The sequence below is a fragment of the Trichogramma pretiosum genome, unplaced genomic scaffold (genome assembly GCF_000599845.2).
Source record: "Trichogramma pretiosum strain Unisexual culture from Peru unplaced genomic scaffold, Tpre_2.0 scaffold5, whole genome shotgun sequence".
NCBI lineage: Eukaryota > Metazoa > Arthropoda > Insecta > Hymenoptera > Trichogrammatidae > Trichogramma > Trichogramma pretiosum.
Window position 1 is genome coordinate 2,040,306 of NW_019641672.1, and position 71,514 is coordinate 2,111,819.

At 36.6% G+C, this 71,514-nt stretch overlaps 6 protein-coding genes and 2 non-coding genes across 10 annotated transcripts in view; 7 read left to right on the forward strand and 1 right to left on the reverse strand.

Annotated features, from left to right (window-relative positions):
- The first annotated feature begins 14,870 nt into the window (after positions 1 to 14,870).
- Trnaq-uug lies at positions 14,871 to 14,942 on the forward strand. Its single transcript has one exon. It is a non-coding gene; the product is annotated as a tRNA-Gln (tRNA).
- A 3,648-nt stretch (positions 14,943 to 18,590) lies between these two features.
- On the forward strand, positions 18,591 to 18,684 carry Trnay-gua. The gene is made up of 2 exons: positions 18,591 to 18,627; positions 18,649 to 18,684. It is a non-coding gene; the product is annotated as a tRNA-Tyr (tRNA).
- Positions 18,685 to 22,460: 3,776 nt separating this feature from the next.
- LOC106658680 (putative cystathionine gamma-lyase 2) lies at positions 22,461 to 27,291 on the forward strand. Its single transcript, XM_014380739.2, has 8 exons — positions 22,461 to 22,566; positions 25,016 to 25,143; positions 25,203 to 25,490; positions 25,556 to 25,690; positions 25,770 to 25,905; positions 25,960 to 26,112; positions 26,174 to 26,339; positions 26,403 to 27,291. The coding sequence occupies exons 2-8, from the start codon at positions 25,027 to 25,029 to the stop codon at positions 26,548 to 26,550; spliced, it is 1,143 nt and encodes a 380-aa protein (XP_014236225.1). The 5' UTR covers positions 22,461 to 22,566; positions 25,016 to 25,026; the 3' UTR covers positions 26,551 to 27,291.
- A 4,930-nt stretch (positions 27,292 to 32,221) lies between these two features.
- Positions 32,222 to 34,728, forward strand: LOC106658681. 3 transcript variants are annotated; one of them, XR_002763546.1, is made up of 10 exons: positions 32,222 to 32,524; positions 32,849 to 32,938; positions 33,002 to 33,064; positions 33,130 to 33,195; positions 33,263 to 33,304; positions 33,379 to 33,450; positions 33,543 to 33,650; positions 33,806 to 33,963; positions 34,132 to 34,330; positions 34,619 to 34,646. XR_002763546.1 is itself a non-coding variant. In XM_023460478.1 (9 exons), exons 1-8 carry the CDS (start codon positions 32,441 to 32,443, stop codon positions 33,917 to 33,919), a joined length of 639 nt encoding a protein of 212 aa, XP_023316246.1. In that variant the 5' UTR covers positions 32,222 to 32,440; the 3' UTR covers positions 33,920 to 33,963; positions 34,120 to 34,728. The 3 variants fall into 3 exon arrangements, 2 of the variants coding, with proteins under 2 accessions (XP_023316246.1, XP_014236226.1); XM_023460478.1 differs by having other exon boundaries at positions 34,120 to 34,728; XM_014380740.2 differs by having other exon boundaries at positions 34,132 to 34,728.
- Positions 34,729 to 34,886: 158 nt separating this feature from the next.
- Positions 34,887 to 41,754, forward strand: LOC106658682. Its single transcript, XM_014380741.2, has 4 exons — positions 34,887 to 34,990; positions 36,572 to 36,821; positions 37,875 to 38,007; positions 41,172 to 41,754. Exons 2-4 carry the CDS (start codon positions 36,584 to 36,586, stop codon positions 41,380 to 41,382), a joined length of 582 nt encoding a protein of 193 aa, XP_014236227.1. The 5' UTR covers positions 34,887 to 34,990; positions 36,572 to 36,583; the 3' UTR covers positions 41,383 to 41,754.
- Positions 41,755 to 42,188: 434 nt separating this feature from the next.
- LOC106658854 lies at positions 42,189 to 45,505 on the forward strand. Its single transcript, XM_014380993.2, has 4 exons — positions 42,189 to 42,676; positions 43,119 to 43,315; positions 43,747 to 43,948; positions 44,705 to 45,505. The coding sequence occupies exons 2-4, from the start codon at positions 43,129 to 43,131 to the stop codon at positions 44,841 to 44,843; spliced, it is 528 nt and encodes a 175-aa protein (XP_014236479.1). The 5' UTR covers positions 42,189 to 42,676; positions 43,119 to 43,128; the 3' UTR covers positions 44,844 to 45,505.
- Positions 45,506 to 46,728: 1,223 nt separating this feature from the next.
- On the forward strand, positions 46,729 to 47,709 carry LOC111694013. The gene is made up of 3 exons (XM_023460521.1): positions 46,729 to 46,952; positions 47,092 to 47,483; positions 47,558 to 47,709. Exons 1-3 carry the CDS (start codon positions 46,729 to 46,731, stop codon positions 47,707 to 47,709), a joined length of 768 nt encoding a protein of 255 aa, XP_023316289.1.
- Positions 47,710 to 66,600: 18,891 nt separating this feature from the next.
- The window catches only part of LOC106659176, a 24,818-nt gene continuing 19,904 nt past the window's right edge, over positions 66,601 to 71,514 (reverse strand). Inside the window, exon 3 of the mRNA XM_014381581.2 lies at positions 66,601 to 70,857. Coding sequence (XP_014237067.1) covers positions 70,651 to 70,857 — 207 coding nt within the window. The 3' untranslated portion in view covers positions 66,601 to 70,650. The remainder of the gene's footprint in view (positions 70,858 to 71,514) is intronic.

The following is a 71,514-nucleotide window of genomic DNA, read 5'->3' on the forward strand; positions in this document are numbered from 1 at the left end:
GGTTTTTTCTTTCTACTTTCATTGTGACACTTTTTTCATACTTGAGCCGCCTTCCCGTGTATCACCTGCGTCCTTATCCATACTTTTCCTCGTATTCTCTTTTATTCACCCTGATCCTTTTTCAAAATTGACGTTAACGCAAGCTCTTACATATATGTGTAAATGCATGTGTCATCGTCATTGCCTGTATACTTTTTTCGCTAAAGCAAACGCTTTACACCCTTTTTTTGTCATTGCTTTTTTTTCCGTCGTGTATTTTAGGACGTCGAAAAAAGGAGAACAGAATATTACACTCTCTTGAGCTTGCTTTAGTGTGTCTACGGGTTACCCGGTCTTAAGTATTTAAGTTCGAGTTAAAGTCCTTGAAAATAGAAAATAATAATAGTATAATTATAAAAAAAAATAGTAATAAAAATAATAATAATCAACTTGTTTTCGTTTTCGTTGTAAATTCATTTTTTACTGCTCAATCATATAACTATTATTATTATTCTGGCTTTCAAATGACGTTGATAAAAGTGGATTCAAAAAAAGTAACTAATCATTCAGAGTTGTTAAATTGCACCTTTTGAACTGCTGCATATGTGACTGAATTTTTTCAAACGAATTTTGTCGGCTATTTCGATATAAAACGATGACGATCAAAAAACTCCATCACCTCGGTCAACCAATAGCAATTATACGAAGTTCAAAAGCTACAAAAATAGTAATATTAGCGGCGCTATTCATGGCCAATCTACGTGATGGATCGTCCAAATATACCGACATGCAATGAAAAGTAAGCTCCAAACTATTACGTTTGATTTCACTTACTCTCGTAGTTACATAATATATTTGATATGGAGAAAAAAAATCCTTTAAAATACAAATGTAAGTGCAGCTTTGCTCACGAACCTATGTGTATTTATGTTTCTTTTTTTTCCTCGTGGCAGAGAAAATTCACTTGCAACGCAAGCTCAATCCAATTAGTATTTATTTGATCTTTGGTATATAAAATGCTGGTGCTTCTAGTTTCAATTAACCACTAAACTTTTGACTTTTCATACTCAGATCCAGGCATTATATACGTGGAGCTTTTGGTTCTTGCTACAATCCGACAGACGCAGTAGAAATATAAAAAAGGAAAATCTCTTCTCTGGGTAGGCGTATACGACAAACAGTACACGTTGCTCGATAAAAAGCGCGCGCACGTATGCATGTTTTCTTCACGTTTTACTGCTATTAATCAGTATACGGGAACGCGCGCGAGAGGAAAAGAGTGAGATTTCCCACGCGAGTACATGGTAATACCTACGTACGTTTATGAATATGCGTTTTCTATGGCGATGACGAACGACTCATCTTTTTTTCTATCTACATGTCGAGCTGGGGTAGGACTCTTTTAAAGCATCTTCAAACTCTTTTTGCCAGCGAGCTCGCGTCACGCACGTCGCAAGCTGCACAATTCCTAACTGCGTAGCTCGGCGCGCTGCAGAGCACTATTCGCGAGCCGCCAGCCAAGTCCACGGCGCGCATAAGAAAGGTCTCGTTCTTCTTTTCATTTTCACAACAAGTATTCCGCTCTCTCTGCACTTTTCATATACAGGCGCGCACTAGAGGCTCGCGTGCGATGTCCCTAAGAACGTTGCATTTGTTGCCAGAGAGTGTGTGTATTGCATAGTTGTGCGACTACTCTGCTCTGCACCTACTCGTATCCGCGTGCACAACGCGCTACACTTAAGGTCCAAGTGAAAATGAAGTGTACTACTGTCTCGTTATCCACTGCGCAACGACAAACTCGAGCTCGAGAACTTTTGGTTTTTTTCACCGTACTCGATTAAAAAAATTGACGACCATTTCCTGTTTTTATCTAGTCGCTATTGCGATTATGATTGATAATGATCATTAGCAATATGTTTAATTGATCTAGAGTAAAAGTACTCGTATCCTCTAGCTATATATGCGAGGGATGACGTGAGCTACCTCGTCTTCGTAGCTACATACGCGTATCCGTGCACAATATCTGTAGCACGTATATTTATATGTGTGTATGGGTGATATATAATATGAGGGTGAATCAAACTAAGCGCCAGAGGCTGCAACAATAGGCTCTTGGCCGATGTTACTGCTGCCACACGCGCAGTCTCCATGGCAACACGCCATGAATCCTTAGTAACAGCTTGCAAAGGTCTTGAAGGAGATATTGCTGCTAAGGATTCGCATTCTCTCTCAGGCTCACTCCTCTTGTTCACCTAAAGCGCAGCATTTACACGATGCAATTCATGCGTGACCATCGTTAAATGACATCGCGTACATTTTTACTCAAATAGACTCGGAGAGCGAGAGCTTGCGAGCATATAAATCCACGTGAGCTCCGTTCGTGTCGAGGGGAAAACTCTACTGCTCTCTCGCTTCGAATTAACGAGAGTTGCTGCATTTGTCGAAGAAAAGCTCTAAGAAACTTCGATGCTGAGAATATCGTTTCGACTTACGGCTGAGAATTATTTTGAAAATAACTGCTCAATCTTAAGCCTTTCTCAGGAGTGCTTTTTCAGAACTTGTGTCGTTCTCCCGCGCGAATCACTCGTAATTACATATTCATCAACGAAGAATGTCTTACTGCTTTGAGTTACTCCTGCTGAATTGCGTTTGTATTATATAATATTGTGTAACGCTTACATGTATAATATATGACTGATACGAGGAAGCCCGACGTGTCAGTCATCAGGCTCATTCGGATCTACGTCTCTACTTCTCTCTCTCTCTCTGCTTATCGTAGTCGCGCGTTGACAGCTGCCAGAGAGCTTCTACTTCTGCAGTATATATAAGCTCTCTGTCTCCCTCCCGCCTGGAAAATTAGGAGCCTAATTAGGAGCATCGCGAAATTTCCCTCCCGATGTAGAAGGACTTTATACGTGGCTTGGCTATATAGATGAGCTATATATATGCATGCTAGCTCTCCTGATGAACGGGCATAGGAATTGGGTAATTTTTCGGAGAGAGAGAGAGAGAGAAAGAGAGGGAAGGAAAGGAAGGCGACAAAATTCAAGTCTTTTGAGCTGCGAGCGCCGAGAATGTTTGAGGAAGTAATGGCCTGAATCGAGATGGAAAGCTGAGAGTATATATAAGTATGAAGATAGTTCATTCGTCTTAGCCCCCGAGGAAAGTGCATGAAGAAGTGCTGATGCGCGACACTCCAGGAGAACGAAGCCACGCGAATTCATTGTCTTTTTAGGCCAAGGATTAGCCTTAGTTTATCGTTTAACTTTGTCACGACTTTTTTATGCCACGACGATATTCCACGAATTTTCCAGCTCTCGCGCAAAAAGCCTCGGCTAAACTTTGCCAACAAAAAAGTGATCGTCATCAAAGCGTTGCTGACTTGGGTCGAAAACTGTGCTCATTCGATTTGCAATATCCAGGAATATTCGCGTCGCAGCCAATGTTTAGCACATACTGTACCGCGCAATACCTCGTGGCATCGAGTTCGTTGCTGCAATAGACCAGTCCATCGAGCTGCTATGTTGCACGAATCGCCGAATCGCAATACAGTCGAGAGAAAAAATTAATTATTTTTCAATCGCAAATAGTCGTGGTCCTCTCGGTGTAACACGAGGCAAACAATATCGCGCTCCTCTGTCTCGTAGGTCGGCTGTCCCGGGATTCTCGCTGTTGGCATGTAACCGCATTGCGGCTGGCATGTGTAATGCACGAAATAGTTGCCGGCTATATACTGTCAGCCCAAGCGATTTCGAAGCCCTTCAGGATACTCTTTCTGTCCATCTCTCTCTCTCTGTCTCTCTCTTGGTCAGTCACACAGCATTGATTAATGGGGACGCGCTACCGTGCGCCTGTTGCAGAATACTCCGCGCATTACACCCCCGTTTACAGAACGCGTGAAATTCACTTTAATACGATCGCTGGACGCCTTTGCAAATACGATATACGCAGGCGCATACAAAGAACGATACGAGAACGATGAGAGCTTCGTACTCGCTGACGACTAATTAATCATTCACCGAAAACCATCTTTTCAATGCTCCGTTCTTTAGTTTTAATCTTTAATGTTTACGACAACTGGCGTTATTTTTTCACGACTTTTAATGCACATCCGAAAGAAGCAAGTGCTAAGCTCTTTATTTTTAACGTGGGGGGGTAAAATTATGTGTTCTCGCTCACATTATATAACAAGTTGAAGTCGATTGAAAGCAGCAGCAATAAGAACCTATGTAAGATCATTGTCTCTATTTTACCTCAGCGAGGCTCCTATTTTTACTAATCTCTGAAAAAATTTTTTCACAAGATCAAAACTTGACACCGGTATTTACATATACTTTTTTTCAATTTTTTATGAGTAAAACTGAATTGTTTATATTTATTATTGAGCGAAAAAGGGTCAATAACCTTAAGATATAAATCAAATAAAATAACAATTTCTTGAAATGAGTTCCCTAATACTTATTGTAGACGATATGCTAGAGATGTAACTTGATGATTCGTCGCTAAATGATTCCGATCGGCGCTCGTAAAAGTCAACTTATATACATGATCATGTCTTATTTGCGATGACCTTATATATTTATAAAAATGTTCGTCCAAAGCAATAGCTTTCATAATTTAATCCGATCATTATTCACTGGTCACTTGCGTCTTCTTTCCTAAAGTCATAAATAAACTCGTCGTCGTAAATAACGATCGATATAAAAACTTGACGCGAAATAGCCGCTCACGTCGAGGAAAATGAAAGAAACTGACGCGACCAAGCTACTCGAGGAGAGACCAGAGCAGTCAATAAAGCGGAGGCGAGAGACTATCGATGGCAAATAAATATCTTAGCAGTGCTATCCGGTAGCAACAGCAGCGGCACTCGAAAATCAAATCAGCACTGCCTAAAGACTGGAATAAGATGAATTCGTCTGTCCACGGCAATTCCGCGAAACTATTGAAGTCGGTTCTCCTTCACCCCTGGGAGTATGACTCCTTTCTAGCGTGCGGCTTGGCTCTCTGTTTTCAGAAGGCACTTTCACCCTCGACGACCCGTTCCATTAACGAACCAAAAACGAGTCGAATGCGAGTTTTATCGGGAAAATGTACTCTTGTGGGTTCGGTAAGGTCCAATTTTCATTCTTTTAACGATCGAACGAGTACAGACGAATATTTCGCTTGTTTAGTACAAAACTCGAAATTGAATTGTTTCGTCAATATTTGAACAAGTTGCCACAACAGGCAAGTAATCCTATTCATTATTGACTGAAGACTAAAAAAATTCGAAGGTAATTTTTGTGGCTCTTGCACCAAATTTACTTTAATCGATTAGTTCGAAAAATGGCAATAATGTATTCAGGCCTTCTACTTTGTAGGCGGTTGCCATCTTTTTTTCAGCTCAAGTAAAGTCACTCATCAAATGCGCGAATGTACTTTTCACGACTATTAGTATACATTATACCGATGGAAGACATCAGCTTCCACTTAATGATTACCGAAACTGATATTTGCATAACACAGAGAACAAGAGCAAGACGTTCTTCTTGGATAAAATTTACATATTATATCGAGTGTGCAGCTTGGAGCCCGAATTGCGAGGCCCATATCGATCGGTGCCGTGCAGAGCCGATCTGAAAATTAAGCTTTCACGCGCGATTGCACCGCACAAAGATATATACATACATATTCTTAAAGCTCCGAGTCATGATAAATGGAATACGCAATCGCTTGCATAAGGCACAACGATCGTGTATATATAATTCTCTAGAGAGGCAAGTTGTTTAACATTTAAATGAGAGGACTATCTGCCGCCGCTGCTGCTCTGAGAGAGAGAGAAAGAGAAAAGTGACGTTGTTATAAGTTTCATCGCAGTCGGTACGAATGAGCGATGGCAAAGTTCGATAAGACGATTATTCCATCATTTGTCAATGCGCTTAAATAGAAACTTGAATATAAAAATTTGACGCGCACGGCTATGGTTCATACTTTTATGATAAAAAAACACTGCCAGTTTATATTCGCTGACGAACGATTAATTTAAAATCGCGTTTTATTATGCTCGCGATGTCGAGTTCGTCGCGCTCGGCTCTTAGCTTCGATATGCAGGAAATTGCAGTTTGTCGAAAAACTTATCACACGGGCCGAACATTTCGTTCCGAATAAAGTGCCATCGGCTTGGAAAGAAAAAAGACCAGAGTGAGAGAGAGAAAAAGAGAGAAAAGAGAGAGAGGGAGGGAGGGAGAGAAATTCCCGCAGGACGAATGCTGCATGGCATTAGCGAATGGGAAAGTGCTGTTGAGCTGTACAAATGCAGGCACGAGGATGGCGAGTTTTATCACGGGTATATCGCGTCAGCAACGGTGGCGGCAGCAACAGCAGCAGCTGGGTCCTTTTCCTTCACGATTGAAAAATGCCCGACTACGTCGATTAAATTAATTCAAATGGAAATAGGCGAAGGAAGATTAGTTTTTTCTAATTACTTTAAAATACTCGCACGCGTATACCTTAACCTGGGTATGCAATTTTAAAAATTGCGTCATCCAACGGACAATGAGCTTTTATACAAATCGTTAATTCAAGTGTCCATTTCCTCGATATTTTGAAGGTAAAAATAAATGAATTATTCAAAACATCTAAGGCCATGTCGACTACGATAGTTGCACGAGTTTTTCATCCACTTACATTACGGCTTGTATATAGGCTGTGAGTGTACACGTTAGAGCAAAAGTTTTGCTCGGCTTGAATAAAATCAGATCAGAGCTATTTATCAAACTCGTAGATGCGGAGTGAGCCGGAGCCGCTTCGCCCCTTGAGCGAAACATGCTTTCATAACCAAATTTACGAATAACAAATTATTTACTTCTAAACTCTGGGTCGTGCATTAAAATTCTGCGGTACGTTGCTATGCTGGCGAACTGAACAGTCGAGCTACGCTCGCCAGTCCGAGTATATCCAAACGCGCCTCTCAGCAAATGTCCAAGTAAAAGCTTAATTAATTACGCTTCACGTGAAAAGCACACAAACACGTGTACACAGAAGCATAGGAAGCTTAGCTGTTGGGCCACGCACGCATATCGCGTGTGCGTACGTGCGTATGTTATCCTTAAAGCGAAAACCGGAGGCAAGTTAACGCTCGACTCGCTAGTAGTAGCAGCAGTATAGTAGTAGTAGTAGTAGCAGTAGTAGTGGCACTGGTCGTATAGCGCGGGGGCGGTTATATAGCGCGCAGCCATCACGGGCTATCTTGTCCAGAAGGGTTAGATTAGATACGTCGTTCACCTCGGGCCATATATCTGCTGGACGAGGTCGCGCCTATATCCTTGCCTACATGTATATATAAGTGTCTCGCTTACTCTCGTATTTATTGAGTGAGCTCCGGCTGCAGCGGCTCTCGTGCGTCCGTGTGCGCGACAAAGCGCGAGCGAGACGTTTCCGCTCGCGCACGCCAGCTCCCGAGTTACGATACTGCAGACAGACTTGATGCATGACCGGAAAGCCAAGGCCAAACCAAGAGAACCTGCGTATCCCTCGAGAGTGCAAGAGAGAATTTCGGGGAGGGAGGCTACTGACGGGCAAGGAGGACGACAGCTACAAACTGACCGGCAGCGTCTCTCCCTTCCAAGTATCGAGCCAGGGGTGAATTATTGCTACGTGCATAGACGCGCCCTCGCACATGCGTTACTTCAATTAACATTATTGTTTCGTCGATTATGCCATTACTTTGAAGTTGAGCCGGCGAGCGAAGAAAAAGTGGACAGATTTATCGCAGTGCTAAATACTATACCGTGACGTATATAGATAATAATTTTAAATGCAATAAACTGCTTAGCCACGTGAATTATCACTTAAGAATGCCGCGTCGACAGCAGCTGCTAGACGCCCAATTCGCTCGGGTATCTAATTTTGATGCCAACAGCTTGGCCGAGAAGCAAAATCTCTTTTTCGTTATTAAATACGTACATTCCAGAGGAATTCTTGCAGGACGATATAGAGGATCAAGAATTTTTCTTCCCACTGACGACGAGTTGTCGCTGTCGCGTCGGGATTGTTATTTGTGCGCGAGGCCGGGAGTCGAGGCACAATAGTCAGCTCCGGTAATCATGCCGGAAAATCACGAATTCTCATATCTCGAGTTTCTTCGTCGAAGCTCGCAGACGTATATACGCGCGCATGGGCAAGGTTTTATAATTAAAATGGAACCTCTCGTACGAGCTGCTCTTCGAATCATATTAATGCACGCTTATATCAAAGACACGCGCAGGAAGCTTGCGAGCTTTGGTGTCCGATGAGCAGTATTATTAAGCCGCCGCTGGCCGCAAAGCGCGTATTGCGCCATGATTATCCCTGGTAGTGAGTTTTCAATCCCGGAGCTTTTTAAAGGCTTCTTTTCTCACAAACGAGAAAGAGAGAGAGAGAGAGAGGGAGCTTCTTTGCAGTGGCGTGGAATCATCGCTCACAACCCTTTGGCTTTTTTCTTCTCACTCTTGGCGTTAATGAAAAATTCTCTTCTCAATTATCTGTCCAAACAATCGCACTCGCGCGTCTCTCGGGTCCCGAGGCTGTTTCAGGCTTTATGATGCTTAGGCTCGAAGCAACCCTTTCTTTTTCCGCGCTAAAGCATAGGGTGTGACCGGCGAGGTGACAATTTTTAATTGGCCAGATCAAACGATAGCGATTAGTAGTACGTAGAGGAGCCATAAGACTCAGCGGCTCGTGAAAGACTCGGTAACGTAATACCGCGCGAGATCATCTCTCTTTCTCTCGCTCGAGTCCGCACGCATACGACCTCTCGCAGTTTAACGATCGGAGTGAGAGATATACGCTAGAGATTCGTATTAAATGTATATTTCACCTTAATACGCGATATCGCTGTGCTATCTGCTCGGCGGGTGGTGGCGGGTATGTGTGAAAATAGCGGCTAGAGCAGCAGACTATGACGACTGCAATATAAGTTACCGAGCAAAGCCATACGCGCAAACGTCTAACGGCCAAAGGAGCCAGGCATATATGAGCAATTCTCCAAATGAAACGCATTTTTGGAGGTAGAATCGCGACAAATTTTTTTTTCAACCTACGCGGATACGGACCCCCGGGAAATGTTTTTGGGGGTCCTAGGAACATGTAACCACGTAGGAACCATTGAAATTTCAATAGTGCTTATTTTTATAGCTACTTTTGTGATTTAGAGGACGAAAATCATGTTTTCTCGTAAATACGGCTAATTACTCAATTTCTAAGTCGCTGAAAAAGTATCAAAACTCATCTAAAAAAAATAACTGGCTACTGTGTTCGTTGGGAAATTTTCTCAGCTTTCCAATGGTGGTATCAAATTTTCCGATAAGTTGCACATTCACCGAGAAAATTGACATCAAACGTGCCAAGCTAAACATCTCGAAAAACCCGGTACGGAAAAACTGATCTTTGAGGTTTATTTTCGATTTTTCCTCGTGAAAATGAAATTTATCGAAAAATCTGACTACACCACGAGAAAGCCAAAGAAATTTCCTATCGAAAGTATATCTTTATTTATTTTTTCGGTGGAATTACAATGTTATACATGGGAATTTCTTTCACGTTGTTCGCTGTTTTCTGTTTCCGAGCTGATTCAGCGCGGTCGCGAGGTTTTCAGCTCGCTACAATCAAAACTAGCTCGTAATTCGACTGAAAAAATAAATGCAGATATGCTTTCGATAAGAAATTTCCTCAGCTTTCTTATGGTGTAGTCAGATTTTCCGATAAATTTCATTTTCACGAGAAAAAATCGAAAATAAACCTCAAAGATCAGTTTTTCCGTACCGGGTTTTTCGAGATATTTAGCTTGGCACGTCTGATGGCGATTTTCTCGGTGAATGTGCGACTTATCGGAAAATCTGATACCACCATTGGAAAGCTGAGAAAATTTCCTATCGAACACAGTAGCCAGTTATTTTTTTTAGATGAGTTTTGATACTTTTTCAGCGACTTAGAAATTGAGTAATTAGCCGTATTTACGAGAAAACATGATTTTCGTCCTCTAAATCACAAAAGTAGCTATAAAAATAAGCACTATTGAAATTTCAATGGTTCCTACGTGGTTACATGTTTCTAGGACCCCCAAAAACATTTCCCGGAGGTCCGTATCCGCGTAGGTTGAAAAAAAAATTTGTCGCGATTCTACCTCCAAAAATGCGTTTTATTTGGAGAATTGCTCATATAGGCGAGATTTCGACGAGTCGATATGTCCCGCATACGACGGCGCAGCATCTGCTGTTTACAGCCTATATACGCGTCTATTTGTAGGATCGTGTACGCGAATCTTGGTAATGTATGCATATTAGCCGTGTGGCAGTGAGCGTGTATCGCAGCAGCTGTATATAGCGAATTGATAATTCAAGACTCGCTGCCAGGTATATGTAGCGCAAGCAGTGCAGCCTCGTAGCGTCTTACGTTCCAATGATTTACGCGCGATGACGTGCCTTGTGCTGCCCTATACCTATACGTCATGTAGTCTGTAGACGCGTATAACCCCATCTCATCAGCGCCGAGTCGGAATTCTCAAGACGGATGTTGGCTGCATGATTGGATTTTCGATTTCCAGTCGGGATGCGCCAACTGCTGCCGACGATGCATCAAACCGTATGCTTTTACTCGAATCGAGCTCGATAATAAGAGCTGCACTCATGGCCCTTGACGGCCCGAGATCGGCTAAATGGCAGCTTTACGAAAAAAAAAGCAAGAGAGCGTCGCTTGCATCTCGGCAGCGCTTCGAACGCATCCCCGAGTGTTTGATCGGGAAATTTATTGGCTTTGCGCGAGTAGCCCCCTCGCGCGCGCGCACGAATAACCTATGCTACGTCTGTCAGGGATAAAAAAAATCCGTACGCAGGTGGAATTACTTTTTATTGAGCTATATGAGCGGCGGCTGCAATAACAGCCGTGCCTAGCTTTACGAATATAAGCTGAAAGTCCGGCCTGTACGCGTTTCAACGTTAATCGCTACTGGCCGCTGCACCCAAGTAAGCCATCCTGCAGAGGCCTCTGACACCGCTATGCATGTTCAAGATTTTCCAAGAGATTGATTAGTTGCATAGGCGAGAGAGTCAGTGATAAATGGCATTCGAGACTGTTACGGCTCGCTCGTGTACTCGTGTGAACCAATCCAGCACCCACCTCCGACGGCGCCCTGCACTGCTCCTTTTCGAGGGGCGCAATAAATTTGCTTTACTTTTATGTATGCGTGCTTATATACACTCGATAATTGTGTTTTACATTTTTTCGAGAACGCTCGGCGAGATATTCGCGTTGGGTTCGCGCGCTAGTTGAAACTGCCGGCTTGGCAGGCACGCGCAAGTTTTTGAATAAAATTAATTACGCCCGGTACTTAAATCAGACGGGCGCGCACCGGGACGCGCGACGTAGACTGTTTCTTTTTTCTTCGTGCTTTTTGCCGACGCCGAGGCTAAAAGACAACTGCGAGAGCGATCGTTTGCAGTCGTATTGTCGCACAAAAGAAAAGGTAAATCCAAGCGCGAGAGCTTGATAATTGATTGAAAACACGGATAACAATTTATCTTTGTGTAATTATTGCAGCGATCGAGGGGAAATTGCACTGTCCAATATCCTCGCTCTCGGTCTTTATCATTCAAGTCGAGCTTATCTAAAAATAAAATTTAAATCTAGCTTTGTTGAAGTTATTCCACGATTCTATATATACGGTGTCTGTAGTTTATTTTCCCATCGGTCATAAAAAATAATTCATTTTATTTCATCGTACACAAAAATATTATGGCGCGCACGCTTTCTGACCATAAAATGCGCTAGACTACGCAAAAAGCATTTATACGTGTCCGAAAATATAGTAACTGTCAAACGTGAAATGGTCGAAATATTGCTATAAAAAGTAATGAAAATGTATACGTTTCGCACTTATATCTATATGTTCATTTGTTTTGTTCGATATGCGATCGGTGCAGAGTAAATATTGAGTCCGGAAATAGCATTATATTTTTATGGTGCGAATTCGGTCGGGTCATGGCGCGCCGCTACCACCAGTGGCGTTCGTATCATTATTAGCATGCGTTTATATTTGTCACAATTACATCAAATCGATCTACAAACATAATGCTCTGCACAACAAGTCGCAGCAATCCTATTGCGCCTCAAGTAATACACAGTGGAATTCGTGAGAAAATTCACACCGAATCGAATAAGCATCAGGGAGAGAGAAAGAGAGAAGCGTCCTACATTGAATCGAACAATAATAGTGCGTGCTTGTCTCCGACCCCCTCTCTCCCATCGAGCGCGTTTCCTTTTATTGTATCCGTGTTATCGTTTCTAATATCGGTCGATCTTCCGGCCTCCGTACTCATGCGCTTGTGTGCGAAAGTGTGTGCGGTTTGACCTATGCGACATTGTACATAGTCGGCAGTGGCTGCACGAAGGGCTGAGCCTGCGCCTGTGCCGCACGCCGATTGACTGATTGACAGAGAAAACAACATCAAATGCGAGATACGACTTTTAAAAAGGGAATCGTCTAACGATGCGTCGGAGATGAGTAAGTGATGGATTAATAAAGTGTTTCTGATGCGCGACGTTGCGCCCAGCACGTGCCGCCATTAAATGCTCCGATAATTTTATTGATGGAATATTCTTTTGGGAATTTGCGCTTCACGATTTTACATTTCGAGTATCAACAATAATTCCGTGACGTTTTTATTCCTCGAATTTTGATGATTGTGTCACATGGAATATATTTTTAAACCTCTGGAACTTTGCATTCACAACTATTTTCTTATAGTTCAATCTTGAATTATATATGCCACATAAATATTTGTAATGTTCAATTATTTATATTTAATACGGTAAACCAATTCTAATCTATCTTATCTGTACATATCAATCGAACTTTTTGATTATTAAAAGTTCAATCTCTAAAGCAATCAAAAGAAAAACATTACTTTTTAGCAGATATTTTTCATAGGTAAAATTATTTACAGCTCGTTGAACCAGCATTAGAGGTCAAGAGTTAAAAATACAAACCACGAATTGATATTTTCCTGCATCCGAATGATCCATCCATTTTATAACAAGGGCAATTGACACAATTATATTTTGCATATCAAAGCTGTTGGAGAAAAATCAACAAGCCGTTGATGAGTGAACACGCCATTAAATAATCTAAACACGCGTACACCAAGAGAAACGAGGAGAAGTGGGCATATAAAAACAATCGTCTATTTAAAAGCTAATAGCTCTTCAAAGACGAAAAACAAAGCAAGCGTGCATAATGCGTGTATTATACGAATGCAAAAGTGGTCTCTGTATGTACATAGAGAGAGAGAGAGAGAGAGAGATGGCCGCGCACAGAGCGCAGCGCTAATTAAAAACGAAAGGGAGTAATGCTCTCGATTAAGCAGCGGCAATCGTGGCAGCGGCTCAGCAGTCGCGCCAATCAGAATAATATGCATGAGAAAAATCGTGTGCGAGTTAGAAAAGGGAGCGAAAAGAGCGCCGCAGCCGAGGCGGAACGCTCTGATACATACATATAGAGCGCAATAATATGTATCGTACGTGCGTTGTCGCTTCCTGACATTAATTATCTCCAGCCAACGTGTACGCACGTTCGAACAATATGTCGATGATTTTCTAGTAGGTAATATAAACGTTTGCGCGCTAGGCTCGACCTATCTCCTATCTATTGTCTTGCACTGCACAACTACACATCGAGAGAGTCGTGTAATCGCGCGCATTAGTCACAGGCCCTTTTGTTGCCAGGCGTGACGTTCGACTTTTTTTTTGTACCGAAGCCTTTGCCGCTCCGAGTACAGTCGCTGTCGCACACTCCTATTACGAGAAGTTTTCACGGGAGAGAGGCACATGTCATCGTGCCCTCTTCGGCTGGTGTTGTACACTAAATCCGTCGCTGAATATACGTTTCTCAAGTTCTCTGCACCCTCGATACGTCTTTCTCCCTCTTTTTCTTTCTCACTTAGCGTATAGATCGACCAACGTATCTGAGTGAATTTTAAAGTCTCAAACGTACGCTGGGCACGTGGCGCGATAGGGGTTACTTGGCATTTCATGCCTTCCGGATTATCTCTTCAGTTTGATTCCTGCGTTTCGCGACTTGCAGTACAAATTTACGCCTCGATTTATAATTACATGGCTATACCGTCCAAACGTTGCCTCTCCAGTAATTTAATTGACTGAAGATAACGCGTAAATTTTTTCCCACCATTTACTGATTACTCTATGCTACCGATTCATTGTTCTAAAAAATTTCAAAACTATTTTCTTTTTTACTCAAAATAATACAAGATATACAACGATAAGTAAAAAAGTGGATGAAGCTCATACATATATAAATGTTCGTGAGGCACGCGACTCTCGCGTGGAATTCATGCTCGACTGAGCTCGTCGACACGTGGCGCTAACGCATGCATCAACTTGTGATGCGCGCACGCAGCTCGCGAGATGACAGCAGTCTGACACTTCATCTTTATCTCGGACCCTTTATTCACTTATGGCTTTTTATTCGTCACTTCGCTTATTTTATAAGCGTTCACTTTTTGTCAAGATAAATTCGACGCGAATGGGCGATTACTTTGGAGCGATTTGAATGTACCAATGAAAAGATTTGAGTTTTAAAGTGATTGATCACGACAAGCAGTTGCAAGGTAGTTTTTTATACGTTTCAAATGACCATGAATATCATTTGCAATTTAAATTATTTTACAAACATTTTATCGGCAATCAATGAGATATTATTTCATTTACTATTTGATAGTAATAATTGTTTATGTTGAAGAATGAATTTTACATACAACGAATTTCGATATTTATATCATAAAAAATTAAAAAGTACAAGTTAAATCAATGGAAAAAAAGGAATCAATTCTGAAATACGCAAATAAGAGCCTTCCTCTCGCGGTCCCATGGTGTAATGGTTAGCACTCTGGACTTTGAATCCAGCGATCCGAGTTCAAATCTCGGTGGGACCTGTTTCTATTTTTTTCTTAAAGATTTGATTACTTTTGCGTGTACTATAAAAGCATAGTTTAAATAGTTCTCATCAATTGTATATTAATTCTATTTTTGCATTAATTGAATCGCTGCTATTTTACATGGATAAATGTTTATATAATAATTTTCACGGTTCCAACATTTGTGAGGAAAATATAAATTTGATTTAAAAATGAGTTTGAGAGGAATACAGGCGAGAACATTTTTTAATTCAACTTCCCTTAAATTTAAAGAAAATGATTTTTTCTAAGCAATAAAATGTTTGAAAAATGAAATAAGCAAATTTTATTACATTTTATAATGTTATTCGTCACGATAGATTATTTATTAAATAAACTCTCAAGTTATGTATGAAGTAATCAACTTCAGCTCAACTACGGCCATCGTTACGGAAAGTTCATCAAGATGTGACAACGCCACCATGAAACTTGAATTTACCCCAAGAGCTATAACTTGCATGCTCGTAAAATACTTTCTCAATTTACATTTGAGGAGTAGAGATTATCTATGGTTTGGTTATATTTAACGGATTATCTTGCATGCAAAATTTCAAAACAGTTGTGTACTTTTCGTTAGAATACTTAAAAATAGAAAAAGTTTAGAAGGTTCTTTTTTTCATTTGAATATATTTAATAATGAAAGGGAAAGTTCCATCTTCATGCTAGGCTTTCAGTTCTATAAAATTAATTTTAGAAATTTTGGCTTTGGTATCATCTTTACTCCGGTAATATTTGACATATTTTTCGATGCAGTGTGTTTGTTAATAGTTTAATACAAAGAACCTATCGAAAATAGTATACTATAATACTAGACTATAATTTTTGCTATTTTTCACTTTTAAAATTTCACTAATACTTTCTTAAAATAATTGTAAATAAATTTGTAACATTTCAAATCAACAATTATGATAATAACTTTTACCCAATTACTTACTTCTACCTTCTCCACAAGCGTATTCTCCACAATTTTTTCATCATCATTCACCCTTGCAAACATCAACAGCAACGAATTCTTAGCATGTGCATAAACTTAATAAAAAAAATATCTTTCATGAATGAAACACAGAGGATACAATTTCTATAATTGAACGGAAAAAAGCTTTTTCGGTCTCATTCCATTACGAATAGGAAAAATACATAAACAAAATTTTGAAGCTTACATACTGAGGTTATTACATTGGTGGCTTTATTCGATAGTAAATAAATAATGCATATTTTTTTAACGCTTACAATCGCTCTAAGTTTATTATAAAGAAAAATCGTTTCAGCCTGCGCAATTAAATAAAAATTTCATTTCATAGCGAGTTATAACCCGAATCTTCATATTTTATGGCTGCATGCGCTTGTTTCTTAAATCCTATACTATAAAGCTACGTACGAGTATGTATGTACAGGGCGACTTTCTTTTTCCTTCCTGACGACATTTTTTTGTTGCTCACTATTAAAATTGCTAGAATAAAATCCTGTTGGTTCTTATCGTTTATAACTCGCGGACGCTTTATTTTCCTTGCCAACTGTGATGGAAGGGCGAGGTTAATATTACGCCCGGAATGTACATATTTTCTTTGGGGGATGTTTGAAGAGTTTGATGATTTTTTTAATTGTTCAAGAGCTTATAATCTTTATAGCTTTTTCATCGTAACTTTTATTTGAATGTGAATGCTGGTGAGGAATATGCAACGAGACAATTAGTTTTACTTAGCAAAAGGTCATGAACAGATTTTTTAAGACTTTCACCCATGATTCAGCTATGAAAACTATTCTACTCGTTTTGATTGTTGAAATTTTTTTTTGTTAGTTACATTGATTTATAATTTTTGAATCTCTTTTTATTTAGAGACTTGTTTGTTAATACAACTTAAGATTCAAGATGATACCTTACTCGTAAAACTTTCCAATATACAAATTCGTGTAAGTGCTTTAGTGTAATGGGTAAGGCAATAAAATTATAAGATCACAATAAAAGAGCATTTGAATACCAAATGTCGATGTACGTTGATTAGAAGGTTTGAGCTACTAATACTGATTTAAGGGATCGCTGAAATGCTCGTTCTTACCCTCCATGTTACATCAAGTCACTTTAATTACTGTACTAAACTTCAAATCTCTTGCCATGTTAACTCTTGATAAAGTTCCGAGTTCTTGTGCATTTAAATCGAGGTTTTCGACTTAGTAACTCTTTCAGCCCGTTGTTTCTTTAATTTTTGAACTTAAAAAAGTATGGTGTTTGTAAAATAAAGCAATAACATAAATAATGTCAAGCCGATAAAAAAATCCTCAATCGAATAATTTTTTCAATTATAGCTTTCAGGTTTAAAGCCAGCACAGTCGTCGGTAATTTGCCGATCAAATGTAATTAAGCTTATACAGATCTGCACGCCAAGTCTTTGTCTTTCCTACGAGCGTTAAAATGCTACTTTTAACGACATCGGATAAAAATACCTCTAGCAATATCCCGGCTCATGCGTATCTTAATTTAACGATACAATCTCGCAAACTGTAGCTCGCAGTATTCACCGTCTATCTTTCTGCAGCTATAATAATAGGAAGATGTCTGTGAACATTACAGGGGAATCCAAAGAGTAACCTTATAGGTTAAAATGTAAACTGTATCGAGTCGTGAAAAGCTTCCACAAAAATCTATGAGCTTTTAATGGTGATTGGCGAGTATACCGCTTTGAATATATGTACATATATAATACACTTGAGGTAAACATAAAATTTTGAACATATCATAGTCAGCCTTGACACGCAATTCTTTGCATGACTGAAGTCTTTAGCCCCCAAGAGTCGTAAAGGAAGTGGCCCATTTCACGGGCGCAAGTGGTGAGCTTATGTATAGCCGAGCGCATTATATGTCGTACGGCAGGACTCGCATTGGATGATGTTTTATGTATTAGAATTATGTGATGCTTAAAAATTAAAAAATTCAGATTTTTATAACTGATCGTTTAATGTGCTTTGGCGTATAAACTTGCAATAGGGTTTGATGCATTTACGATCGCTTTACGACGTGATCGTATTTTTTCAGCCATCACGGATATATCTTTTATTTTTTTGTAAATTAGATTTATAAATATAGTACTCATGCTTTAATAATTTTTGTCACAAACAAATGAAAACGATTCATTCTACTAAAAATTAAATTAACTTATTAGATAAATTTTCATCAGTTGATTAATTTATATGTGTCGCAAAACTTGTCTCATAATTTATCTGCTTCTTTTTTAATTGTCTTCAATTGAATTTTTGACGTTTGAGACACAATAAGCAGTAAAAATACAATGAGCTCGACTAATGCGATCTCAAATACTAAAGCTAACAATGTTTCATTTTACGGACAGAAAGGATGAAAGTTTGCCTTAAAATTATTTTTCTTGTTAAAAAAGAACCGTTAATTCTATAATAACTAATAATAATCATTTATCTCTAATATCACCTTTTCGATACTTTAAATAATTATTATCAAAATTTAGCAAAATCAAGAGAAATTAAAAAAATTGATGTATAGTAAACAACCTTAATACATAATGCCATAGAATTTTAAGTAAGAAGTTCTACTTACCGACAGATGGCGCTTTTATGAATGAAGATTCAAATAGTCTCTTTACGAATGACTCTGCATCGCCTTCGATAGCTCAGTTGGTAGAGCGGTGGACTGTAGTTGGTTATTTACTGAATGGTTATCCATAGGTCGCTGGTTCAAATCCGGCTCGAAGGAAACCCTTTTTTTTTAATTACTTTACATAGTCATAGAAAAAATTATTTTTTTTTTAAATTTGAGTACGAGACCCTTAGACATGTTTCTTTTAGATATGTTTTTTTCAAATTAATTCAATAAGTGCTGATTTGTAAACTAATTAAAATACTAAGAATGAGAAAATTATTATTTGTGGTATAAACTCATTCATTTGTCAAATTAAATAATTATTCAAAAATATTTATTGATCATGAAAATTTCTACAAGAATTAACAGGTAAAAGTAAAGTTATCAATTCTACTCCTCATCAACTGATAGGATTTGACTTTGTACATTTATTCATGTTAAGTCAAGCGTTTATATCATAATAATTGTCCCGGTTATTGCCATTTTGCACAACTAACCCTCACTCGAAAATAATTTGTAAGCAGGAGAAATATAAATGCAGGCAGTGATATATAATTTCAGTGAGGAATTCGCGAATACTTTCTTCTTCGGAGCAAAATCTGAAAAATATCGCCAAGGGATAATATCTCAATGCGGTGTTGTTGTAGTTTGGGGCCGGGGTGGATGAAACGGAAGGTGAAAGACGGGATAGAAGAAGACTCGAAATTAATTTGAGTGGTTTGAGCGAGATCGCTGCAGCAGTCACGCTACGTAGTCACTCGAGCTTCTGATTAATTGCTGCGAGCTCTTCAACATTGAAAGATCTTCTTTCTGTCGGGCAAATGGCGCTATGTGTCGCAGTGTCGTGACCTGCCTGGCTGTCTGTCCGGTTGCGTGATACGTGAGCGCGCCAAGAGACATCTGGAATTTTTTCGTGCATTCGCAAGTGACAAAAGCAGGAATGCACGGGGATTGGCGTCGATTCCGCGTTGGAGCGTGAAATCTCTTATTAAATTGTCGCAGTCCGCATAATACGCACTCGTACACATCTTGCGCCGCATAAATGCTCTGCCTCGCTTCGATCGTGCATCTGGCAACGTATTCGTACGCGACGATGCGTATTTTGTTGCGATGTTCACCCACTCATACTTGTAGCTTTTCTAATCCTTATTTCATATTGATGGTCGAGATTATTACGTATTATCCACGTGTGCAGTGATCTGCATGCTCAGAAAGTGTATGCGTGTGCGAGATTCAAGATAACTATATTTCTAACAAACATCTGGCATATCTTTTTGCACCAGCATGCTAGATCGATTCAATTTTCAGCTTTGTCTAGGAAAATTGTTTAAATGTATAGCTAGTTTACCTCTCAATATTGCAAGGGCTATTATAACCGAAATTTCTTATACACGTAAAATTTATCGTACGTGATAATATACATCGTATCTCTAAAAATTCCCTCGCAGAAGCTCGCTGAAGCAATAAAAGCGCCTGTGTGCGTTTCATTACGGCGTGGACGTATATTCGCGAGAGAAAGCACAACAAGATATTAGTCACTTTTCACGAATGCAATTGCTCGGAACTGCTACTTGCAGTGCGATTTAGCGCCTTCATTCGGGCTCAATGCCAAAGAGTCGAAAGCACTCAGTTAGTGCCGCGGTCGCGCGAACTGCGTTTACGTCTTTATGGTTTTATAACAGTCGAGCATTTGCTACTGCAAGGGTAGTCGCAACTAACATTTACAAACATATACATATATCGAGCGAAAAGTAACGCAACTTTTAGACTTTGCCCCGCGAGCTGTTTGTTATACTTCTTTCATTTGAAGAAATTTTCCTAGCTTTTTTCGCCTTTGTTGTCTTGTACGGAAAAGAGACATTTTGGCGGTGTAGAAAAAGCAAAAGTATTTCGAGAGGAAAAACTGTTTTGCATTACACTTATTTTAAGCTTCAAATGTGAATATCATTCGATTTCTAAATCTTGTCACAAGAAAGCTTTGTGCGAATCACATACATTTTGCAATCTTATTCAAAGAAGATCGAATCGTATTTTTATTCGATAACAATTTCGATGATAACGATTATTCTTAATTAAAGTCTGCAGTGAGCTATCATTTAATTTTGGCAGAGGTACACACATTCATCAGAGCTGACAGTACGATGGAATGACAAATGACAGTTGATTGATCCTTCGAACTACTGTAATACCTTAATCGAGCTTCTTGGGTACTTGGTACTTGGCTTTTACAGAGCGAAGAAATCAGGCAAGAACAGGCTAAGGAGTATTTGTACACATACATTAAGAAGCCATAGATCCCTAAGGCATTTTCTTTGCCGAGAGTCTAATCGATTTGACGTGAATCCAGTCGTAAGTCGCTAGACGACGAGATAGTTGATGCTGGTTTTGTGCTTTGGTAAAGGCACCAACGGAGCGAGAAATTACTCATCGTTTTGATTGCGGTTAATTAATTAGATAATTAAGTTCTCACAAGAGCATCGAGCCTTTTTGACAACACTCTTTTATGTCGTGAGGAAATCTCGACTTTCTTGAGTTCCCTCTTCTGCGCACTATTCGGCATCTTTTAATCAATTTTGATAATATAAAATTATTATTTAAATTCGATTTTTAAATAAACATTTCTGTGTTCATTACTGCACTTGTTGAACACGTAACTAAAATAAGGCATAGAATAATTCACCGTCAAAATAGCAGTTTAAAGTATGTTGACACACGTACAAAAGTGTAATCCCTAAACATAACTTAGCTAACAAAAAAGTGTGAGCGTATAGTGTAACCGACAGGGGCTGGGCGCACGTACAATCGTCAAAATTCTTGACGTGCATTTCTTAATGCGTACATCTACACCGCTCCCTTTTGCCCGATGCTACATACATGCTCGCATGCTTACTACTAATCAAGTTGAAAAAAAAATACGAATGTATATAAGCAGCATAACTTGTGTTTTTGCTCCACGTGATATGTGCGTCTGACGTTTTTGACGCATCAAGTGGCCTCTTTTGTTCGGTGCTAGCTGCTCCAGTGTTCGCGCCAAACATTCGTATTATATTCTTCGCCACCAAAGGGGGTTCCAAAAGTTGATGTCGAAATGTTCAATCTTACTCTCTCGCTCACCCACTGTTTTACATATATACATATCTTTGCTCTTTCACTCTGTTTCTTTGTCATATGAGTGTAGAATATAGTGAGTTAAATCAATCAGAGAGAAGATGCTTGTTTGTGCTATTAGGCTTGTACTCATTAAAAGATGGATGCGATATTTATTTAGATACGCTGATTGTATACATTTTCCAGTTTATATTAACGTTAAAATTTTTTTTAATTAATATGCTGTTTGTGTCAGAAACTTTTTTATGGATGTAAAAGGTTGATAAATTAATTCGATTTAAGGTGGAAGTTGTGATTCCTGTATCAATCTATTTATTAATGCATGTTTTTTTAACATTAGCCCTATTTTTTTTATCAAAAATTGATGCAATAGAAAAATTAAAAATAAAAACTTGTATCAATTAATTTGTATCAACGGACTGTAGACATCAAAGAGTGTCAAAAAACGCGCAGAAAACGTCAAAAAATATGTGTAAAATCGCCAAAAACAGCCAGTTTCAACGTTTTTTGAACGGTTCAATTCGTGAAAGTATCAGATCATTTTAAATTTTTCTACAAAACCTCTAGAGCGTTTAATGAAAAATTCAACTTGAATAATAATTAATGTAGCTTTAAAATCAAAATAAAAAATATGAGATATTTGGAAAACTATATGTAACTAGAATGAAAAATCACTCTGAAATCATATGCGCTTAAATCTGGGCGCTTATGAAGTGGGGATACTAATATAAATTGCTTTCAATTGCATTTGTGTCACATTCAATTGCTATGATAAGAATTTTTAGTAAGCTACAAAGCGTAGTAAGGTATTGAATATCAGATTGTGGTATCGCAGCTTAAATTTAAGAAATATTTGTGAAGTTGAAGTTTTGAAACGAACATTTTGAGGTAATAATTTTTTTCAACACAACTTCCATGCACGAATAATATTTTTTGTTAAAATAAATAATTCAATGTTGTTTTGCAGTATATGCGATATGCGTATGATATATTATTATCTATATTTGCAGTACTGACAGTCACAATTCGTCATAATTAGAAACTATATTAATTAACACACACACTAAATTAAATATTGACATGAGAATTATGAATATTTGCTGTTGTTGATTGTAATTTCCAATTTTATTTGAATAATAATATTTAAAATTCGCAAGTCAATTTGATTGTATCACTAATGATAAGAAAATACAATATCAGCAGATAAGAATAATAAGAAAGATAACAGGAGAATGATAAGAAAGTATAGTAACAGAATAAAATTATTTGTTGCACAAAATTTCATTTCCTAAAAATAAATTCCACGTCAACAGTTAATAAATTAACATAATTTAGAAAACGTGCATAAATAGTGCGAAGCAAGTGCATAATAGGGTGGTTCGCTTTTGCAAAAATGTTCAAAATCGCGTATACGTCATGGCGATTCTGAAAGTTCAAATCTTTACGAAAAGAAAGCCGGGTTCAGAACCTAAAAAAAGTGTCGGGAACCGGTGTCGATCGATTTTTGAAGTTTAAAAACGTGATCCAAAATAGGAGCAAAATCGGTCAACCATTCAATTTATTTCAAACTGTGTTTCGAGGGTAAAAATAATATCGACAATACATTTTCTTACGTATTTTTGTCTGTAGAATCGAATGCCGTAGTCAGTTTTGCTCTACGACTTCGTCTTCATCGATAAAAATGTACTTTTTTGATTTTTTTTTCGCTTAAAAATCCAAAAATCGACTTTGCAACGTTTAAAAATGAACAGAAAAAATCTTCGAAAATTTTTGACACTACCAAAATTCGGGATTTCTTGTGACGAATTCAACCGTATAAATTAGTATATGCTTTAAAATTATTTTCATTCATAAAAATGCAAATTTTCGATTTTTTTTGGCTGAATTTGACGAAAAAACTCGAAAACGAGATGTTTTCGAAAAAAAATCTTTTTTTTCTAAAACGATGTTTTAGGACCAAAATCGCAACGTCATTCAATTTTACAGCAAAAAATAAAAAAAAAATGTTGCAGCGGGATTTTTTAAGAGCACTTTCTCTCAAAAAGGGCGCGTTTTCGAGATTTTTCGTCAAATTCAGCCAAAAAAAATCGAAAATTTGCATTTTTATGAATGAAAATAATTTTAAAGCATATACTAATGTATACGGTCGGATTCGTCACAAAAAATCCTAAATTTTGGTAGTGTCAAAAATTTTCGAAGATTTTTTCTGTTCATTTTCAAACGTTGCAAAGTCGATTTTTGGATTTTTAAGCGAAAAAAAATCAAAAAAGTACATTTTTATCGATGAAAACGAAGTCGTAGAGCAAAACTGACTACGGCATTCGATTCTACAGACAAAAATACGTAAGAAAATGTATTGTCGATATTATTTTTACTCCTGAAACACAGTTTGAAATAAATTGAATGGTTGACCGAATTTGCTCCTATTTTGGATCACGTTTTTAAACTTCAAAAATCGATCGACACCGGTTCCCGACACTTTTTTTAGGTTCTGAACCCGGCTTTCTTTTCGTAAAGACTTGAAATTTCAGAATCGCCATAACGTATACGCGATTTTGAACATTTTTGCAAAAGCGAACCACCCTAGTGCATAATAATGTACACCCGCGGACATAGATACTTGGACCTCGAAATATTGAGTTCGATTTGTCGCTTTCTTCACGTTGTTCAAACAACAGCGCGTGACTACAGTTTCACTACGTGCATTGCATAGTGAAGGAAGCGACTAATCGAACTCAATATTTCGAGGTCCAAGTATCTATGTCCGCGGGTGTACACTTGTGGGCGTTTAATTCGGTTCGCTGCAGAAAACGTAAACACAGCGAAGTCCGGGCGTGCCTATATAGCATACGTATACTATTGTTATTATTGCCGCCTATGCTATACATACAGGCGGCCCCTACTACGTGTGTTTACGTTTTCTGCGGCGAACCGAATTAAACGCCCACAAGTGTACTTTTTGCCCACAAAAAAAGTAATCAGTAAAGCGTCTAGTTACCAAGAATATACCCTTAAAATTTGAAACCTTTTATGTAAAAATTATTCCAAGGCATGACCGTACTCAGTGGGGCAGGGGGGTTCTGACTCCCAAGCCGAAATTTTTGATTTAACCTTCTGCTTATAGTAACCCAAAAGAACCCAAGTAACCCTTTCTCCGAAAAAATTTTCTATCTACGGCCCTGTTCCAATGTATCGTTGGAAAGCGTTACTAATGAAAAATTCCAAAAGGAGCCATACCACGATTTTGCTGAGCTCAGTTTATAAAATAAAAATTTTCTGATAAAAATAAATTGCAGTTATAAACAATTCTAACTATTTTATTTCTCTAAATTTTTAGAGCATATCACCATGGCAGGTTTTGCCACAAAATCGATTCACAGTGGTCGCCAAATAACAGATAATTATGTTGTACAACCGTTAATTATGACTAGCACATTTCTTCAAAATGGACCAAATGATTTTGAGGTAATCATGACTTAAAATTTTAAATCTGATGAAATATTTAATTATTTATATAATTTTAGAAATATTGTTATGGAAGAGATGACAACCCGAACAGATATTATCTGGAGAATTGTTTAGCTGCCTTAGAAAATGCCAAGTATGCCCAAGTTTTCTCCTCTGGCACTGGAGCTACTACAGCTCTCATGTCTCTATTGAAATCCGGAGATCATATTGTAAGCGGCGATAGTCTTTATGGTGGGACTCACGAATATTTTAAAAAATATTTACCCGGTATTAATGTTGAAGTAACGGAAGTTGATGCTCGTGACGATTCTGCAATAGAACGCGCTGTGTTACCTAATACTAAGGTATAATTTAATCAATTACAAATAATTTGAATTTGATCAAAATATTTTTTCATGAATATTCAAAGATGATATGGCTCGAAAGCCCGACCAATCCTTTAATGAGATTGACAGACATCAAGGCCGTATGTGACAAAGTCAAACGTTCTAATCCAAATGCAATGATCGTTGTCGATAATACGTTTTTAACGTGTTATTACCAGGTATTGATTTTATATATAAATTTATTTTTTAAGCAGAAAAAATATTATTCTTTTATTGCAAGATTTCATTTGTTTATAGAAACCTTTGGAGTTAGGAGCTGATGCTACTAGTTACTCTGTAACAAAATATATAAACGGCCATTCAGATGTTATAATGGGAGCTGTTGTTACCAATAATAAAGACATTGCGGATAAATTAAAACTTGCTCAAAAAGGTTTAATTATTATTTAAATTTTTGATAAAAAATGTACTTATAAATTATTTACAGCTATGGGAATCATTCCTTCTCCGTTCGACTGCTCGCTTGTTTGTCGTAGTTTGAAAACTTTTGAATTGCGAATGCAACAACATATGAAAAATGGTTTATCGATAGCAGCATTTTTAGAAAAACATCCTTTAGTTGACAAAGTTTTACATCCATGTAAGCACTTAAACGAACATAATTTATCTGAACAAACACAAATAATAGGTCTTAATTGTAGATATGCCTTCACACCCACAGTATGAATTGTCATTGAGGCAAACAACTGGCCACAGTGGAATGATCTCTATTTATATAAAAGGAGATTCTCATAAATTTTTAAAAGCTTTGAAAATATTTAGTTTAGCTGAATCCTTAGGTGGGGTCGAATCTTTGGCAAAATTGCCGTAAGTATTAATCTTTTCAAACGAATAAATTTTTAAATTATTAACTTATAATGTTCTACATAGTTATCTAATGAGCCCTCCGGAAATACCAGCTGAAGAACTTGCACGTCTAAAAATAAATGAAAAACTAATTCGTTTATCTATAGGAATTGAAACTGATTCAGATTTAATCAAAGACTTAGAACAAGCTCTGATAGCTTCAATGAAATGAAAAATAATTATTATGCGTAACGGCAAAAGACTTAATTCATCCTGATAAAAAGCTGTTTGGAAAAAAGAAGTTGAAAATGTGTCAAGAGTGTCAAGAAAATGTTGACAACTATCACCAAAGTGTACAGATTGTAAGGTCACTGTACCTATTTTCTCTCGTGTTCGTATATTCGCTTAATATTTAATACTAACGCTTTATCCTCACTTGCTAACGCTTATTTGGTATTTTCGACTTTTGATTGTTTGAGAAATTTCTAATTTTGACTTAAAAAAAGTACTGTAATAGTTCTATACAATTTTTTTCAGGAATCGAAATAAGAAATTTTGGAAATTTAAGCACTTTCCTTAGCTTCAACGCGTAATTTATAAGATTAACGGTTCACTTTTGCACAAATTTTTTTTTAATTGGTTGTGTTGAGCCGAACATGTTAAACATAACTCTATGATTTAAGTACTGGTATCAAGTTTTGAACCTATGTGAACAATTTATGTAAAGTTGAACGAAAATAGGTACAGTGAAAAATAATACAACTCATATTTATTTTGAATCTTATATTCTTAATTCATGTTATTTTTACGTAAAAGTATACAGTTGATTAAAAATTTAATGATAAACTTGAAGATCTGTTTGCTTCTCTCATTCTCGTCAAAAAGGTCTATTTTGCTTTCCTCAATAAAAATCATTCATTTATTTGGACTTCCATAAAAATGGTTGATTCTATTCTTAACTACCTTCTTTATATCTACTCTCCAATTCATTATAACTGAATTTTACTCATTTTCATTGACACAATGAGTCTAAATCTCTCGAAGATCGCCATGATTCGGTTCTTATGTGGGTCTTATCACGTCTGCACTCTACGACGGTAACAATACGAGTGATCTATTTCTTTTGTTACTTCGTCTCGTGGCTCGCGCACCGCGAGAAGGACTGCGTGCGCAACCTTAGGGCCGCGAATTATCGAGTGTGTATCGATAAGCCTCACTCTTTCTTATCATCTGCTATGCTCATATGCTTCTGTGCATCTCGTGTGTGTCGTCTGTTCCTTGTATCGGCGTACGAAGTATGCCTTTACAGTTTACTGCAGAAAATTGCAATCACATAAAAATGTTTAATTTCATTTTTTTGAATTTTTGCTGTATACTTGTCGGAAAACGTGTACGAAAATTTTTATTTCCACTTTTGTTTTGGTAACTCTTTAGGCTACCTAATCAAATATTCTGTACTGAATTTAATTTATTTTTTACCATAAGTTCATAGAATATTGTTGCAGAAATACGATATTAAATTTACAAATCAGAGATTTGCGTCCATCGTATATTCCTACCGTATTATTTTATTAGATTTAAATAAATTATGTTTATTATTTTTATCACTTGCACAAATAACACTCGATACATACCCCTCCTGACACATCATCAATAGAAAATTAAAATGTTTTTACAATTGATTTGTCGTTTATCCAATGTAAACGAACCGAAAAAATTATATAGACAGTTACCCTTAGCCGTTATTTCTGCAGGGACTAAACCTACACCACAGCAAGTGTTATTTATATAATCTTCGCTTAGGTAGCTGCATCTAAGTATACCAACTCATAGGTGGTCTTGTGTTTGGGAAACTTGGTTATATTATTTAGTTAGTCAACCCTGGCCGCGAGGCAACGACAAGTGGTGCGTTCACCCTCGCTCAGGCAGCTCTTGTTTCTTACACAAATATACACTCTCTTTGCTAGATTTTGTCAATGTGTATAGCATTATGCATCGGGATGAAAAGGGCTGCTATACGGTGGATGTGCTGAACGTGCAAATCCCGTCATTATCAAATTTGTCTTTGAAGAGCCGCAGAAGAGGAGAACGTGACTGAGCCCTCATCTGATAGTAACAAATATTCGACTTTTTTAACGCGTATGCATTGAGTACCATAGCGATAGCAGGTTTTGCTTATCTTTTCATTTTATCTATTTAGTGTGGAAAAGTCTTTAATAAGTTATTAAAAATTTTCATTTCATTTTTTAAATTAACGGCTGAAAATGTTCATGTTCGTTAGTAAAATTTTAGTCGATCCTATCTAATACTACCCCAAAAGTTGCTTTGCTTAAGAAATTTAATTAAACAATAGTTTTTAAATTTTTTGGTTAACTTTTAATTGTTAAAATGTATATTTTTCTTACATTTTCACTGTATTCATATTTAATTTTTTTTGAATAATAATATGAATTGTAATTTTTATTCACAGCTGTTCAAGGATGCCTTAATTTATGTATTGATGATTAATTAGCGGCTTGCTACTAGTCACTACATCACGAAGATTCAAGGATTTACCGATATACATTAGGGTGTTCGTTATTTCCCAAACTCGTTCTTATGCATTTTTCCAAAGTTTTTTTGACAGTTTTCACTTAAAAATAAGTCTCCAATACTTTATACAGCCTAAATCAATCGCTGTCTATTCCCCCGAAGGCCTTGAACATCCCATTTAAATAAAGCGCCTGGAATGATCAACATGGCTATATATCAGAAAATTTATTGTTCTATGTATTTAGAAAGTATTTGTGAAGTCTGATCTCGCTACGCTAGGGTGAAAACAACTCCTGGATGAGTCAACTGCTTCGCGCACTTGTTACAAAATATACTAATCTGTATCGAAATATTACTCTTATAACACATAACCACATGGAGTTCATGTTCTCTTGATACCATTTCAAGAGATTTCTTGAATACTGTTGGAGAACTTCTAGATGGGTTTAGAATAGAAACAAGTCGTTAACATTATTGTGCTTTGTTGTAGCAGTTTCGTCTAACATACAATAAACTTTTTTCATTAGTAAGTATTAGATTAGCGTGAAAATTATGAGACAAGGGTCATAATTGTCACAAACTTAATAAAAATAAAAATGATTATCAAAAAATAATTCTTAACGTGAATTATTTTACAAGACTCAATATATCTGGTTAATACATAATTTCTTTTTAAAAATACACAATGCAACAAAATTATCACAGCAAAAAAATTTTATCAAAATTTTTTCAATTTTCAAATGCTTTTACCTTCGTCTATTTTTATTGCATCGTGACAAATTTTGTTCTGGAAAATTTTGTCTTCTTTAAATCTATATATGCCCAAAAATCGAGTCAATCTTAGCTAAACGAGGCATTTTACGTACTTTAAATGGTACCTTCAAAACGTCCTACGGGGCGCAAAGATAATCATAAAGTGCCTTAATTTTTTTAAATTGCTCGTTAAAAAGAGTAAAGATAGAAGCATTTGAAAATTGAAAAAATTTTAATAACATTTTTTGTTGCGCAATGTATGTTACTTAGAGATATATAAATTTTAAATATAACATATACAAAATTCGGAAGTTTTATAGATAAATTTCTTTGTCGATCGCGAACAAGTATAATAATCAAGAATCTTTATAGTTGGCTCAAATCAACGCTCGAATCATTAATTTGTATCATGCGTCATTGAGCTCGCGAGCAATGTAATTATACCGCTAAAATTTCGCAAACTAATAAGAGAGATATCTGATGTATACCTATTTAAGTGTAATACCTTTTTACTTTTCACATTTGTTCATATTTAAAACGTGGGAGCTCAAGAAAGATGAGAGAGCTGACGTTTTGATTCTTGGGAAGTATAAAAGAAAGTTAGTTTGCTCTTGTGTTTAATATAAAAGTAAGCATACATACTTTCAAATTTTGCAAAAAATTAATTGTACACGAAAGGCCTTATTGATTGATCGACGTATGTAGTTATTGAAATGTTAAAAATGAACTACCTGAAATAGATGTGTATGAGAAAATGAGAAAAATTGCATCTAAGAAACCGACATTCTAGTGTTAGGCAAGTCGTCAAGACGAAGCTTATCGTGAAATGACACGTTGTGAGTTGCGTCGCTCACGCTCAACCATCATTAGTGCTGGGTTACAGTCACCACCTCCATTTACACCCTTGCGTGTACCGGCTTTGATTGCCGTACGTGTTGACATCAAGATTTATGTCCTCCTCGAAATGGTACCAAGCGCCATGTTAATTAACTAATAGTGCACAGGCCCTTTCCTAGATGTGCGTTGTAGATGCTCAAACCTATATCTTTTAGAAATTGTCTTGATAGGTATATTTTGAAACTTACCTGTTGTCTGTTAGTTATTTATACTTTAAGAGTTACATATTTATTGAAAGTGTTATCACTTGATAAACAAAAAAATTTTGATCGATCAACTATAATTTTCTCGCATAATCGTAGTCTTATACAGAGATTACTGTAAACGGGGATAGTAAGTGAAGAAAAAGAAGAATTTTCTTTATTTTGTCATAATTCTCAACAATACTTTGAGAATGTATCTTTTTTAAATATAATATAGTAAGTAATAGTAAAAGTAACGTTCCCATATAAAAATGCTGTCATTTTGACTCAATTCATGTAGATATAGTTTGAATACTTGTCTTTATTAAAGTTTAAAAATTTTTATCGTTAGTTCAATCAAACATAAACGCTTTAGCTAGTTTTTCAAACCTACTTGTCAAGTTCAGATCTTTAGCTTGTGAACTTTTCACGTACAGAACAAAAGTTTTATTTCCATTGTCAACATAAGCCTAAATTTTTGAATCTTTGATTTTCAATTTAAAAACTTCAGACGCTATTAAGTATGAAATTTCAACAAGTATTTAAAATAATTATTTTACTCCAAGTTATCAAGGTTCAGACCTCTAGCTTATCAACATTTATCTAAATCCAAAAATACTTTAAACAGGTATTGATCGATTTTATAACTCATATTTGATCAAATTTTGAAATTTTATTAGTAACGTTATAGAGAGTTTAAAGAATTCCAGTTGCAACCAACCTGAAGATCTTATATGACTTGAAACATATAATGTTCAAGTATAGATTTCTGTTGAATTATAATTTCAAATCTTTTCACACTAGTATTTTGAAACGTCTATAACTGCTAGACCACTTGAGGTCCCTAAAAAAATCGAAAAAAGACGTTTTTTCTTGAATATTTGACGATATTACATCGTTCTAGATGTACAAAATAATTTTTATGGCGCTTATAAATATTCCTCATTTATATTTTAACCTTGAGAAAAAAAGTTCGTATGGTTGGGACTTTCAAGTCGTGTTTGAAATTTAGGAAAAGCGATAATCTTGTCAAATCAGCGAAAATAAATATTTGCGATTGTAGACAAAGTATATGTACTTGTCTCTTGCCCGTTAAACTATATGGTTTTTTTTTAAATTATGAACTAGTAATCTGAGAGTCTAGAGCAAGTGATTTCGCAATAATTCGTTTCGAACTAATTATGTGAATACGTTTTTATTTTTACGCTTACTGCATAATATTGTTAATTCTAGTTGAAACTCACAGTCCAATCCAGCCTGAACTTTGATAAAATTCTTATCAGATCAATAAAAATTTTACGGGTACATAACTAAGAATTAATTTTCGTAAGAAAATGGCAATGAAGCGATGAATTTATAATCATCAATTATTTACATTATTATTTATATATTTTAAATCGCACCTTGGTTTACAACTCATTTTTTTTTTTTTTTTTTATGAAAATCAAATTTTTTTTTATTCAAACTTACTGAACATTAATATGCGCAGTGCTGCTGCCGGCTAAATATAAACAAATACATTGTTTAAATTATTTTTGAAAATAATGTTTATAATATTGTATGTACTCTGAAGTTAGCTTGATCATGGATTATTCATCTCCTCGTGTAATTCTGTATTCATCGAGCATACTTTAATTATTGGTTAGATTATTCATTATAGCCGTACGACAGGATTTTAAAATATCACTAGATCTGTCGTACGGACAGGTGGAGCCTACTTAAATAATTGAATTTTGCTAATGGAGTGCACCTTCAAATATGTTTACACCAAAACAACCTTATTTTTATCGGACGAATAAACAGTTTTCACTGCTCAAATTAGTCGACCTTTATGATAAAGACGTAAGTTTTTGTTAAAATCAGCAGTATCACCACCGTTTATAGCTAACTATGAGTATTAGTTAATCGGATTACTTCCCTCATTAGTAACCATCAAATCGAGTGATTTATTATGAATTGAGGTTAACTGATCAATGTAAATAAATGTATTTTATGACTACTTAATTAATAAATTTCAAAGAATATCACATTTATCCCTGTAAACGTATGCAATGATCGTTTGTATGCGTGATCCCATTACTTAACATAATATTAAACTGTATTATTTTTCGTTCATATTTCTAAAAGTTTAGCTTTTATATATAATTGTTTATTTTTATGTTTCAGTCTTTCATTCGTGAATATCTGTTAGATAATGTGTTCGTTTGTATTTTTATGTACATACTATTCTACTTTGCCATTTGCTACGCTCACAAGGTAAACATACATTTTGAATGAAAAATCGTCAATATTACTGTCTTATTATTAATTTTTGTTCAGGTTATCAAGCAAATCGAGGACAAAAATGAAGAAATGATCGCCAAAGTGAATTTAAATCGAACGGTATGCAAAAAAGTTTTATTGAAAGAAAAAAAAATACATCGTACAATACGGTTTTTAAATTTTAGAAAGTAAATGATATGATAGCAATAAAAAATCATCGCATGGAATATGAAGAAGTTGTTATGAATACGGTCAGTAATAGGGTAAAATATTTCTCTGTGAATACGATTTGTGTCGAATATTTTAAATTATTTTCAGAAAAAAGCACAAAAAATAACTACGAAACATTTGGACAGCGAGGTAAAAATTCTTAAATCAAACATATTATTATATTATATCAATAAAAATAAAAACATTTATGTATTACCAAGTAGATAAAGCGATTAAGTACAAAACTCATGAAAACACAGGGCAAATTAAACGAGCTTGAAAACTTTGTAGCAAAGGTAAACACAGTGAAGGAATATGTGTATCAATGAATTACTATAAAAAATGTTTTATTTTACCATAAAGTATTAACCACTGGATACTTTTTTAGTGGAAGTATTGGAAAAGTTGTACGGAGCGAACGAAGAAAATGTCAAATTGTAATGGTGAATATCATCAAGACGAAATTGATCCTGAAATAGAGATCAATGACGTTAAGGTATAATCAAATCCATTAATTTTTTCTCGTTAGTCCAACTAAATATTATTAACTAACTCTATAGACTAAATAAATAAACTGATAATCAATTACAGTCTATAAAATATACATTAAATTACATTATATATTTGAGTAAATATGGATTTTTTCATCAGATATTGGACCCGTCTTTTCCACCGTCGAACCCGCCAGAGCCACCACCGAGGAAGTTTGGAGTCTTTGCTCGACCACCCACAATGTCAGGTGGTTCGAAAATAGGGTTCAAATAGTGGAGTCATGAACGAAAATTCCTATACAAATTCATTTTACCGAGGTATAAATTTAAGCGTATGTTTCTAATTTGAGTCTGCAAGCAATCAATAAACTTATGATAGCTTTTCACAATTACTATTTCAACCTAAGAAACTAAATTTTGAATTTAGATTAACAATTTAGTTCGTATTCAATTACTGAAATGTATTTACAAAAGTTGATATTACAGATTCAAAATCATCAAGATACCAAAGAGGTCAGGAAAATCGTGGGCGAACAATTTTTTTAGGCTTTAAGAATTTGCAGAGATGAGAGAATCGGTCTACGAAACAAAACCTCAACAATTGGACACGTCACTTACTTTATAAAAATATATCAAAAATAGCTTAATTTAATGATTTGCGATCAAACAGAAGTTCAAATTTCAAGTGGGTCTTAATTTTTTATACGTGACATATCATTTCTTTACATCTGATAGAGTTGGTCTGTTTCGCAATACTGTCTATCACTTGATTTTGGATGTAAACTTATAAATTTGGGATATATTGTTTTTCAAGATCGATTTAATCTTATCTCATTTTAGTCTCTCATCGTAGTAATCTCATTTTGGTAGATTAAAATGTGTTCTTAGTCTAAAATTTTCAAATTATACTGTCATTTCTCTAGTAAAACTAAAAGTAAAAATTACACGATTATAAGAGAAATAATTTCATTAGCAGAAAAAATTAGAAACGTATGAATAAAATCAAAAAGTACTATCAATAAATTCTTGAAAATAAATCGAAAATCATAAGCTTATGATAAGCCGATTCGTAAGAAATTCAATATGATAAATGTATGAGTATATACCATAATATAAAACCACGTGAAGATCTCAAGTTTGACGTTGCTCGATATCTACAAAGGTAGGCTTGTGCGTATATGAGTGTAGCTCGAATTTACTTTCACTGCCGAGCGCGAAGGCTGTTAGCCTCGCGAAGCCATGAGCCCGAGTCATTCACAGTCATTCCGTAACGGCGAGAGGCCACCGATCGTGTGATCCGGCAGGGATTGAATAACTCAGAGTGCCGTTTTTCAGTTGTGTAAACGTTAGTTTTAAATTTTGATTATTTTTTTTCTCTTTCATCTTTGCTTACAAACAATTCGATTGTTCAAATCCAAAACTACGACGCGTGTTAATGTGTGTATGTGTTGTTTGGAAATACTTTTATCAGCATTGCGTGCATCTGGTTGTTTTCTGCTCGGTGTACAGGAAAGTGAGAGTAGTTTTGTTGAGAGTGAAACGCTGCGCAGCAGTATTAGTGCTTGTGTGAGATAATTCGTCGATACATACGTTCGCCTGCATAATAAGCATTTTTTTTAACATCGCTTATTTTACTAGCGTCTGTCTCATCAAACGATCAATGTGTCGTGGATAGTTGAGCGCTGTATTCGACTAAATTTAGATTACGCATTACACGTGTAAAAACCCAACCGCGTCTTTTTCAGACACGTACATCAGAACGTTATAATTCGATTCTTTACAACTCACTATAGAATATTAATTAAGTGCCCAAAAAACTTACCACGATGTATAAAAAATTGAAAAATATTTGTTTAATTTTTCAGTTAAACGATCGTAAAGAATATTCTCGAATTCTACATTGCAAGTCATGAGAACTTGTCGGATTTTTTAATTAAACGTCTATAAGGAAGATGCAAAAAATGCACGTGGTATTCAGAAATCGCTTTGTTGACCGTTTTATTTGGGAGTCTAATGAGCTATTCCACAAAAATATACAATGCAAAAAAATTTTCCACGCTACACCTATATATAGGCGTTTGGTATTGGCGATTCTTGCTCCAAACGCGATTGAAAGTAAAAGTCGTTGAACTGTGAGCGTTGCTGAGACTCCACTTTTACTTTTCGTGTATATATATATGCAACGCTACAACCGTCGGATATATCAAGCCTTGTTTATGCTTGTGTACATTTCTTTATACATTGACAGCAGAAAAATGGTGTATTTACAACTAGTCGATAATACATAATTAAGGTTTTTATAATATATAAACAACCATCTATTTTAAGATAATTCACTAATAAAATTGTCGAATATTATATTGCGTAACGGAATTTTCGAGATTTCTCCCGTACATGTACGAAGAAGCATGACATTCGAGTAATCGGTTATTCGTTTAAAGAGTGGGTCATGATACGCATAATATGAAAAAAGGCTTATGGCACTGCATGGGGTTTACCCGAACCGGCCGGTGTTACTACTCGAGCGTACAATTGAGTTTCGCTAATTGTGGGCATCAGTGCTTTTTCTGACATTTGCAAGTACTTTTACTTCACAACAACATGCCACGCTTCTGCTCCCGCGTGCGCGTGTGTGTTGCCGCAGCTTGCTCTGCTTGCTATTATCTTGAAGGTTTCGGTAGTCGGCTAAAGTTATTTTCTCGTGAAAGTTCGTAGTTTTCATTTCCATCATAGCTGTTTATTGCTTTTTCAAAAGAAAAAACTTTCAGGAACAATTAAACGTCAAAGTCTATGTTTTTCACAGTCATTTCATGCTAGACTTACAGAAATGTGTCAATTCTTTTCCATAGTCACAACACTTTTAATTCGCTCAAATTATTAATTTCAATAATTATTTGTACTAATATGATTTTTTCATTTCTTTCAGAAAGCATCAATTATGATAGATCAAAAAACAGTGCGTTTCATCATAATAGTTGCAGTTTACTTTGTGATAACGGGCGAGTACGCTGGTTTAACATCACTATGGGATAAAAAAGATGATTCAAACAATAGAGATTATTTTTCAACGGACTCTTACGAAGATACAGGAGAACAGTCGAACTCCGATTCTTCTTTGGAAAAAATTATGCTAAATCAAGTTTCTAAAGAGGAAGATGAGGCCGAAAAAGATGAAAGTAAGAAAAATTCATATATATTGATCTTAATATTGTTTAATTCATTCTTTATAGGTTCATAAAACCACCCAAATATTCAGCTGTAATTAATAATTAAAAGTAATATGCAGAGTTGAGAGAACAAATTAAAAATGTATCAATACGTTTTTTGATACTCTTGTTTTCCGCAATATCACAATATTTTATGACTATTATAACGTCGATTCTGTAAAGAATTAAATGGGTTAATAATTTTCTTAGGTTAAATAATGAATATTTTTGGTCACAACGACTCTACATTTTAAAAGAATTTTCATAAGGAGTAAAAATATCAATTCTGTCTGTTTTTTAATATGATAAATTATTTATATACTCTTTGCCAAAATTTAAAAAAAATATTCTTCCGCAAGTTTCATTGTGTACTCTAAAGTTAACATAAGATTTGTATTATAACATTATACTTCTTGTAAAATATTTATAATATTTAACGAAATTTTAAAATTGGTTAACAATAACTTGGCTTAGTACTTAAATTAGATAAAAATTATATAAACTATTTTTTGAGTAGAGTTCGCTTTTGAAAATTTATTTTGCAAGAAAGTGATTTGACTTCTGTTGACATTTTTTATGTCCATTTTTAGAATAATTTACAGCTAAAAATGTAGGTACCTTTTCTCCTAATAATTCACTTATAGATATTGTCATTACTTATTTCAATTTTTTTGATAATAAATAAAAATCTACATGATTTGATCTTTTAACAGAAGAAAAAATTATTCAACTACAAGATCAATAGTGTCTTGAAAAATGACACGTTCATTATAAAACTGAAAAGCATATTTGCCCATTTCATTTTATTGAGCAACAGAGATTTTTAAAATCTAGTAATTTAGGCAATGTAATTATATTTTGTAACAACACAAACAAATATGCTGAATAATTTCAAAATTCAGAAAAAAAACAAAAAATTTTTAAATTTAAAGTACCAAGCTTATAGTTATTTATGAACTTTTAAATTATAAATACTTGAAAATAAATATTTTAATAATAACATTCAATATTACCTACTTACAGAAAACTTGAAAAGAGAAAAGCTTTTTGCTATAATGAAGGCTATCTGTTTACCAAAATTGGTCTGTGAACTGTCCAGAGCAGCCCATGAAGATCATCTAACCGTAGTAGAGAGGTCTCTGCTTGAAGTAATCAGGTAAACAAATGAGTTTTCATTCAGACTAATTCAACTGAATCTTCTTTTGTTCTTAAACGAGCGAGCTGGAATCTGAAAAAGTAATTCAAGTAAAGCGTGGGATACACACAAATACAAGATGCTGAAAGTGCATTCTTTTTTTTCTATGTTGTTGGCCTTGGAGTCGTTGAGACTTCCAAACTGCCCCTGATATGAGCAAGTTTGGAAGGAAGAGATATTGGATACATCGCAAGTGTATATCAAAATTTGCTCTTTTCATACATCTATTCTTCATTACTATTTAGATAAAGTTTCTCTTTGCACGCATACAGGGTATAATTACTTCAATTTCGCATATTATGAAGATCGTGACTGAAATACACTTTCAAAGCTACTGTGATTCGACATTCGTGTTTATTGCACTTTCAAGCGTGGCTTTCGCTCACCATTAATAGATATTATTACTTGGGTCCCACAAAATATATCCAAATTTTTTACTAGTTTTTCTGATCCTTTAAGTTAATTAGAGCTCAATTAAGCAAATTTATTTATTCGGCCTAAAAGCGAGTAATTTATTGTTGATGACGTAATGAATTGAATAAATTAATGAATTAAACTTCAAAAATATATACAATGGCATCAAAAAATGTTACCATTGTAAGAGACGTACACAAGAAAAATGAAAAATACCAGTCGTTATCGTACAAGTTGATAATTTCAATTTCCCGAGCGTTCTACAATTTTCGGATTATTTATCCCGACCGCATGTGCGCGAGCATTATGAAACTGTTGTTCAACAGGGTTCAATAATGAAGTTATACGAATGATAATAATAAGCTCTCTCGCATTTTAGAGTATTAACCAGTCAAGGCTCTTTATAAATCACATTCTGCATGTTAATATTCAACGACAAAATAGACTGTATCGTCCATATACGCACATATAATGTGATTCCTCTGTACGCCGTACGTGACCGAGAATACGAGGGTATTATTATATTTGCTGATACGAAAACCAGGCATTTGTCCATTCAAGTGTTGAGAGAAATGAGCTTTCAATGTATCACGAATAATTCAACGAATGACGATGAATGTTATTCTCGCCTCGAAGCACCGACCATTGATAGAAAAATTAACCATACGTTGCATTTTCGACATGACGATTAAGATACACCAAAAGTTTTTCTTTCAAAGTTATTTAGTATCATTCATAGCTTTATATTTGCTTGGCTGAGTTGTATTCTGGATTGTATAAATTAATTAAAATACGATATTCATTTTATACGCGTAAACATTTTTTCGAGTGATAGTTCTAGAAGTGAATGCTTCATTCAGTAAATATTTTTTAATATTAATATCAATAAATTATATCGTATCACATTAATATCGTTAAAATACTCGTTTCAATGACGGTAGTTTTGTGGTACAATATTTTTTATCAAATTATGTAATTTAATTAAAAACTAAAAAGTACTACTTGAAAATATTCTGTAAGTGAAAATATTTAGATGCTTCCTGATAATTTAATATGAGCGATGAAAAAAGAAGGTGAAGAATTAATTGCCCAATAAGATTATATTCATGTAAGGCTCTTTCAAATTATTAGTCTCTCCTTTCATTGATGTGTATGTTGCGAAGAATATGATGTCTCCTTGTACCCCTTACTATAAACGTTTTGATCTCTACTTGAGCTTCGGATTCGAGTCATATTAAAATATTTTCAAATCATACCATTCAAGCAAAAGAAATTATTTCAGTTTAGTTACCGTCAATGAACAATTTTGAATCTAGTAGTTATATAATTTTATAGATTCTAGTAACAAATTGAAATTGGAAAATCAAATTGAGAATATTCATTTCTAATAATGGTTTCTTTTTTATTTTACAAATTATGAGCTAACACTAAAGGAGATTCATGCCAATGGCAACTTGAAATCGTTTTGTTTGTGAGAGGTATGAAAACGTTCTTATACTGAATGTACGTATACACGTAGATTCTGAATTGAAGCTTTGCCACCCCCTTCAACATAATAAACTGGTTCATCATCGTGCGTACCAGTACGCTCATACGCAGAGAGCTCCCAATCAAATAGACACTTTTGTCTTGCTTGCGCGTCTGCTAAGAAAATGCGCAAATATCCAAGTGCTTAATGTCCTGGAAATTCTAGCTTTATACTTGCATATAAACGGGTGGAATTCTCTATTGCTATGTGTTTGACTTTATTGGTTAGATCCTGTGCAGATCTAAAAAGAGCTAACCAATCGAGATGAGGGAAAGATTAAAAAAGGATGACTTGCTATTTATAGGTACGTGAAACTGTTTCGTTCGCCTATGTGTTTGGATATATAAGCACACAAATATAAAAGCTCACGGTCGTAAAGCTTAGCAACGAAATCAGACAGACATCTTCTTTGATGCTTGAAAAGAACTGATAAAAACTCCTGTTGTTTTGATGACTTTTTGTCGTTCTAACACTTATTTCGTTCCTCTGTTGTGCACATTTTTTTCTCTGTCATTTTGATATGACACATCGCAACAAGTATACTTGCTTGTAGAATTTAAATGGATAATTTTCTATCTTCGATTGTGTGCGATACCTAGAATTGCTTATGACGTTTTAACCAATTGGAAATAAGATGTGCACTTAAAAAATGCAGACAAAAAAGAAATTGTCAACATTTCTACAAACATGTTTTTTTAACTTTCGCAGGAAAAAGTATATAATACTTAGTTTCAATTAAAAATAGTTCTAATTCGAGTGAACTTGTAATTAGGCATCAATGTTTTCTCTTTGATAGTAAGTCATAGTTATACATACAAATTATGAGCCATCAACACTTATCATTAGCTAACTTCCAATAAAAAACTGATTGCTCGCTAAAAAAGATTGTCGTATTTTTTTTTCAAATACTTAATTGTGCAAGTACAAGGTGCAAAAAATTTGAAAACTCATAACGTGCTATGGACATTACAATCTAATTATTAAGGTCGGTTTGCATAATCATTTTCAATGACTATTTAATAATACTGCGTGAGTGCATTCTCGTTCGAAAGTAAAAGTATTCAGAGAGATTGAGAGGGGGGAGAAAATGAAAGAAAAGAACCTTGGGCTATTTAATTGATCAATTTTTTTCATTCAATTTGATAATGTATTTATTTTTTTTTAATATATTTTGCTTTTCTAGCGATACAAGTCTGAATTACGGAGGTGAACTGTCAAAATTCCATTATGCTGCCCACATGGGACAATTGATCAGAGGAATAGATAATCAAGGATGCCACAATTTCTTCCCAAGTTGTCCTCTGAGTTCCAAACAAGTACTTGGCATGGCAAAATATGCTGTTAATCACAAAAATGAAGAACCTAATGGCGAAAATGAAAAAATCGGAGCATGAACTTTGTATCAAAAGCAATGACTCCCGACAAAGTTTGTGTTGTAAACTTTTAAGTGTAGTGAGGATTATGTGCACTGTGTGCACTCATAACTAAATATTATCTGTGATATTTTTTAAGTTCTAAGAAGATAGTCGACTTAATATTGTAGTCCATTTTCATTACAAGTTGTTAATACTTGAGTGTGTAAAACTGTTCATTCATATAAATCTTAATTTTCAAGTAAATTAAGTTTTATAAATGATAATTTATTAAGTGTTTCAACAATTGTGTAATATGTGTGGAATGTATGTGTTTTTAAACGCATTTAGCTTATCGTACATGAGTTTTTTTAAGAACATAAACAAACGACAAAAAGTTCATTTAAATACTTATGTTTTTATCTGATTTTTTTCATGTATTTTAAAATCATCAAAATGTATTAATTATGCTTTAATAAATACTTTGCAAAATGAAAATTAATTTTTCAGAGAGAAAATTTGAAATTATTCATGTTTACACATACACAATTATAAAAATGAAAACATTTTATGAAATTTCATTGATATGCCCCGTATATATTATAATATGGCGAATCGTGTTAATCTGAAATTCAACCAACTACCGGTGCCACGCTATTTAGCATTCAGGTTAAATATTGTTTACGTGATTTCATTTCGAATGAGAATTTGTAGAAAATTTATATTATGAAAGCTATCAGATGTCTTGAGTAACAATACATAATATTGGTTCTCTCGAAGAAAATGATAACACTGAAAATGGGTGAAAGTAAAATTGAGGATTATATCGTATCAATTAATTGAAATCGGTGATGTAATGGTTCTTTTGTACTCATTTTGCGGGCATCAATTTTTTTTCATTCAATTGATATTACATTCAGTGATCGGCCAAGGTGCCGCAAAAACGCGGATCGAATCTCAAAGTGTCGCGATCGTGACCCGGAGCACGTTGTACGTGCTTTTTCAAGGGGAAAGCCGCGACCTTGTACCCACCTCCCACAAATTGGAGATGCAACCTCGAGAGCGTACTCGTACGGGTTACATCGATTTTGCCGTAGGCACAGGATTATACTACTGATCTGTTTCGCAAGGCTCCTCGTACCGTGGAACTGAGCCTCGCGAGCGCCTATGTATACAGCAGAAATCGCGTCTGGAGGGGCAACCAGATTGACTTTCTCCGAGGCAAGAGTTTTGCAGACTTTAACTGCTCAGCATAATTCCAGCGAACATTCAGCGCTGAGTTTTTACCAAAGCAACAACGCGATTTCGGTTGAGTAGGTGTATCAGCACGCGGCAGGTGAGTACTTTTGCGAAACTGACAATTTGATAAACTCTTACAATAACTATGTAATCTATAAAAAAAGGAAAGTTGTAAGATGAGTAAACAATTGCGAATCGAGTGAAAGAGTCTGTGCGAAAAAGTGTCATCATGTGTGTACGTGTATTTTCGCCAAATCTACTTTCTTGAAGTTATATAACAAGGAAACGGATACTCCCGTATTCGAGTACCTGGAAAATATTTTCATGTTTTATTTTAAACTTCAACTAATATCTTTTGTTTATATCGATGGTTTTTTTTACATTTTGAGAAGTTTAAGTAAACAACAAATCCGTGTTCTTAAGATTTCTTATTTAATTTTTTCAATCGTAACTATAAAATACTTAATGTCGAGGATACGACTTAAGAACGAAAATATTATAATTGATTGAAAATAATTTATAAACTTATATGTTTTTAGGTATCAAACGATGCAGCTATCAAGAATATTCTGTATTTTTTCATGCTACTTTTTAGTTTTAACGTGTGTAGCATCGGCACCGCAAAACAATGAACCCTTTTTTGAACTTCCTGTACAATTAGTGGGATTCCCCGTGATCATTGCAGCTGTTAGGATTTCGAATTTTGTCAAAAAATTGGCTTACTCGTTGAATCCTCGTAAGTACTTTAACTCATTTACGAATGTAATAATATATGATCTATCAAGATATCAAGAGAAAAACGCGAGAACATTCCAAAAGTAATTTTCATTTCCTTAAGAAGTAATTCATCCAGTGAAATAACCCGTGCAAACGCACAGTGAATGCCCAATACACAGCGCATACGCACCGCATGCATACGAATTCAAAAGCGCGTGTGTGGCGAAAGCGAAAGTGTTTCACTTGTTTGAAATAGCTCGTAAAGCCAAACAACATGTGTAATACTATCGTAACAAATTATATTTATATACCAATATTCATGCGATTGACAATTTTTCCTTTGCCATATTTCGATACGTATTTCTGGGAGATGACTCAAAATTATACTTTTTAATAAAAATTTTAATAAAATTTGCAAGTGATTTAATCACTCGTTATTGTCAATTTTAGAAACTTATCAGAGTCGCGTCAAGCGGGGCTTGATTGCCTTCGAAGATGAAGAACAATTTGATGTGCCATTGATCGAAAAGAAACTAATAGAAGAGGCCGGACAAAATGTGTGTATTTATGAACGAGTGTGCGCTAAATATGCAGAAACATCACTCCAGAAAAGCAACAGTCAACATCATCTTGATTGGAATGTCATATTCAGGTATTAATAGTTTTAACGATAATTTGATATTCGCCACATGTAAATTAGCGATTTCAATAATCGGCCGTAGTTTGGCAATAAGAATTTACATTTACATCGGTATCTCTTGGGCAATCGTTTTTGTGACACGCAACGTTTCTGCAGAAGATTTAATGTCAGGTTGTATTTTTTCTATCAAAAATAGTCGCGTAAGAGTTGGCTAAAATTGAAAAAAAAGAAAGAGATTAGCCGGTCGAAAAAATCTATTGTATACGCGCGATTTATCGAGGTGCATTAGAGTATCCGTGCCATTAGGGCTATCTGTACAAGGCGCACGTTGCTTACAGAGAAATTTAGTATCGTGTAAGCTTGGCAACGGACGTGAAAGAAGAAAGAAATAGAATAGAATGAACTTGGCGCTCGAGGCGTGCGATGAAACACACCGAGCTTCTTTTCCACCCTAGTACGATTTCTGAAATCGTTTTCCAAGTACTACACGTTCTGGCCCGAGATTTACTGACGGAATCGTTTGAAATATACTGTTATAATGCGGATTTTCTCTTTAATTTTTGTCCCTCAAGAGTTGGGGTCATGTACAGGACATTGACAATTTTAATGAACTGTATCGCTCCGTATTAAGTTGAATTCTCCCGAAATTCTTAATACGCTTCGCTTGGTATCCATTGGATGCATTATTGATACGGCAAAACTGATACAAAATTGAAAAAAATATTGCTTGATGAAACTTTGAACTTGATATACTTATATACTTTACAGTCAATACAAATCATCACCAGATCCAATGAAAGACAACTATTTGCTCAGCGTTTTTCTGGGTGACATTATTGGAAGTCCACGTCTTTGCCGCCTACTAGCAAAACGAGGGAGACAGTGCCAAATACCATTGATAGACTAACAATCGTGTAAATGAATGTATAAACTAAAAATAATGTTGTAATAGGAAATACTTTTTACGTTGTATGCTAGAACGAATTATTCGAAAAACCAAATTTATTAGTCGAAATTCGTTAAATAGTTGATAAAATAATTTTTACTAATATTGTAAATACAATTTCACATGTTTCAATATTTTTTTTATTTTCAACGAAAGTATAGAATAATTCATATTATTAAAATTGTCGGCACGTAGTCCATTAAGTGGTTTATGTTAATGAGCACATGAATATGTCGACTACTTCTTTCCACGTATGATGTAATCGGAGAATGCATTGTATTTTTATTAAAAAAATCTATGGTGTGAATTCGCACATGGTCTATAATTGAATATTCGAAGATGGTGACGATCTTGACAATCGTTCTATATTTGTGATTCTCAAGCAAAATATATATTCGTAATAGTTTTTTTTATGATTACACATATGTCACTGTTTTTACTTAAATTCCCGACTTTCGTCAAATATGACGAATACTTGTTGAAAAAATTATTGTTTGAGGTTAAATTATAATAAAAATGGCATTAGTTACTTAATGTAATTGTGTGTTTTGTTATGGGTATGACGATAGATTTATACATTGTATTTGTAAAAACCCAATTAGTTGACATAGTATGAAATACACGTTTTTTAAAATGAACATTTACAAGTTTTTCATCTTTTTAGTGACCAATGACCTATCATCGTTTGAAAACAGTAAACTACACATCGGTAATAGAGTCAATGACATCGACGTATATTCAAATTCTATCAAATGAAGCTAATATGAAATGTTAAGCGCACTAGGTAGCAATCGTTAAAATGCTAATTATTCAGAAATCGATAATCACTATTTAAAACAGTATACAAGTTGTGATGTATCATCAAAGTAAATCAGTGAAAACTCTCACGAAATAATTTTTGCGCAATTCTTTTTGAGTAGTTTTCAAACGATTGTACTGTGTGGTTCAAGCGTTCGAGTATTACATGTAATGTTTGTGGAAATAACTTAAAAGTTTGGCCAACCCACGTTTTTAAACGGCAACCAATATTATGTTATGGGACTCGGAGTTCAGTTGTGATTCATCTTCCGGACAGTGAAGTTTCACTTTTAAGCAGTCATTTCTACAAATTTGCTGAGTAGTGTAATTGAGTTCAGTGTAAAATATTGCGATAAGTGTTTTGAGTGTTATTGGGTTTGTTTTAAAAAAAGTTTGAAGTGATTTTTTGTTAAATAGTACGTTTTCTGGATAGTTATAAAAATTATCTATCCACTATTATAGTGAAACTATTGCAGTAGTTTACATCATCGATAATTTACTTACGACTCAGATCTAGGAATAAGGGAATATAGTTCGATTTCTCGAAATAATGCCTCGGTGGACCGTGAATTTCGCATTGGTTTTGCTGATGCTGTTGAATTCAGTGTCAATAGAACAAGTTCGTGCTGCTAGGCGAGGACGTTCGAGAACTCATGCACTAGTTGAATCGACTACAAGCTGCAATTTTAATGAAAATTCGAAAAATTACACTCCTACCGATTTACTGCAGTTGGTTTTTTAATATCCTATTCAATTTTACTTGAAACATAAGATACAATGGTTGTTTTAAATTTTAGGTGTTTGAATTCACTAGCGTCTGAGGACAGACATCGATCTCCGAACATAGATCTATCTAGTGAAGGTCGAGCTAATAGACAAGGAAGAACTTTTATGAGCTCTGATGATCAATCAAGTGACTTGAAACCAAGATTTAACGGATTTTTTCTCGATAAATTCATGAGATCGTTGGCAAGTTTAATGTTAATAAAAAGTTGCACGTTTAGGCTTTCGACTCATTTTCAATAAATATTTATTCATGCAGGGCAGCATGTGGCCTAATGATTTTCAAATCCCAAGGTTTGCTGATCTATTAGGTCTAAATGTTTTTGAAAATCCAGGACAAAAATTATTTGGTGCAATGAGCTCCATATCTCGGCACGATGATTACAGATGCGTGCCTAGAATTTTATGCGAAATTACAAGTGGTTCAACTCCTGGAGAATCTTCATATCGTAGTGCTCGTCCAACAACTGGTCAAATTCTTTTATTCAAGTGAGCACAGCTTAACTTTTTTTGATTGTTTTATAACTCATCCTCGGTGAAATGTAAATTACGTAATTTATAAATATTTTCATCATTTTGGGAACATTTTTTTTCTATTACAAAAGTTTATAATTTTTTTAAACTTCAGTTTACTGTCGGCTTTCGATCGAAGCGGAGCATCTCCTTTAACCCTGTTTGGAAAAGCAGCTTTACTTGGATACGTATATAGAGGTGACCCTAGAGTGTGTTACCAAGAATATCCGAGATGTCCAAGAGACCAACAAGAACTTATAGCTTATTTGAACAATTATAAAGGTGGATTTTTCCGATTTTTCACAATGAATAATGATTATCTCCTACACTCTGAAACACCTCAACAAGAGCTTGGTTTATGGACTTCAATGCGTCCCGAGTATTTTCCACAAAAACCTTCAAATAATAACAATAAATTACCTAATTTCTACGAATTTTCAAGCGGAACTGCATTTTATAATCCTCATCAAACGTTTTATCAAAATCCTTTTGTTTATAATCATGTTGGTAAGTTGAACGAAAATAATATGTTTCATTAAAATAAAATTATATCGATTCATAAATTAATATTGGTGATATAGAATCTGACATAAAGTGGCCATCATATACGTACGGATCAAGAATTGGCACGGGCAAATTATCATTCTCAAATGAAGAGTATTTTAGCCAATCTAATTCTAATGATGGTGTAAAAATATTCCCTTCCGAATTCGACAATGAGAATACAAGATAGACAAGAAAACAAGAAAAAAAAAGGAATTCGAGCAGCGATTATTGTACAAATGAAATCAATTAGTGTTCTAATTCATTTAATTTTTATGATTTGTAAATATTATATTTAAAATTAATTTGTCTCAAAAATTTTTATAGATAATTTATAAGTAGATAAGTAAAAATATACTCTGTGATACTTGGATAATTGTGAAATTTATTTATTGATTATGTACAACTACCATCGAATCAGGTCTAAGTCATGGTAAGATTCGGTTAAGTTTTTATGAATCTAATTATAATTATAATAACATTTTGTATCTCTGATTTTCTCTTTTAATGTGAAATATTATTAATAACTATAATCTATTTTTTTAGTAAACTAAAATTAATAATGAATAGTGTAAAGAGGATTGTCTTTATTATGAGTCGTATATTATAAGGTCTTATATGTTCTGTTAATATTTTCGGAAAAGTCTACAACTGTGAAAAAAATGTAAAATGCAATTAGTAAAGTTTTATGGAATAGATTAAATACAATGCATCGACTGATCTGTATACAGTAGTGAGCACGCATAAATCGATACCTTAGGATTGCATCTCTCCCCACATTTCATCAGAAGGTTAATTGTCTCATGCTGTCAGTTGCACCCTACTACTTGGCCCTGTCTGTTCCACACGCCCCCTTTAGGACAGTGCAGGCTAGCCCCTTAGATTTCTCCGACGTGTGTGTGAGTGTGCGTGTACCTATGTGTACGTGTATGTTGCTCTAAGCATGTGCGCGAGTGTATCAGTCTATTCATACTGCAAACGCGAATTATACGGCAGAGAGGATAAAATAATTACACGCTGAATGTGTATTGGGCTTTCCTACATGTATCATGCATAGTGTTGCAATAGCTTTTCACCTTTCGATCTCACGCGTGCTTATGTTTACACACGTTGCGCTTCATTCACGCGCATCGTTCGCAACATTGTTTGGACAGTGCCATCCGAAAATTAACTACAATGACCTTCCAGTTTATTTGGCTGCTATTATTTTACGTTCTAATGAATGTATCGCTTACAGGTCTTGACACAATATTGTCTCTGTCATTCGAGTATCTGTCGCACTTTCAATGGATAAACTAGCTTTGTGGTCGAGATCGAACTAGAGAAATTAAATTCAGCACTTTCAATAGTTCAAAAATTGATACAAGTGATGCTAATTTGTGTCGACGTTAAATATCTGTTCCCAGCGCCTGGGAGCTGCAACCCACATGCATCAATGCTTAAAAATTGAAAACATATCTTTAATACTGAATTCTACCAAACGGAAGGAATTGATTTGAAAATAAAATTTGTTATAACTAAACCCTTGAATGGTATTTACATGGGCTCGTATATAAATTGGAAATAAAATCTTATTACATTGGTAATTTTGATATTTCTTTGTTTAATCGTAAAAGCAAAAAAACTTTAGTGCACGGGAAGTAGCAGAGGATGCAAGAAAAATTTACCTGAGAAATTCCAGAAATCAGAGAGCAGTAGTGCAGCAAACGTGTCGATCTCTTAGCTATGTAACGACTCGCGCGCTACAAGAGCTTGACGAACCGTCAATGCGAAGTCGTTGCGGCTCTTAAAAAAAGACGATCGGCGCCCTAAACATTCCATGCGTAAATCCGTAACTCTCTGTCACCTGTGCATATTCCGCGAATGCGTTGCCAGGAAAATCGCAACACCCTTTGTCTCATACCGATTCACAAAGATGTTGTCGATGCCGTTGTTGTTACTTAACCGTGTGGGATTCTTCTCTAGCTAGGCACTAACTTGGCATTAACTTAAACCGTAGACGTAGTAGCGCGTAACAAGGAAGCTTTGTCGATAAATATATGATCCTAGCCCATAGACACTATGATATCGGAAGTTTTTAATTGAGAATGGGATGACGGGGAATTTTTATTCTTACCCTTTCTATTGTATGCGAAAAATTTGCTTATTTTTATGACTTTCCAATTAGTATTCCTTGGAAACGGTACAACGCATTGTCTCTTCCTACAACAAGTGGTAAGTAGTTTCTGCGCTGTATATAGTCGATCGAAGAAGCCAGAAATTAAAGAAAGGCAATTTGTATGCAGCGGATGTATTATATTGTACCAAAGTTATAATTTCTTCAAAACAAAAAAATAAATAAAAAGGAAACGATATCTATGAATATTCTTGAATTCACAGATTTTTTCCTTTTTCCTCAATTATAATTGAAAATTGCATTCAAATAGTGTAAAATAAAACCGCATCATAACCAAAATTTATTATTATATTATCTTCAACGAAACTGCAAATTGAACAAATGGGACCAAGTTGACAGTAAAACTTTCAAGAATTTCATATTAACCGAAGAGTGTAATAACCGATTTCGGTGACTTAAGGCTTGAATAAAGCGCGAAAATGCCATTGGAGCTTCATAAGTGACAGCAATATTCCGCAAAACTGGGTTGTAACAGTGGCATTTCTCCGGGGCGAAACGATGTTTAGAAAATATGTAACGTTTAGCGCGGCGAGTGCAAACTACCTGCACGTGAGTCTTCGATTTAATAACACGTATGCTGGTCACATGGTGCACGGACCAAATGAACACGTATGAGAGTAAATGTTATAGGCGCATATTGCGAGCGAGAGGGAGAGAGATAGAGGATATTAAGCTCGACGAGACGGTATGAATAATCTTATTGTGTGTGCGGCGGGCGCGAACAACGACACGGGCATTATATTTTCCTCGTGCGCGCGGGCGACATCAAAGCCGATTGTACCGAAAAGACCCTCAGCGCATAGCGCGCCCATGTACCTACATTTTTCCATTGTATTGCTCGCGATAATTCCTCGTTATTAGGCGCCAAGATCTTGGTTTCGTTTCACAACTTATTATACGCAGGCGTGCACCCCTGCACACGAGCACAGGCCAAATCCGCTCGAATCGTGTGCACGGCTGTAGCTGCGAATACACCAGCAGAGGTAAGAAGCCTCGACTACCCCCCAGAAATCCCTGCCACACGTAATAAGGAAATAAAAAGGAGCACGAATAAAGTAAGAAATGATCAGCGAAAAAAATGTTCAGATGACGCTTCACCTGCCTCGTCATCATTACAGACGCCTAGGCAGAGCAGCTCCGCGCAGAGAATCCTGCGACGAATAAGCGTTGAAGCGGCAGGGCACTTTGGAGGCTTTCATTGTGCTTGCACGATTTATTAGAGGCCAATTATTGCGGTTTACGAGCATATACCGCGAGTATAATATGCCTCAGAGACGCGAGGGTAACGTAATCTAAATGAAAATCGTTAAGCTCCTTTTTTACATCTTCTTATTGTGTATTTTGTTTCATTGACTTTAACAAGGTGATGCTGTGCATTTCTCAACTTGATGCTTGAAAAAGTTAGTTATTGTTTTTAAAATCAATGATCGTAACTATGAAACTTTGGCATATTCAGCTGTTATTATATGCGACGCATTAGCATCATTGGAACTTCGGATGTGGTACATGCATCAGCATAAGGACGGAATATACACATACTCGGAGCACAAACGTGCACACATATATCTGTAAGATAGGTAAACACGAAACTCCACTCTATAATATTATTGTACCACGTGGACTGCGTCGTGGAGCGTGAAATGAAATTACTGAGGGATGTATATGTATTTTACGTATGAATATAGTCAGATCAGGATGTGTGCGGTTGCCAAGGGGATAATCTTCTCGGGCGAGCAGGACGCGGTAGTCAAGAAAGGCTCGATCGTGCGAGGGCTACTTCGACAAAGCTCCACGCCCGAAGATTAATTTTTTCACTCGTCCATGATTTCGGAATCTGACGCTTCGTTGACAAAATCAGCGAAATTTGTTTAACTTTGTTGAATTATTCTAGGCAAGTGGAGCTGTATAATGAATTTTAAAATGCCGAAGACCGATCGATTAAGCTGTCACGCAATATGCTCGCGCGCGGACTACGGTGTAGCGCTTTAACGCCTCATGATTTTCTCATCTTCCGAAATATATAATTTAATATATCTCGTCCATTGAAAATTCATCTCCGGGCGCGTGTCGCGCGCACACACGGCCGATCGATCTTCTCGGCCATTGTCGAATTTCGCGTATGATCGACAGTAGCGGGAATCCGGCCGGCAAAAGCGCCGCGAGGGTAATCTCGTTTTTCAATTTCACCACATGAGAAACGTATCAGGCCGCGCTTCTTTTGGCCAAATCCTGTCAAAATTTGCGGACGCGCGAAGGATTGGCTTGTATCGCATGTTGAGTTGAAATCGTTTATAAATAACTCGTATTAGAGCTCGACTCGAGCGCTTGATTACGCTGTTGTATAATATAATACGGTGACGCGTGGCGGATCAATCGCCCATAGATCGAATGACGACGCGTGCCAAGTATTTTCGTATCGTCGCCGTATTGCCACAGGGATTTTCTTCTTGCGCGCGCGCGCGATTATACGCGATCGCAGCGATGCGTTTTTCGTTGTCCAGCCCACACGCACACGCACACGCAAGCATACAAGCAAGCGCGATATTGCCTGTCCAGACACGCAGTAGTCTGATCTCGTCTCTTTTTGCGGCTACGTGCCAGCTTAAATCCGCCGCCCGCTCGATGCTTTTTTGTCACACGCATTTGTTATTTTAGGTCGGTTTTTTTTTAAAACCCAAATACCCGGTGATAAGGCCTGCGCCGATATGCGCTAGCCCATGCCGCGGAACGGTGGCAGGGTGTCGTTTGACGTCGCAACCTATACGTGTCTATAGAAAAAGAACACAATATACGCATCGAAGGGGTTTGCACGGGCAATGTGTGTGAAATTTTAATCTGCTTTGAGCTCGTTTAAAATTCAAATAGAGATTTCTCGCCACGAAGCGTATGTGCCTGCGTACGCTGTGACATACACATTTTGCCAGTATATGAGGACGATTTTGATCCGTGCGTCAAAAATCGCTGTTTATGATATTTCGCAAATGCGATGAGATAAGTAAATATTTTAATCTTTGCTTGCGATCGTTGTCGTACAGCACATAGAATATCGGGATAAATTTGACAAAGGGTCACGTGCAACTGCAATAACCAATCGCATCTCAACGTAGGGTGTTTTACGCGAGAACAGGTAGAATACTCTATCGTAAGTAAATATATAACATATATATTTTTCAATCAAAAATTTTACTGTGCGTAATAATTTACGGTTTAAACTTATGTTTGGTGATTGTCAATTAAACTAAATCATTAAAAAGAACTGAGAACAAGTGAGTTGAACTTGTTCGTTTTCGAAAACAAAGATCTTAATTTCGAGAGAACAAAGATCTTTGTATTCAGTTGTCTAGAGGTGAATCACAATTTGAGTCAAATAGTTATTGTCTCTCGCAATCGTGTATTGCTCATCTCCGAAAACGAAATTTTCCTCGCCCCTATGATGTATTGATGCAAATTATTTTTACTCAATAATAATCGAATATCGATCAAATCACTTCAGTCACAAGAATTTATTCAGAATCAATCAATACCAAAACTATCATCGAAATGATAATATAATAAATAGGACGAGGAATCCACTTTTATACGAATGCTTGGTTCCGTCGTCTATTCCATTGGATGAGTATAAAAACACTAGCCCATTTTCCGTAAAAAGTTTAGTTTTCAAGTGTTTCTCACGTGTATAAAATCGTTCCTGACAAATTGGATGGAATTAATTAAGAGTTTTTGAAAGAAAGGAGCTCAGCAAAACGATAACATTTCACCGCATTTGAAACTTGCAGGAACAAAAATAAACTCAATTAGCCGAATATCGTGTAGAGTAGAAGCAACGTGAAAGCTCGCAACTTTAATTTGCGATCGCGCTCGGTGCGCAGGAAACTTCACCGAGCGAAAACAATGCAAGCGCGCGAAGGGTCAGCCACACGCAGCCCCAAAGGTAGTAGTCGTGCGTCCGTCGCTTAACTCGTCGTCGAACAGAACGACGATAATAATCGAGCTCGAGCTACATAGCCGCTGAGCGCAGAGTCTAGCATGCAGCTAATCTAGCGTGGCGGTAGTAATTACGAAAGCTGCTCGCAAGAACGCCCAAATGAAAATGATACCGACGACGACTGCTCGAGGTATTACCGGAGTCGTCGTGGCTCGAGCTCGAGTCAGGACGACGATTCGGGAAATTGAGATGCCTGAAGTCATCGTCGTCGCTGAGCTGGGCCAGTTTTGCTTGGCCAACAACTGGTCTGCTACAACAATAATTGACCCATGCCAGTTGAAATCCTCCAAGAGATTAAACTTGAAGCTTTCTTGCACGCTCGACGTTTGTGTTTCGTCGCCGAAACTGCGTCTGGTCATTTCTTGAATATTTCCTTTGTACAAGTGAGCCAGTACCACTGCTCCGCTCCCTTCATGCTCAGTATGGATTATGATGAGATTAAGCTTCACCTGCTCCAAGCGTATAATACGTTTTTGGACCTTGGGTCAGTAAGCAACGTGCAAGCTCCGAAAAAAGGTCATGACAATGAGAAATTAACATGGAGTTATTTTACGTCCGACGAAGAAAGTACGTATTGTGTAATAGAATTCAATACTTGTACTTTTGCCAATTATCACGGACAAACGAATTGCTCAGTTAGTGTGTGTTTAGAAATTAGCTGCCACGGTCGAAAGCAAAGGAAGAAAGCTAGTGCTCCATTTAATGCGCCGTAGGATCCAGATATCCGCCCCTTGGCTGCGACATTGTTTAAAATTACATACAACGATGGCAAATCTTCAGAGCTCCCTGCAGGGATCGAACTGGCCAGGAGGCTTCATTGACACGCATCTGCGTGTATATGTACGTAATTTCATTGGTCGGAGAGGGAAGAATCGTAAGAAAAGAAGAAGAAGAAGTAGTCGGGTGCACAACTCGACGGCGATACATTTCACGAGGTGAATCAGAAACAGACTATGCGCAGGCAAGCGAGAGAGAATAGTCGTAGAGCGTTGATTACACAGTGTCAACGCTCGACGTCAGTGGCCAAGAGAACGAGTTGCCCACGTATGTAAAGGAGTACTCGAGCTTCTCTTTCTCTCCCACACTCGAAAATAATACCGCGCGCCGCGGCTAAAAAGCCACAGACAGAGAACGCGTGATTGAGAGTAGGCTATCATTAGTACATATGCACACACACACACACTCGCGCAGACATGCATCCACGGGGTCTTTTTGTGGCTAGCCTCTATGCGAGTGCTCGCGTATATGCACGGGGGTTGGAAATTCGACTCCCATGCATCATAATATTACACGAGCGCGCGCGTGCTTGGTGGGGCGCGCGTGTACCATTTAGAAGGCAAAGCAGTAGCAGCAGCAGCAGCAGCGCCTCAAAACCGTAATTACAGCGGCGCGGTCCACTGGTTATAATATACACCTCCCACTCGATTGTCAACGTAACGCTGGGCTCTTTTCGCGCCCTTAGCTTTTTTCATTCTTCCTTCTCGCTCTCACGCTGCCTATATACGCTGTGTTTGTGTGTATAATATACGCGCACGCCAAACTATACAGCGGCCTCGATAATATACGATACAGACGCGCGTGTGTGCGCCGAGGGTAATCGAGCGTTTCGTTTGTTTCTTCAATAAGCCTTATATGCCTCTATGTGTGTGTTTGAGCTACATCGATTTTAAAATGCCGCGAGGGGTGGGCCCTAAGCGTGATGGAATGATGTATTCATTTATTGATATTCCTTTCTCGGGACTTGGATTGAATTGTTTTGCATCGCTCGACTGACAACGCATATGCACTTACTTCTTTTCGAGCGCGTGCGTGAAAAAACCTTTATTCTTACTTCAAAATTTGGTCTTTCATTCAATCGAGTACAAAAAAAGTGAATACAAAGGAACTTTTTTAAGGATTTAATTGTTATTCGCGTGATTTTCGGTAAATGGCTCGAAACTTAGATTCTCGAGTGTTAAAATTAGGAGTTGACTTAGTCGGTACGAGGTTGGAATTATTTCTATACTAGAACAGCCTTTTTTCACTTGTCGATTCAATTTGCGCATACCTGAAACATGCAATTTCGTTGAAATCGACATTGACACGGAGGAGCACGGCAGTAGGGTATATATCAATATCTGCAAATGATTACTCGAATAATTACGTTTTATGCATACGCACGTCAACGCTTTCACCGCGTAATAAAGGAACATACACGCGGACAACAAGCGACTGCGCTACAAAGTTAACTAACTATACAAAGAAATTGATTACAGCGCGATGTCACGTGGCATTTTCGATCGCTTATTTTTACAGGGCGACGCTTTCGTCACATGGCGAACTCGCGCGCAGAGCTGAACGCTTATTATACTTATATTCTGTACGTATACACGCGTACGCGCGTTAATTATGTAATGACATGGAATTGGTGGCCGCTTCAAAGAGAAATGCATAATATCGAAAGTTGACGCGCGATGCAGATTGTCCCCCTTATGCAGAGCCCATAGTGACAAATTGAAATTTCATGTTGGGATATGCACGAGAGATAGCCATAAAAAAGGCCAACTAAATCATTTCTCGTGTTCGCGTGATTCTTGAAAATTATAGGTTCGGCGAAACACGCGTACGCACCGAGCCCGCCGCTCGTTTTTATTTTCGACAAACGCTTGTGCGGAAATAAGCCGACATTTGCGAAACGCAACTTGGCAAACGACAGCTAATGTAAACGCCGATTTTCTTGTTTTCGAGAAGATGCAAACATCGATCGAGCGAGTAAATGATACGTGCGAGATTTACGTCGAGCTCGCATGTGAATTATTCAAGGGAATAATGCGCCGTTTGATCGCGCATTACATGTCATATCGCAGGCTTTATTGTAAAGTTTCTCGAACACGCCTGCCGAGCTGGTAGCTCTTAACGGCCGCTCACAGCCGCGGATATAAGGCAGAGTAAGCTTGTCGAGTCTAAGAGAGTCTCGCTGCACATGGAACAGCTGTAACAGTGTCATTTATTAATGACAAGCCGAGTGTTTAAACGTGCAGCGCGATTAAAGCGCACTGCCGTATAATTGAGAGCTCGGAGTTGATTTTTCCGCGGCCGTCTCGACAAGACACGCGCACGAGCGACCGATCCAGTATCTGATTTATACAAGGATCTATCGGCTAATGATACGAACTTGCCCTCGGCTAAAATTATTGACTTATGTATACACGAACTCGTTTGGATATACACTTTAAATGTGGAAAACAATCCCCGTTTATAGAGTGGCACACGCCAGAGAGATAACGTATGGCTCGGAGCGACGCAGTTTTAATATTCTGTAATTGGCACGTTCGACACCGCACAGCGTGCGCAGCTCGAGAGTGAAAAAAAGTGCAAACTTATCGAGAGAAAAGCTTGTCCTGCATCTCATAAAAATATGGTCGTACGACGCTGATTTACTCCTCGACTACTGCTTGATGATAAACAGCCCTTATAACCCAATCCTCGGTCCACAATTATACAGTAGGCTCATTCAGATCTGGTCGAGCGAGTACGGCGGTAATTCATCGAGTGAGCATCTTTCGAGGAGCAACAAAAAAAAAAAATTAAGTCTCTTGTGCCTCAATTTTCTTCCTTATAGCTACTTGAACATCAAGTGTCTATATCTGAGAACTCATCATCTAATGCAGCTAAAGCAGATCGTTACATCTATTAATCTCTCCGAGCGATAAACAAGCCGCAAAATTTTTTCCTCCTGCTGCCCCAGCGTATTATGATAATACCGGCAGTGCGAGTGCTGCACGCCTGCGCCAAGGAAAACAATAAATAACTCAGGAAAGAGAGCCCGAGTTACTTCGGAGCAATTAATATCACTCGAAAGGTCGCGCGAGAGGCTCGCTCGCAGTGCCGCGCGTGCACGTATATAAATTCGGCGCTCGAATAATTCCTGGCATAATTCAACCCTTTGGGTAATAATTCACTCGACGCGATACAACACGAGTGTGCGAGCTCGCGCGTGTGAGTGCAGCAGCCTATGTACAAGTCGTCGACGACGTGTCTTTTGGCCCTATGCTAATGACGCGCGCCTTCGTGTCAAGGGCGTGAGCCGATGCGCGCACCAAACGCGACTGCTGCTGCTGCTTACAAAATCGCATACTTCCCTCTTACAAATGTATGCATGACACTGCAGTCAAAGGGGCTCTGATAACTTCTAACGCTAATGGGGCGCGCTCGTACCTTAATAAATCGTCGATTTAATCGAGCGCGAGAAAAAGTCGAGCTGCTCGCTGCATTGGACAATGGGATTTTTGCAAAATCAATAGTCGCTTAGTACGCCAACTTTCTAAGATTGTGTGCTCGTGTAAGCGTCAGGATGCTTCGAATAGCTAAAACGCTTCGAGCCGGATAATTTTTCAGAACGCCGCAACGAGCCACGATTCGAGCTTACGGGCGAGGATTCGAATTTGCATGAAATTAACATAATATGGGCTTTTAATAAATAGAAAATGATGTACGGCATAAATAATTCTCTTTTAGGTTATTTGCCACTTTAAATTTAAATTATACAATTGATTTTTAATTGCTACAATAACGCGATGCTAGAAAAATATTTTCAAAAAAATTACTTTAATTTGACGGATATGCTACAATTTTCTTACATCCTCTTAATTTTTAACGAGGAGCGATAGATTATTTCCTCGTGAAATTTCATGTACTTGTCAATCTGTCACTCAAACTTTTTTCAATGCATCTAATAGCACTGGCACGATTCATAAATTAAGAATTGAAAAATTTAATCGATACAAATCAAGCGTAATCGAACGGACAAACAAATTACTTTAGATTAATATGTAAGGCGACGTAAAATATTTCATTAGCAATTGAGAAAAACTATGTCAAGTCATAGAGTAATTGTGGTTGCTCGCAATGCAGTTGCATTATAGCAGTGAGAAATTCAAGCTTGGAATAATAAAATCAAAAGCAGCTTTGAGATAAGGTAACGCGCGGCACTAAGGATACGGAGTGGATCAAGTTGTTGAACAATTGTGCACACATGTATGTACGGGGTCTAAAATAAATATGCGTACTCATATAGCGAGTCATGCTCGAGTGAATGTATAATGCAACATAAAAGAGCAGTTTGACACGAATCCGAGTGCAAGAGCACGTGCAGGCCACAATGAATCGCAGGCGGAGCCGCGCAGACAGCATGTCGCCGGGGCCTTTATCAACCTTGCTCCTCTTAAAACCCCTCTCTGGGCCTCTCTCGGCCTGCACTCTTTTCTTTTTCGCTCTTTCGCGTACACACGCGCGTCAATATATATCGCACGTAGCTCGATATACTCACGCGCGCGCTCACATACACAACACACACACACAAGAGGTGATTCATGCTCGGGCAGGAGAGAAAAAAAAGCGCAGTAGCCAACGGCGGTTGAAGGATTTACGACGCACGTTGATACTTGAACGGCGTGCGCTAGCGCGTGTTACCATACACATTGTTTGCCCGACTTATTTTAGATAGTCGTTCTCGAGCGCATGCCAAAGTACGTATGTGTGTGTATAGCTGTGCTGCTAGCTGCTAGAAATATTTCAGCGAATACGTATTATACAGATTTGTCGCCAGCGCTGCGGCAATGTTGTTGTTTGTGCGCGGAGCAGCTGACGTTGAATCACTCCCACACTTATTGTAATATAGCGCGCGGCGGGGGCATGATTCGTTTTGGCATGGGCTAGCGGGATTTTAACGGGACGTATTCCGCAACGAGTCGTGATAAAGAGTGCACAGGCTAATTTGCGGCTCGATGATGTCGTAATTGATTGCCGAAGACGAGCCGAATAAATCGTTCGCAAAACTTGTCTTGATTTACGTTAATTGCCTTTCAACTTATCTTGCGCGCGTACGTAAGAAAGAGTTTAAAATACGATTTTTGGAAGTAGACACTTCCACGACTCGAGGCATATAAATTGAGTAAACAAACGTTACATACGCTGCCATCGTTGCATTGATACAAAGTAAATAAAAGACTTATCTGCGCGAAATTACTCACGCCGATTAAACGCGCAGGACTTTGTAAGCACGTACTGGCGGTATTATTTATACATACAAGCGCACGAGCGGGCTTTTCTTTATGCTCGAGCTCGACACTATAGTTAAATTACTTTTCCGTCGCATGAATCTAGCCTATTACGAATCACTTCGGTCATTGTCGCCGAGTATAATGTCAACACGTGACGATTAGATTGACCCAAAAACATTGACACCGAGTAATATCAGCTATCGTAATTCTAACAGACGTATATTTATTTTGCTTAACCAAGCTCCTTTTAAATACGATTTTTCATACGTGCTTTTACCCTATTTAGGTATGTATAAGCGAGCTCGAGCTGCAACCCCAATAGGTAAAAAAAATGTGCTCGCCACGCCTCACCCTTAAAATAGTCCTCTCTCGGACTTCCCCGATACGGCTTCATTCCTTCGGCGCGCGATCTCGCTCGAGCAAAAGTGCACTTAGCATACTATTACTTCTGACCTTTTGCTAAATTTGGGCTAGCCCGCCCCGTACGCGCAGTGGGCCATAAATAACTCGCATCAAGCCGATTGTTTTTGCTCGGAATTAAACCAAGAGGAGTTGACGCTCGACTCTTTCGCGCGTTAAGCGCCCGACGATCATCTTTCCCATGCGAATTTCTCGGGCCCAGTGTGTCGCGCATTTATAAAAGACTTAGCACGTACAATACCGCGCGTGCGATGGAAATGGCTCTGCGCCCTTTTTTCCATACGACCTGTCACACATACAAGCAACGACACGTGTACAGATTCATATTTCGTGCATCTTAATAGATTATGAAGCTACACTATGATATAGGTGATCGTCGGCTTAGCATGCGTGTAACTCGTGTTTTTTGCGTCATTACAATGATAGATTAAAAATTTACTCAGTCCAAAGAGTATCGAATTTTTTTTATACTTGTGCGCGGACCGATTAAGCTGCGCATCGATATATAAGCGGTGGTAAATGTACACACGTGCCGTACACCATGTTCTGTAACAGCATCGCAGGAGAGCATCGAATACATTCAAAATTCGCAAAGTGTGATTATTATTTTGGCGGGCGTATTTTCTCCGATGCATGGATTTTTTTTAATTTTCAAATAAAAATAAACAAATGAAATTAAAGAGCGATTGTGGTTGAAAAATAAATAAAATTACTATTTAGCTTCATTAACAAGTTCCGGTGTACGAGTAAGCCACAAACACAAATGTTCTTAGTAGTTGAAATTGAAGCAAGTAGGTACAAGCTTGTTACGATGAGTTGGTAAATTATCAAACTACAGTTCCAAGCTCAAGTTCGCTCAGATTACATAGTTATCTATGATACAATTGTCAAGAGACCCATTTATTTTATCCTTGACACTCAAAGTTAATTATAATAATCGTGATTCAACATGAACTGCAAAAAATTATTATCAAACTAAGCACCAACGGATATGTTTAGTAACAAAACAATTATACGTCGAACCTTTTCAATAACTTATTTGCTAATAATGCGAAAACACTTAAAGAGGTTATTACAATGTTTTGGGCTGTTTAAGTTTTTTGCATTCATGTAACGTCATGAAAACTAATTATTATTCAAACACTGGAAAATATACAACATCAAAGCTGCATAAAATATGGCGCTTTTGTCGACAAACACAGAATTAATTGCATCACACTCAAAAAGCTTTTCCGTTACAACAATATATGCGTGGCCATCGCATATGTGTATCTGGCATCATCGAAAGCAATCATAAAACAAAATTCGAAATAATTGCTCCGGGGCCTTTGTGTAACGTAAATTTACGCTTTGAAAAGTATTATACGCGTACGAGCCACGTGAGCTTTCAATTTGTGTATAATAATTCATGAACGTCTATACATATAAACATATGATAAAAAAAAGATGGGCAGTTGTGCAATATCGCTGGAAAACATACGCGAGCGCGGCTAGCGCTAACAATCAATTACTTTAGGTCTGTTACATCCTCTCTCCCTCGCCGCCGCCACCGCCGAGCTGCGTATACCAGTGCCGTTGGCGATAAACCGTAACGATCGCGCGCAAAAGCGCCTATACGTATCCTACACCCTCTACACCCGCTGTAACAATGTAACCTATCGTTTTTGTATAATTTCAAAGAAAATCCGATTAACTCGGCGGATTTTCAATATTTTTTGCGTAATATCTTTTAAGCGTGGATACATTTTTTTAGTTTTTTTTCTGCTCGTATTCGATGAACTGCAATTTTGTTGCATGAATTCCGTGTAGCGCGCAATATTTATCCATCGTTGTCTTATGATACGAAATATTCAGCATATAATCGAACATTTTCAAAACAACCAACTCATGCCAAGCTCATTAATTCGGACAGCCGTGCAACACGCATGAATACGCACTGTACATTTTTACCACCTACGTATGAGTTTATATCTTCAAATTAACATTCTTGCTATTACTATAAGCCGCGAACGAACATAGCCTCTGGAATCTCGGCTAAACTGCAACGAGCGCTTCTGCTCGGGCATAATTAATTTCAAATATTTCACGGAGAAATTTATTTCATCATTAGCGCGCGAAAATCGCGAAGCGCACTTGCACGGCAAAGACGGCGCAAGAAGAGTAATAATACGACTGCCGAAAGCAGCCACGCGCGCTCCTATGCAAATAGAAATGTAATCTAGCACCGTATCTCGCGAGCACTACAGCCCGTGCCAAGCTCGGCACAGTACACATATATACATGAATGCACAAATATAACCAATAACGTCAATCAAACACATATGGGAGGACAATCGGCGTCTACGGAAATATACATGTATATGCGTTTGAGCATTCTAGCCGACGGCGAAATATATATGGTAGTATATGTAAATTTTGTCATATGTATCCGATATCTGCATATGGATTATGTATGCGCCTGCTGCAATGACACGAGGCTTGCGACTCGATGTATTATACACGCGTACGAACGTTGCCATATTAATGCACTCGTTCTTTTTTTTTCCTGTTTTTTCGATCCACTCAACGATGTCTTTTTGGCGCTCCTTTGAAAGTCCAATACGCGCATCCACAGGTGCATCGAGTTGTAACCGAGCGATTTATGCGAAAAGTTGCCTGCAGCGACACGTCTGAGCGTCGAATTTTTCCTACCCATTGGAACAAACGCGCGCTGCACTGTACGAGCTCGTCCTCCTCCCTGTGATCTCTTGGCATGCCCTTCGGATGCGTTAGCTTTGGCGCGCGAGCTTTTTTTCTCTGCCAATGCACGTGTCCAGCGATTCGTGCGTAACGACCACTCCCGAGCTTTGACAGAGGGCTTACATTGCGTAAATTAATTAAGCGATTTAAGCAAAGACCTTGTACTTTGCTTTTGCACTTTTTGCAATACTTGCCAGTCAAATATCAATATTACATTTTTTCTCGAATCAATACAATTCATTATCAATTCTTAGACTTATGAAATTGTCGAAAGTCGTTTGAATCGAATTGATAGAAAAGCCCTTATAGGTTTATTGGAAGGCTCGAACCGCAAGCTAATAATCCAAAAGTAACGCATCAGTCATCGTGATCATCATATTTCGTGCTAATGACCAATAAGAATCCCCTTTATGACCTAATGTATCTCAATATGCAGCAGCACTCGCGCTGCAATTATGCAGCTGACACAAGGCCTAAGCGAGCGGAGCTTAAAATCGAGCGCTTTGACCGATAGCTTGCAAGCTTGCGGATTTAGAGGAAAATTAATGCACCCGTATGGCTCAGCCGCATGTAATAAGCTCTCACTCGCACTGTGTAAGCCAGCGTGTGCGACACAGAAAGGTGAGTACCTTGCAGGCCTGAAAACAACCTGCGATGTTTTGTGCACTTGACGCTTCGATAACGATATAAGATGTTGACACAAATCGCTACTACGGCAAGTAGCTGCGTGTAATCAGATAGATTAACATGAATAGATAGATATATATGTATGACAGTCTGCCGGTCTCTCTTTCTCTCTCACTTTCTAAACATCTACATGTACAGGTGTACAAAGCGCATACGCGTAAACATGCTAACACGCCTTGTGGTTCTGGTGCGCTGTCGAATTAGACAGTGCAGCTGATTGGTTTGTGGTTACATCCCTCAGTAATGAGTTGCCCAGATGGCACGTCTCAGGAAAGCCATTAGGGCTCTCTCTCTCTCACTCTGAAGCAGTCCTAAACGCCCTGTAACTGGAAAGGCGCGCAAGCGTCACAGGTGCAGCAGGGATATCTACCTAAGCTCCCCCGCAAGGTCTTCCTCCCTAGTACTGGACCAAGTTCCCATTTGCACCACGCCAGCCAAGATTGTCCTCGCGATCGAATTTCCATTCAAACTGTTATCGAAGAGTTACGTGAGAGGAAGACGGATAGCAGGTGTTGGCACTAGTTTAAACTTCCGATGACAGAAGGGTGAAGCATTCACGAATGGTCAGTCAAAGCAATTTCAACTATAGATAGAGAAGGTTTTTTTTTAATTATATCAAATTATTTCATTGGTATGTTGAAACTACTTAAGATTTAATTCAACACATTTCTGTTTATTATATTAAAATAAAATATACGTGCGTTATCAAAATTATTTCAAAAACATTTTTATGGAATTTTTTGAAAAATTAATCCAACAGAACGTATTATGAAAATAAAATCAAAGTACAAATAATAACAATTTCAATTATTACAATACTTTATTTGGTTGCTGGACGATTTTGAAATAGTAAATAAAAATTGTAGGAAGTATGGGAAAGGTTATAATCATTAAATAAAAACGTTTCTATATTTATAGATTGTTCACATTTATTTAATAAAAAATCAAGTACAATAATAAAACGATGGTATTAACCACCGGCGTAATTATCGACAATGTAACGTTTACAATATTATAACTATATAAAAGTGAAAAAATCTGTACAATGAAAGACATGCGGGTAGCGGAGAGATGCCACCTGCCCGTGCATACACATTTAAGCATATCGCTCTATTTCCTTACACTTTATAAATTGCTCTTCATCTTATTAAACCATCGAAAATTTACAAAATGGCATGATTTTCATAAACAACTTTTTTCTTTTCCAGTTTTCATTCGGACAATAAATTTAATTTTGAATCGCAATATGCAGGTGTGGACAGTAGAGGCAAAATAAAGTTACACGTATTTTGAAATGTGCAATACCAAAAGAGTACGGAATACTTTCACGAGGACGAAAAACAATATTAAGATCAGAGTCGTACGAGGATTAATTATACTCCATAAATAATCATCTGCAGAGAGTGAGTTCTAATTTTAAACGTGTTATAGCAAGTAATTATAAGATTAAGAGAAAAATAATATTAATATTACAAATATCGCATTAATTACGACACTGTAAAACTCATATAGTCTGATAAAATTAATAACATGATAATATTATGTTTATAAAATAAAATAAATGTAGTAATAATAACGTAAGATCTTTAAGTGACTTAACTAACACAGCATCATTATGTTCGGTTTCTGTACCTCGACAACTTCGCTCCGTGTACTTCGTAAAAATATCGTTTGATAATTCGGAACGGATGAGCGACTAAAATTTTTTCGATTTTTTTCTAACCAAAATCATTTGTGTAAAACTGAACATCTTTATCAGAGTAATATTTTTTTAATTACTTGGAGTATTGAAAAATCTGCCAGATATTACTACTGTTACTATGCATCACATAATTTCGTGATATCGGTTTTTTCTTAGGTATTGTAAACTATTGGATTTTGCCAAATTCTTCAAGCAAGTAAGAAAAAGCTTTCTTCTACATCATTCTTTAACTCTTTATTTGGTCGTATCTTTGGATTGGTCATCTGGACAGAAAGTTATCTAAGAAAAATATTTATCAAACGCAAAAAAGTGATTGTTTATTTTCTTTCAAATTCATATGTCTTCAGCCAAACAAGAAAAAGTTATTAGCGTCCAGACTTTATCACAAGGTATCTAGTAAGATTTTCTAACTACTTGAAGGGTATTGGCAAATCAGTTACTTTCACTCTATTAAAAATTTCAGATGTCTTTACGTATTTAATTGAAATTAAAAAGAATCGTCAAAAAAATAGTCAGATAAAAGGATCGAAGTATGGAGTATATCGAGTACACGTAAACTAACGTTGGCACGGCTTTTTAGAATGAACAATCGATCGCGAACCTCTCGTAACACATTTTCATTTCCTATGGCAAACTTTAGGCAGTCTAATCAAATCAAATTTTTATTTGTACTTGATAACTCGGAGGTGATTGTGTCAGTGCTTTTGTAAATAGTAAAACATATCATTACCATTTTCCCGTTCGTTGTTTTTTTTCATTTTAAAGTATTAATCAAGTATGACAAATGAAAGTCAGTCACAAGGAAAAATTGAAAAAGCAATATTTTGAATACTGTCATGATTAAATGGATAATACTATGGATGATGGATTGAAAATATGATTTCAGACATTTTTTTGAAATTTGATTCGAAATATACATTAAAAAACTGAATCACATCTTGCGTAACTTTCCAAACTTTATATTTTTCTACATACGCTCTGCGTATCGTTATTTCCATAGAATTTTGTTCAAAATACAAAATATACGCCTTCGACGCGATTCAGCAGTTGAAAAATATTACTAAAATTAAAAGGAGGAAGTGTATCAAAATCAATTTCAACTTTGTATAATGAAATTTCGTGAATATTACTTTAGAGACTAGCTATTACTTTATATACAACGAGGTAAGAAAACGACAATGGAATATGTCAATGAGTCTCAGATCGTTAGCGTTAGTATTTTTTAGTTATTTCTTTCATAAAAATCACGAAATGCAATCGATAAAGAACAATGTCAGCATCAATTAAAATAAAATAATTATATTTATCTTCAATAATATTATCAATATAGTAAATATATAATAATAATTAGTATAATAATAAAGACAATATAAAACTGACAATAAATAAACTAACTGTACATAACGCATTGTCGTCGAAGGACACGCTTCAATTGAGGTGGGTCGATAAGAGCCGGTGTCTTTCATGCACGTGATTTCTCTGTTTCGCATTACCCTAAACCTGTACAATTCGCAGAGATAGCGAAAGAGAAAAACAATTCATCACATTTGTAAAAAAGTTAAAAATTAAGTCTGATTAAAAACAAATCTTATCATTAGTAGTGAACGAAAGACACCGGAAAAATGCAAACTCGCCCTGCAATCGATGCCTTTGAGAGATCATTCGAAAGTTCATTTATAAAGTACGTTTAAGACTAAAAATTAAAGGGTACAAAATACACATAACAGAGTGAATCGTTAATGAAACTTGCAAATAAAATGTCACTTCGTTACAAATAAATTAAAAAATGGTTCAAGTTTAAATTTCGAAAACAATAATCAATCGAATTATTGCGCTGGTAAAATTTTAAAATAACTCGATGCTAAATTTAGTAATTGACGAAGGAACGTTACATGTCCATTACGATAATTTTCATTATTATAATAATATATCTATTAATAATTACGAGATCACAGTGACGCTTTGACGCGCGGGGATCTGAAGGTGAACGAACTGTATAAACTTGAAATTTTCTTCGTCAAATTGTAAAAAAAATGAATAGAGTCAGATTTTTGTAAGAAGTTACAGCCCATTCCCTACGATCCGCATTGTCACAGTTACAGCTTATAATTTTTCTCCCAATTCTCTAAAACATTGTCTTATCTACAGAGCATTGTTCATTTTTTGTATCTATAAAAATTTTGAGGCTCAGTAATTTTTGAAAAAATGTTCATCCACTGACATGATTGAAATCAACGACGTCCTGAAGATAAGATTTGTAAAAAACGACCGCTGATTTTTGTGCAGCTCATTTTTATGTTACTTTGTACTCGCTCGATCAAATCAACGTCTACAAAGTCGGATACACGATTCAACAATTCGTGATCCCAAAACTTTCTGTTATTCTGCTCATTCCAAAAAACAATCATCGCGTTGTTTATCATCAAATATATCATTTAAAATATATTTATGCAATATATACTTTTGTTTATGCTTACATGTACATAGACTTTATCGAGGTTTATTTATAGATTATTATTTATGTTTTCATATGGCTGACTATACTAACTACAAAATGCTTCTACTGGTTTACTGTTCTAAGGTTTTGCATTTGTAAATGCGATAAAAACATGTATAATATATAAGAAATAATTAAACATATAAATGCTCAAAAAAAGAAAAATATATAATAAAAACAAATCACGAAGATAACCATAAACAAAAATGCAATGGTACCTTAAAGTAAAATAAAAAAGAAGCAATTCTATTTACAAGCACGCACTTTTGCCTCTACTTCACTTTTTTCTTTATAAATATCAGGCTTTAAATATCGACGTAATCGAAATAAATATATCCATTTCATTTAATTTCATTTTTCACGGTACCTCAGTGGAAACGAAATTTATCGTGAATAAAGCGATACTTAGAAAAGCAATCCATTTCATTAATTTTCTCATTTACAAAAGCAAAATTTGAACTGCAAAAAAATCTGTATGACATACGGCAATGGATAAAAAGCGATAGTGTATAGTTGAAATCAATACGTAATATATTTCTACGTGTAAAAGTGAATTATATTATAGTTATTTAGTCATTTAGGCATTTAAAATACATATAAGTTTGGTTTATTATTGATGGCTTATTTTATTAAAAAGAAAAGAATTCTCAATTGAATGAAAAATTCATTAGCTAAAAAACCGCTTAAAATTTAGAAGCAACCGAAGACGTTGAATGGGCGATTTGGAAAAGTACGCGAACAAGACGGTCTTATAGAGCAAAAAATAAAAGAAGGGAATGTAGCGAAGACTCAGCAAAAAGAGGAAAATAGTGCAAGAAATAAAAAAAGAGTAAGAGAATAAAAAAAAATCAAGAAAAAATAGAGATTAGAAAGCATTTGGGGAAATTAAAGACATCCTCTCGTCAGTCGTGAAAATCCTGCTTTAAGTAAAACTTTCAACGCTGGATAGACGAAAGGTGTCACTAAGAGCTATAAGCTACCAGGAGATCATTTGAAAACTGTCCACGGGTGTAGCAGCTAGCCAATTCAGATGCCGCACACCTCGATCTATAATATCAATTATCTACTTTAATTAATTAATTCGACTTATTACTGGATTCGCGTGTGCATTAATATTATTCAATTGTGTATTTTATATTTTTTCACGTGTTTTTTTGAGCAGTGTTCAAATTGTCTCGCGTTCGGTAATTAATTATTTCAATGTTATTAAATAAAATACGATTGATGCGTGTGTTGCGCGTTTGTTGCCCCTTTCAACACGCACGTCGCGGTTTATTGAATACGAGAAAGAAAAAGCTCTATCACACCTTCAGATTATTTCTATTCGCACACGAACGACATCCGGTCTATGTCACGTGGTGTGTTCACTTTTTTTCATGAATTTTTTTGCCATACAAAAGTCCGCTCATTTTTGTGTATATATTTATATACTTATACATTTATGTACAAAATATCGATCGACGCGTTTATACGTGCCAACGACCGCTGGACGGTCGTCGTTATTACTTTTCTTGATTCGTTAAATTTCTTCGTTTTTTTGCTTTCTCTCTGTCTTTCTCTATTTCTCTTCAACGCGTACACTCTAAGCATCGCTATACAAACTATAACATTAAAAATAATTACAATTGCCTAAATAAAAAAGTTTTTTCGTCAACCATGGTCACTTACATAAGTAATAGTATATTTTATAAATATATCATTATATATATAATATACATATATTATATTATCCTTTTAAAAATCACAATTCGCTTACTTTATTTTTTAATATTCACACTTTAACATTCGTCCGTGATATGACGCGAGCCGCTGGCACGTATCAAGGCAGGTGTCTCTCGATATAATCGATAATCAGCGTGGTTAGAAAAATCATCGTCAATCACGAATCTAATTTTAAAAAAGTGAGCCACTTTTATACACAATTATCATGTTGCCTGCTCTATCATTTCGCAATCATCACACTATATAATTTTTTATTTTATTCTCTTTGTTTTGTTTTCATATTTATTCCATAATGAGATCATTATTTGATTATTATTGGATCTAAGTCTTCTCTTTGGATCTTATGTCACCCCTGCAGTTCTATTATTTTTCTCTATTTATCTCTCCATGCCTATCCGCATTTTATCGTGTCTTTCAGCATGTTTAAATATGTATTATCATATAATAATTCATAAAAAAAGAAGAGAATATACCCTCCCACGTCCTTTACCCTCCTTATACATTATTGTGCTTCGCATCGCAACTCCTTCGAACTCGCGCGGGAGAAAAACATCGCATTTTTTGTCTTGACGTTGCTTGGAATTTACGCAACATATACATATATTCACGTAAGATGGCACTCAGAAGTGGCCAAAAAGTCGAGGCTTGCAATTCTTCATCCTCGCGCTGCGCTCAAACAATTTTTATCTTTATTCGATTTCTTTTTCACGTTTAACGAACACAGTACTTTCATTTTTTTTTTCTAAATCATTTACAAAAATCGTCTTTTTGAAGAATAAACCGCTTCTCCCCAAGTAAATATCACAATGTCTTGATCCATACTAGGTTAGATCAAGCGTGGTCGGGGATCAGCAGCACTCGGTATTTTCAGCGCAAGTGACTATATGAAATGAAGCCAGCGGAGGAGGATACATTGTTAAACTCGACTTTCCGGAGGGCCATTCCGTCGTTTTGTCTCTTGGACACTCTTCATGCTTGCAGCACTCCAAAAGTATCGATGCCTCACGACGGCTCACCACAAAGGTAACGGTATCATCGTATCGAGTACCATCGGCATCAGTTTTTCAAGTTGAAAATATATATATTATATATATGTTTGTATGTATACATATACTCGTTACAGCTGCTATTGGCTGCTGTTGTAGCAGACGTCAAGCGCGTCCTATCGCAGACGCGATACAAGCCGCCAGCCAAGATATAGAGCTAACGTCGTCCATAGGGTCTCTCGAAGTGGTGCTGGGATCAAAAGTGACATGAGGCTGTCCGTAGATCCGGATGTACTGCCACTTAGATTGTTGCTATTGAGGCTGCTTGACGATCCAAAGCTCGACCCGATAAAGGATAGCCTTGATTTTTCTACCTCTGCGTCCTGTAACAAATGAGAAAAGCAAAAGTTTGTTATTAGTTATTCTAGCATAAAATAGCGAGCTAATTATGGCTATTAAAGAAACTCCACTCTCTATCTCAAAATCACGATGCAAAAGAAGACAAATCAGCAAAGGATAAGAATCTCCTCGGAGTGCTCTCGTTCAACATCGCTGAGTAGATGGGAGCAGATGTTTCGCGCTTATCACTCTTGAATTTCGCGCGAAGCCGAGGAGAAGAGAGAACGATCGCAAAATCGCAAGAAACAAAGGCTTTTCGAGCGCTCCTGCCCAATTAGGACGAAAGCTCTCCAGGCCTTGTCGAAGGTATTTTTCTCGAGCTGCGCGAGCAGAGTATGATGGTACTTTAGTGTTTACGAATAACGATGAGTCAGATGTTTTTCTGGGCGTCGAGTGTCTCGCCAGCGGTATCGCGCACGTTTTTCTTACTTCTCTTTTTTTCACTCCTCGTGAAGTGAGAGAACCAACAACGGCGATATTTTAATTGTGCGCGCTCTTATCTTTCCAGGATTATTTTACTCGGAACAATGATGAAATAAAAATAATTTTAACCCAAGTCACTAAGAGACTGCTCCAGGAGGGCCCCTAATCGCAAATCATTTTTATCGCCCGAGTCAGTGCAAAGAGTCAGCAACAATAAT

What these genes read in the sequence shown, in the direction of transcription:
- LOC106658680 (XM_014380739.2), top strand. Translation starts at nt 25,027, where the DNA reads ATGGCAGGTTTTGCCACAAAATCGATTCACAGTGGTCGCCAAATAACA. An exon ending in ATGGACCAAATGATTTTGAG is followed by an intron (nt 25,144 to 25,202) that starts GTAATCATGACT and finishes ATATAATTTTAG; the next exon opens with AAATATTGTTATGGAAGAGA. An exon ending in GAATCTTTGGCAAAATTGCC is followed by an intron (nt 26,340 to 26,402) that starts GTAAGTATTAAT and finishes TGTTCTACATAG; the next exon opens with TTATCTAATGAGCCCTCCGG.
- LOC106658681 (XM_023460478.1), top strand. Translation starts at nt 32,441, where the DNA reads ATGTTTACACCAAAACAACCTTATTTTTATCGGACGAATAAACAGTTT. An exon ending in AAGAAGTTGTTATGAATACG is followed by an intron (nt 33,196 to 33,262) that starts GTCAGTAATAGG and finishes AATTATTTTCAG; the next exon opens with AAAAAAGCACAAAAAATAAC. An exon ending in TAGAGATCAATGACGTTAAG is followed by an intron (nt 33,651 to 33,805) that starts GTATAATCAAAT and finishes TTTTTTCATCAG; the next exon opens with ATATTGGACCCGTCTTTTCC.
- LOC106658682 (XM_014380741.2), top strand. Translation starts at nt 36,584, where the DNA reads ATGATAGATCAAAAAACAGTGCGTTTCATCATAATAGTTGCAGTTTAC. An exon ending in TGAGGCCGAAAAAGATGAAA is followed by an intron (nt 36,822 to 37,874) that starts GTAAGAAAAATT and finishes ACCTACTTACAG; the next exon opens with AAAACTTGAAAAGAGAAAAG. An exon ending in TCTCTGCTTGAAGTAATCAG is followed by an intron (nt 38,008 to 41,171) that starts GTAAACAAATGA and finishes TTGCTTTTCTAG; the next exon opens with CGATACAAGTCTGAATTACG.
- LOC106658854 (XM_014380993.2), top strand. Translation starts at nt 43,129, where the DNA reads ATGCAGCTATCAAGAATATTCTGTATTTTTTCATGCTACTTTTTAGTT. An exon ending in GGCTTACTCGTTGAATCCTC is followed by an intron (nt 43,316 to 43,746) that starts GTAAGTACTTTA and finishes TGTCAATTTTAG; the next exon opens with AAACTTATCAGAGTCGCGTC. An exon ending in GATTGGAATGTCATATTCAG is followed by an intron (nt 43,949 to 44,704) that starts GTATTAATAGTT and finishes TATACTTTACAG; the next exon opens with TCAATACAAATCATCACCAG.
- LOC111694013 (XM_023460521.1), top strand. Translation starts at nt 46,729, where the DNA reads ATGTGGCCTAATGATTTTCAAATCCCAAGGTTTGCTGATCTATTAGGT. An exon ending in GGTCAAATTCTTTTATTCAA is followed by an intron (nt 46,953 to 47,091) that starts GTGAGCACAGCT and finishes TTTAAACTTCAG; the next exon opens with TTTACTGTCGGCTTTCGATC. An exon ending in TTTTGTTTATAATCATGTTG is followed by an intron (nt 47,484 to 47,557) that starts GTAAGTTGAACG and finishes TTGGTGATATAG; the next exon opens with AATCTGACATAAAGTGGCCA.